General features: G+C 38.3%; 3 protein-coding genes across 19 annotated transcripts in view; 1 reads left to right on the top strand and 2 right to left on the bottom strand.

Moving 5' to 3' along the window:
* Window positions 1-30118: 30118 nt before the first annotated feature.
* Window positions 30119-30843, top strand: LOC149131876 (uncharacterized). Its single transcript, XM_089337806.1, is given in 2 exon segments — window positions 30119-30437; window positions 30440-30843. Coding segments are annotated over 2 exon segments (723 nt in total).
* A 207-nt stretch (window positions 30844-31050) lies between these two features.
* LOC106875422 (lysosomal Pro-X carboxypeptidase) lies at window positions 31051-53562 on the bottom strand. 2 transcript variants are annotated; one of them, XM_014923557.2, is made up of 9 exons: window positions 52883-53562; window positions 50552-50689; window positions 45754-45855; window positions 40576-40757; window positions 38185-38342; window positions 34439-34608; window positions 33584-33748; window positions 32738-32925; window positions 31051-31351 (listed from the first exon to the last, which is right to left on the bottom strand). In XM_014923557.2, exons 1-9 carry the CDS (start codon window positions 53072-53074, stop codon window positions 31159-31161), a joined length of 1488 nt encoding a protein of 495 aa, XP_014779043.1. In that variant the 5' UTR covers window positions 53075-53562; the 3' UTR covers window positions 31051-31158. The 2 variants fall into 2 exon arrangements, with proteins under 2 accessions (XP_014779043.1, XP_014779044.1); XM_014923558.3 differs by lacking the exon at window positions 50552-50689.
* An 11847-nt stretch (window positions 53563-65409) lies between these two features.
* Window positions 65410-72089, bottom strand: part of LOC106875408 (serine/threonine-protein kinase PAK 1) — a 190346-nt gene continuing 183666 nt past the window's right edge. For all 16 annotated transcript variants that reach the window (XM_014923521.3, XM_089337808.1, XM_014923522.3 and 13 more), the window contains 3 exons: window positions 72006-72089; window positions 71610-71730; window positions 65410-70682 (listed from right to left, as the gene is read on the bottom strand). The exon at window positions 72006-72089 is cut by the window's right edge and continues 54 nt beyond it. In XM_014923521.3, the coding sequence (XP_014779007.1) occupies window positions 71647-71730; window positions 72006-72089 (168 nt within the window). In that variant the 3' untranslated portion in view covers window positions 65410-70682; window positions 71610-71646. The remainder of the gene's footprint in view (window positions 70683-71609; window positions 71731-72005) is intronic.

A 72089-nucleotide genomic window follows, 5' to 3' on the forward strand; every position in this document is an offset into this window, starting at 1 on the left:
ATGTGGTGTTGATGATAATGTTGATTGTGAAGGTGATAATGGTGATGGTAGTGGTGGTGATGGGCATGGCAGTATGGTGGTGGTGGTGGTGGCGAGGATGATGATGATGATGATGATCATCATCACCACCCTCACACCACCACCAGCTCTACTACTACTACTACTCCTACTCCTACCACCACCACCACCACCACTACTACTACCACTACTACTACTACTACTCCTACCACCACCACCACCACCACCACCACCACCACCACCACTACTACTACTCTAATCACATTATTTTAAAAGAGTCTTCTGTATATGTGCTGCTGGAAAAAGAATTAAAGCCATTTAGGTAGAATTATTGGGTCAACAGAAACCAATGGGTTGATGATGGCACTAGAATGTGAAAGACACGGTTAAAATGGATTTCTAATATGATCCATGTGTAATTCCAATTTGATTTTGAAATTTCATTTTTGGCATTTGCTGTTTCAGTTCCCTAATCTTTTTAACTCGTTTCCCTTTCAGAATCTGCATTGAATAACTTTTATGTGTGTAACCCCATATCCTGGTTAGTCCTCTGGAAGGCTACTGAAAATATTTACTTGTTTTAAGAATTTATATTTAATAACTTTTGTGTGAGTAATCCTATATCTTAGCACTAAAGTAAAGGTCTTGAAAATATTTATTGGTTAAAACAATTTATAATTTAGAACTTGTGTATGTGTAACCCCAATATCTTAGGTAGCTCACTGTAAGAGTCTTGAAATGACACGGTTAAGATGGATGTCTAATAGGATCCATGTGTAATTTCAATTTGGTTTGGAAATTTCATTTTTGGTATTTGCTATTTTAGTTCCCTAATCATTTTAACTTGTTTCTTGTTCAAAATCTGTATTGAATAACTGCTTAGCCTTCTGGAAGAGAACTGGTTTTCAAAAAACGAAAAAAAAAAGGATCAAAGGTCCTTCCTGATCCCTAGGCTCATAAGACCAGATCCCCAGATTCCCAGATTGAAGGAGCATGGCCACACAGTTAGGGTATTTGGCTCATAAGCGTAAGGTCGTGAGTTCGATTCCTGGTGGTGCACTGTGTCCTTGAGCAAGACACTTTATTTAATGTTGTTCCAGTCCACACTGCTGACAAAATTGAATTGTATTTGTAATTAAAAATGACCAGCCTTATTACATTGTGCCATGTTGAATCTCCCCGAGAGCAACATTAAGGGTACGCATGTCTGTGGAGTGCTCAGCCACTTGCATGTTAATTCTTCAAGCAGGCTGTTTTATTGATCAGATCAAGTGGAACCCACATTGCCATAACCAACAGAGTGCGTGAAATGAAGTGTTATGCTCAAGAACAATGTATTTCCCAGTCCAAGAATGGAAACCACAATCTTATGATCATGAATGCAACACCTAACCATTACACCAAATACTTTCTCATTTCCTGGTTTTAAGAATTTATGTTTACTAATTTGTGTATGTGTAACCTCAATATTATAGCCAGCCTACTGTAAAAGTTTCACAAATATTTACAAGCTTTAAAGAAGTGATTGAAATTCTAAACTTCCTTCATTTCTTAGAACAATTTTAAGAAGAAAGATTTAGAACACTTGATATTTTTTCTTGCCAGAGGTGAAGGAAATTGACTGTGTGCCTTATCAATTTGATTGATGATTCAGGAAGTAAGATAATCTTCTACTTTAGGGGGCAAGGAGAAACTAAGTTGTTTTTTTCAGAGGCAAGATATGAAGGAAGTCTGGGATGGCTGTATGTATGCCAGAGATCTGCCATATGCTCACCAGCTGCTGTAGATATTTTGTTGGAGTTGATTTTGTTTAGCTCCAGATCAATCCTAATTGAACAAACCTATTACTAAAGTCATTCCAGTCATGACCATCCTGTCATTTTGTGCATCTAAGACTTAATTATTCAAAATATCCTTCATTTTCAAGACAGTAGGATGTAATTGAAGGGAAATTTGGCTGCTAATTCTTGCAGGTTAAGTTATTGCACTCTGTCACTTATGATAATGAGGATTCCAGTTGATCCGCTCAATGGAACAGCCTGCTCATGAAATTAACATGCAAGTGGCTGAGCATTCCATAGACATGCATACCCTTCATGTAATTCTCAGCGAGGTTCAACATGACACAGAATACAACAAGGCTGACCCTTTGAAATACAAGCACAACTCATTTTTACCAGCTGAGTGGACTGGGAGCAACATGAAATAACGTATTTGCTCAAGGATACAAAATGCACTGCCAGGAATTGAACTCATGATCTTTAGATCATGAGCCAAATATCCTAGCTACTAAACCATGTGCCTTCACTAAGTTCAGTAATCACACAAACATTCCCCTATTGATTTGTGGGTATTTTCTCAAATCTCTTGATGGATCACATAACTCTATCCATTAGTCAGTTTTGTTTATCTTGAACAGACACGAAAGACCAAGGAGACTTGTTGTTGCAGGGTAGTTGCACCAGTATAGGTTCAATGATGCTATTCGGGTGGCAACAACTCAGTCCCTTTCCTAGGGTTGTTTCATAAGTGCATTAAGATAGGTTCAATGATGCTATTCGGGTGGCAACAACTCAGTCCCTTTCCTAGGGTTGTTTCATAAGTGCATTAAGATTTCTTTTTGTATTTTACTTCTGTCCATCATTGGACTGGTGGTGGTCCTTGCACTAATTAACTAATTAACTCTCCCAAAAATTACTGACCTGACCTTGCACCAAAGTTTGAAACTATTATTATACACAAATATATTCAAAATCGTGTGGTCATCTTAGCTGTTATATTGTTATAGTTCCAACAATTCAACTGTTGTACCCTCCAGCCTTCTTCAGATCTCTGTCATATTCGGTAATGTTCTTGGAATTTTAAATCAAGCCCTTTATTAAATCCACAAGGTTAGATTGTCCTCGTTCTATTGTCCATACTAGGGATAAACTCCTATTAGTTATTCTTCTATTTGCAATATCCTCTGAACCAAAGCATATATTGTTTGATTCACCTGAGTACTGAACTCACGCTCACCAGCTAAACTTAACACGTGAAGGTTTTACAAGTTTACATCAGAGTGTCCCTCTCTTAGAAGGATGATGTGATAACAGCCAGGGTCCCTTACTCCCAGTAGTTTCACCGTGCATCCTGATACCAACAAACATACATGCATGCATGCATGCATACATACATACATACAAACATACAGAAATATTCAGTTTCATGAAAATGAGCAAAAGGAACTGACATGGCTTCTCCAAATCCAATCTATTTGTGGCACTGAAGATTTGTAAGACATTCCAAAAATTCTCCATCTGAAAGACTTACACTTGGGTGTATCCATTAACAGTTCAACCAACACACCAACTCAACCATGTATTTACAAATGCCAGGAATTCTCTTAACTCAAAAAGTTTTGTCTCTTTGTTAGCAGTCAGCTTGAACTCTCTCAAGAAAAACTTAAGTAAAGCTCAAAGAAAAATCATACATACATATACATAGATACACACATGCACATCACACATATACACACATGCATACATACATACGTACATACATACAGACAGACTGATAGACATGTGAGATTCTTATGTGAATAGATGCACACACTTGGGTGTATGCATCAGCAGTTCAACCAACACACCAATTCAACCACATATTTACAAACACCGGGGACTCTCTTAACTTGAAAAGTCTTGTCGCTTTGTTACACACACACACACACACACACACATGCACACACACATACATACACACATACATACATTATACATACATGCATATACAAGAGCAGGTATGGCTGTGTGGTTAGAAAGTTCAATATATATATATCTATATGTAGACTTATATAAATGTCATTGTTTCTAAAATGCCAAACCTCTATATCTTGGATTTTCTCTCTTCCACAAACTAGTCCAACCTTTTTTGCTTTCTCAAAAATCCTGTACTTGTATTTTCTAATCTGTCAAGATTTGGCCTCTTACACATAACTAGTTTATTATTTATCTAGAAGGTTATTACCATTATTAGATTCTACATCCTTTTCATAGGAACAGGCATAGGAACAATGCAGTAAAGAACTCCAATTTAAAACTATAAATAGTAAAAGAAGTATAGTAAACTGAAACAATGTAAGGAATTAATGGCACTCATTTTTATCAGTATTGCAAAGATGGGAATCAAAGATTACTTTGGTGAGATTTGAAACCAGAATGTAGAGGAAAGTGACTCAATCCTGCTGGACATTACATAGTTAGTTCATCATCTGTGCCAAAAATATTATATCAAATCAACAAGGGAGCCTCTACATGGTAACTCAACCTGCTAGAAACAGCAACCAAATTTCCCTGAATTCACACTCAACTGTTTTAGAAAAGGATACATTGGATAATGTAGTCCTTGGTTACCTGCATGTATAAAAAAACACTGGGTAGCTACAGATGGAATGCCTTGATCATATGCCAGCATTTAAACTGGCCATATCTGGCACAAATATTCTTCATGTTTTGTGTTCAAGCTGTCAAGATCTGGCCTCTTACACATACCCTATTTTGTCATTCTAAAAATATACAATCACATCATAGAAATCTAAAAGCTATGAAATAATGTATGATTAAGTTTGAAAAATGTGAATAAATATTAAATTTGACAGAGTAATCTGAATGCTAAATGGTTAAGACTGACAAGGGGCTAGACTACAGCCCCTATTCTAATAGTTTCAAAAAGAGATACAAGGTTTTAAATTTGGAAGCAGGTGGATATTACAGGTGAGTTATATCACCATTACTCACGGGTACTTGTAAAGTGGGACTTTATTTTATCATCACCACCCTGAAGAATAAATGGCAAAACTGATATTAGCAGGATTTGAACTCAGAACAGAAAGGATGCAATTGGATTTGTCAAGGCACTCCACCTTAATCTCTATCAATTCTAGGAATTCAGTTGCCTGTCCCTAATTATTGAATTAATAATTATTGAATTAATTCTGGCTGAACACAAGTTTGTAGGACAAGAGTGGTGAAGATGTGTCATTAACCACGTGTATTCATCTTACTGGTTTCAAATTTTGGCATGAGGCCAGCAATTTTAGAGGAGTGAATAAGTCAATTATATTGAACCCAGTGTTCAACTGGCACTTATTGACCCCGAAAGGATGAAAGGCAAAGTTGACCCTGGTGACATCTGAACTCAGAACATTATGTAAGAAAAAATGGCATTAAGCGTTTTGCCTGGTATGCTAACAGTTCTGTTAGTTTGCTGCTTTAAGCGTGTATTTATTATATCAGGACTATAAAGATAGATGGAAGATGAAAAAATCAACCCTAGTACTCTTTTGTTCTTTCATTCTTTTACTTGTTCCAGTTATTTGACTGCAGCCATGCTGGAGCACCGCCTTAGAGGGTTTTAGTCAAACAAATCAACCTCAGGACTTATTTTTTAAAGCCTAGTACTTATTCTATCAGTCTCTTTTGCCAAACCACTAAATTACAGCAACATAAACACACCAACACCAGTTGTCAAGCAGTGATGGGGGGCAAACACACACACACACACTCACACACATACAACAGGCTTCTTTCAGTTTCTTTCTACCAAATCCACTCACAAAGCTTTGATTAGCCCAAGGTGCCATGCAGTGGGATTGAACCCAGAACCATGTGGCTGGGAAGCAAGCTTCTTACCGCACAGCCACGAATTTAGGATAATGAAACTAAAAACAAAGTATTCATTTCTCCACACTATTATTTCTACCAACTCACCACACGTTACACCTCTCTCTTTTAACATTGGTTGCTTTGCGATGAGGCACTAAGTTCCTCTATCTCAGAAGAAAGAACCCTAACAGATCTTATCATTGTTCTTTCAGCATCCTATCAGTGTTGTATCAATGTAATTATCCATGTTCTACCATTGTCTAACCAACGTCCTATTAGAGTTTTATCAGTGTCCTCTTATGTCTTATCAATATCCTGTCAGAGTTCTAGCAGTGATCTGTCAGTAGAGAGTGTCTAATGTGTGGTGAGTTGGTAGAAATAAGTGCTGCATCAATATCTTATTAGTATCCCATTACTATTATCAGTATTCTGCCAGTGTTCTATCAGTGATCTCTTGGAACAATAACCTGTCAATATCATTGTCCTATCACTGTGTTATCAGTGTCCTATCTATGCTATTGGGTTTTCTATCAGTATTCTATTAGTATTTTCAGTATCCTGCCAATGTCCTGTTAGTGCCCTATCAATTTCTTATCAGTGTCCTACAGCTGTCCTATCTTTGTCCTATTTGTATGCTGTCAGTGTACTTTCAGTGTCCTGGCAATGTCCTCACGGTGTCTTAACTGTGTCCTATCTCACATCTGCTCTATACCATGGGAAAACTAAAACCTACAAACCAACAAATGATTACATTGTTACTCAACCTTCTGGAGATAACAGATAAATCTCCCTTTAATCACTAAAGAGTAAAGTGGACAAGTTGAGATCGTTGTACCTGGAATGCTTTTTGATCATATTTCTGCTATGTACACTTGATCAGTGCTGGCTTATTGCCTAAACAACAACAACAGCAACAGCAACAGCAACAACAACAACAACACTTCTGACAGGGGGCTAAACGACAGTTTTACCATTATAATAATTTCAAGCAGATACAATGCCTTGCTTATTTGATTATTGTCAGTTACTGACTTCACTTCATTTCACATTGCTCTGGGGTCATTTGGAAATCTGATGTGTGGCACATGGTGTACCTGTACAGGTAATGTCAATTTGATTGAAGGAGTGAGCAAATGAACAGCACAAGATCATTTATGCAGGTTGTCCAGCAAGATATTTTAAAACCCTCATCTATGATCTACGGCAGGAAAATCCACTACAGCATGGAAAGTAGAATGGTAAAGTAATGGCAATTTTTGCAGGATGGTTTGTAGTAAGAATGGAACATGTAGAGAGGAGCTCTGAGGCACACATGTTTTCTATTTCACATATGTATACACATGCTAACAGAAACACATGTACACGTAAGAACATTGATATGGAAAATACTGATAATGGCAGTGGTGTTGGTGTTGGTGACAGTGGTGGTAGTGGTAGCAGCGGCAGTGGTGATGGTCATGGGGATGATGGTGGTGACGATAATGACCATGATGATGATGATAACGATGACAACAACAATGATTATGGTGGTGATGATGAGGATGAGGATGTTGACAACTTATTATCTCAACATTTAGAGTTGTCATTTAAATGTATTATATTTAATCCATTACAATAACAAGGAAGAAGTATTCTGACACCGCAGAATCAAGTAAACATTTTCTAAAACACTGAACTTAGCAATTTGTTGGTGGTGGTGCGAGTGATAAACTAAGAGCGAACAAAGAATGGAAACTGTTAAATACACATGTGTGTATGTGTAAGTATATACATATGTGTATATAGATGTATATGTAACTTATATATATGCATGTACACATAGCTACACTGTGGGTATGTATGTACGTGTTGCAAATTAAATGTGTTTCACTGAGCTGTTGTCAGGAAACCCTGTCACCTATTAACTTTGGTAATTCCTCAGTTTTGTGTTTTGTGTCTCTGTCAATAACATTAAGGTGGTTGAATGGCTTTCTTTGCCTATGAGGGTGCAGAAGTTCCCAGAATATAGCATCTGATTAGTCCATTGCTTAGCATGATAGCAGGGGCTGGCAAAGCCTACCCTGCATTGAAAACAATTGCAAAAATGAGTGGAACATGTCTATAAATCTTCTCTTTGGTCCTGTGTTCACATCAAATGATGTTTTGATCCCCTATGAGATGCCTGGTATATGTACCATCAAGCTCCATTTTCATAATCCAAGTTTTGGTTCCTCTTACTATTTCTCTGTCGTTTGTTACTCTCTCTCTCTCTCTCTCTCTCTCTCTCTGTATATATATATATCTATATATATGAGAGGTAGGCCCAGGAAGACCTGGGCTGAGGTGGTGAGGCAAGACCTTCGTACATTGGGCCTCACCGAGGCGATGACTACTGACCGAGACCTTTGGAAATGTGCTGTGCGTGAGAAGACCCGGCAAGCCAAGTAAGATCGTTGCCAGTGCCCCTGGACTGGTTCTTGTGCGGGTGGCACATGAGATGCACCATTTTGAGCGTGGCCGTTGCCAGTACCGCCTGACTGGCTCCCGCAGGATTTTCGAGCGAGATCGTTGCCAGTGCCCCTGGACTGGCTTGTGCGGGTGGCACATAAAAGACACCATTTCGAGCGTGGCCGTTTTCGTGCGGGTGACACGTAAAATCACCCACTACACTCTCTGAGTGGTTGGCGTTAGGAAGGGCATCCAGCTGTAGAAACTCTGCTAAATTAGACTGGAGCCTGATGTTGCCATCCGGTTTCACCAGTCCTCAGTCAAATCGTCCAACCCATGCTAGCATGGAAAGCGGACATTAAACGATGATGATGATGATGATGTATGTATGTGTGTATATATATATATATATATATATATATATATATATATATATATATACACACACACACACACACACACACACACACACACACACACACACATATAAGTGTGTGTGTGTGTGCATGCACAACAACCCCAATTTCATAAACAGCTATATTATTAGACATCTTATCAAGTTCTAGATAACTGATGTATAGGGACTTAGAGATGAAGGGATAAACTTCAACAAATATCAAATTGGGTAAAATAGGAAATATTTTTATTATTAATATTATTAAACCAATTACTTACTGCATTACTGTAGTTCAATAGTTGGTGACTGATTGCCTTTCCAATGTAATTATTAACATTACTCAAGATTCTCTTGATGGTTCATTTGTTCTTAGATTTAGAAGGATTAATTAATCTTCATTTGCAATTGGAGTAAATACTCTCCTTCTGATACTTAAGTGTAACATACATCTCATGCTTTGCCAGACATTCTAATCTAATATCTAATTTTAGTTTAAGAGCTAGAAGTTGTTGCCCCACTATTACTGTTATTGTAGACATGTGCACCAGTTTTCATACATTTTGGACTATGTAATTATTTATCTGTTGATTATGGGTACATCTCCTATTTTCCAAATGTTTTTCTTTTTATCAGAGAATATCAGTGTTGTTTTTTTAGATTTCTTAATGCTTTAATATTAGATTTATGTTTATTTTGGAAGGCGTCAGTCTACCTACAGGAACTTCACGTTGAATATTGTGTGTGTGTGTGTGTGTGCATGTGTGTATGTATGTATGTATATATATATATATATATATATATATATATATATATATATATAGTGAGAATTTGCAAAAATACAAAAGACGAAGATGGGTGTGTAAACAACAAACAGATGTATTAGTTAAACGCTTGGGAAGTGAGAAAGTCTTTTATGTTTTGAGCCTATGCTCTTCGACAGAAAGGAACACAGATGTCGAATTTACCTTTCATCCTTTTGGGGTCGATAAATTAAGTACCAGTTACACACTGAGGTTGATGTAATCGACTTAATCCCTTTGTCTGTCCTTGTTTGTTCCCTCTATGTTTAGCCCCTTGTGGGCAATAAAGAAAGAAGAAAGGAACACAGAAATAAACAGGGAGAGAAAATAGAAAAAGGTTTAGTGGCTGGCGATCTATTATGGTGAATGTCAGACAGAGATGGGGGTGGGATGGGATGTATAGGGATGGTGGGGTTGGAATGTGTAGGGGTGGAGTAATGAGGGAGGGGGTGACGATGAAGGGAGAAGGTGGGTAGGAGTGAAGAGAGGAAGTAGGTGCCAGAGCAAGAGAGGAGAAGAGGTGGGTGGGAGGAAGAGGAGAGAGGAGGAGGGTCAGATGAAGAGGGGAGGAGAGTTGAGCCCGTGTGGTGCAAAGGAGCAAAGAGAGAAGATTAAAATTATATTACAATTAATAAGAGGAATGACCACTAAAGTGGATTCCTATATGCTAAAGATAGATGTCAAATCGTCTTACCACGAAGAGTGTGTTCTCAAGAAAAAAAAATCAGCAAACGCCAGGATGTAAAAAATCAGCAAGACAAATGAAAATATATAAAATAAAATAAAACGATTACCTCCGTAGCACTCACAAAATGGAATCGTGATACGGAGGTAATCATTCCTCTTATTAATTGTAATATATATATATGTATATATATGTATATATATGTCTACACACACACACACATCAGAGGCGATTCCAGATCGTCAGTGTTGCTTGGGCTCATCACAGATTTCGCATAAGACACATGCCTGCTCAAAGAATTTCATGTTTTTTCACTTTATTTCTCGTCCCAAATGGCTTATCCTTTATATCTAGCGCTATGTCTTTCTCCATTCCTAAGTTAAGGTGAAAATAAAGCAACCCTGCAAAACACAACTGACCTTTACACACAGATGCGCAGAATATCAGTGGAGTGCACAACAACTATCAGCGATCTGGCTGTTGCCTGCACTCTTGACAAGAGATGCCAGTTGGTCTTTTACACCTGCCAGGCTCATTCATATCAGCCCGAGTTGCTGGATAATTTTTCGTTCCTTTAAGAATATTGTAGGAGCCTGAGTTATTGGCTGCAATTACATACTTGATGTCAGTGTTGGCAGAAATTAAATCAGCGTGAAAATACATATTAACTTTACTAAATTTATACTCAGGCTAAGTCTGAACAGCTCGAATGCCGGAGTCGCCAGTGATACACACACACACACACACACACACACACACACATGTATATGTATACACATGCACGCACGTACGAGCGCGTGAGCTCACATACACACACACACACACACACAATATTCAACGTGAAGTTCCTGTAGGTAGACTGACGCCTTCCAAAATAAACATAAATCTAATATTAAAGCATTAAGAAATCTAAAAAAACAACACTGATATTCTCTGATAAAAAGAAAAACATTTGGAAAATAGGAGATGTACCCATAATCAACAGATAAATAATTACATAGTCCAAAATGTATGAAAACTGGTGCACATGTCTACAATAACAGTAATAGTGGGGCAACAACTTCTAGCTCTTAAACTAAAATTAGATATTAGATTAGAATGTCTGGCAAAGCATCATATATATATATATATATATATATATATATATATATATATATATATATATATGTATATATATATGTATATATATATGTATATATATATGTATATATATATGTATATATATATGTATATGTATATGTATATGTATATGTATATATGTGTATATATATATGTATATGTATATATGTGTATATGTATATATATATGTATATGTATATATGTGTATATATATATATATATGTGTATATATATATGTATATACATATACATATATATATATACATATATATATATATAATATACATATATATATGTATGTATGTATATGTGTATGTATGTATATAATTTTGTGTGTATATATATATATGTATATACATACACACACACACACACACACACATATATATATATATGTATATATATGATATACATATACATATACACACACACACACACACACATACACATACATGCACTCATACAAAGAGAAGAAGAGATTGCGGTTATGCATGCACACACAAATTCATGCACATGTATATATCCATACACACCTATATACACGCTCACACAGATATGCATTTACAGACCAGCTCACACACACATGTATATATATATATATATATATATATATATATATATATATATATATATATATATATATATATATATATATATATATATATCTGCACATGTACGTGTTTGCATGTGGTTGAGTAAGAGAAAATTAGGGAAGAGGCTGGCTGGATGAAATACTGCTTGATTTAATTTATTTTGCCTTTCTACATAATTGTTCAACTAAATTGTCAAATTGTTAACATTTAGTGGAAATTTACTGGCTGGTGGTGGTGGTCATTGCGTTGTGGTGGTTGTGGTTGTAATGGAGGTGATGATTTTGGTGGGTTCAGTAGAATTGGTGTTTGTTTTTGATGATGCTGGTTGTGTGGATTGTATTGGTGCTGGTGGTGCTGGTGGTTGTGGCTGAGGTGGAGGTAGTGGTGGTGGTTTTTGTTGTTGTAGTAGTAGTGGTAGTAGTAGTAGTAGTAGTAGTAGTAGTAGTAGTAGCAGCAGCAGTAGTAATAATAGTAGTAGTAATGATGGTGGTGGTGGTGATGGTGGTAGTGGCAAAGGTGGATAAATGTAGTTGCGGTTAATGTGGTTGGCAGTAGTTGTGAGGGGGATGTTGTATGGGTAGGTGATAGATGGTTGATAGTTGAAGTGTAAAGTGTTTAGTGCAGGTGGTGGTGGTGGTGGTGGTGGTGGCAGAAGTGGTTGTGGGGTTAGGGTCTGGGTGTGCAGCGGTGGTGGTATAGATGGTGATGATGGTAATGCTGGTGGTAGTAGTGGTGGTGGTGTTGGTCTGGTAGTGGTTGTAGTGGAGGTAGTAGTGTCGGCGATGGTGTTGGTGGTGGTTGTGGTGTTGGTGGTGGTGGCAGTGCTAGTTGTTGATGTTGGTGCTGGTGATGGTGATATTAGTTGTGCTGGTGGTGGTGGTGTTGGCATTAGTGACGTTGGTAATGTTGGTGGTAGCAGTAGTGGTGGTGGTGGTAGTGGCAATTGATGGTGGTATTGATTGTAAAAGTGGTAATAATGATGGTGCTGGTGGTGGTGGGGGGGAAACCACTGTGCTGAAAATATTTAGAGTAAATTCAGGGTTTATATTTTCATCATCATCATCATCATCATCATCATCAGCAGCAGCAGTAGTAGTAGTAGTAGTAGTTATTTACACAGGAAAAGAAATAATTTTTTGGCTGTTTCAGTTTTTTTTAATAGACCAAACTTAGTTTGTGACAAACAGGTCTCATTACAAAGGAATGTCTCTCATCACATAATGCACACACACACACATGACATGCACACATACACATGCATACACTCACACACACACATTCACATATATACATAGCATGCAAATGCTTACATACACACAATCTTAGATGTTCTCCATTTCACCCCCCCCTCTCTTCTGCCCGTCTCTCTCTTTCAGCCATCACTAACCCCTAAAGTGGTACAGATTTTTGGTTTTAATTTTTACTTCTGTAGTTTAAGGAGGACAGAATAGTACCAACAGACATTTTCAAAGGTTCTTCCCCCCCCCCATCTCACCCCAGTTTCTAGTGAATGAGAATTTGGGTGTGATTACAATGTGCATACACTTACACACAGACACATACATAGACATATACACACATATGTTTATATGTGAATGTGTATGTAGGTTGCATATATGTATATGTGTGCATATGTTTATAATTATATGTAGGTTTGTGCTACATTCATGAATATTTATGCATGCATATATGCATGTGTATGAGTACATACATACATATATATATGTCTGTATGTATATATGCATGTGTATTAGTACATACATACATACAAACATACATACATACATACATGGTGGTTGTCTACTCCTTATGCAGAGTTTGACCACCTCCTGCACCTACACCTTAGCCCTTTCATGGCATCTGATGTAGCTTTTTAAACCAGACAATGTTTTGAAAAGACACCCACATAGATAGCATATCCGATTTGACCACCAAGAGCTGCAAATAACTTCTGATCTTTATGGATCTTAAAATGTATATTGAGGCCTCCATTAGATTTTCAAACCTTCTGGCACACAATGCAGTCAAAGGAGTGCACAGGCATATAGGCGGAATAGTTGGTGAAGGTTCGTTTTCCATGTGTTCGCAGATGAGATTTGAGCCCAGCAAAAGAAAGGCACATAAGGCCTCCACACTCATTTTCCATTTATCCCACTGTTTTGCAAGTTTTCTTGCTGCATTCCATGATGACCATCCAGCCTGATTCCTTTCCTTTTCCATTTTCCTTCTCTACCAACTTTTCTCTTCGCCAAGTCAAGGCAATCCTGCAATGATGACTGGGCTCCTTTCACAATTACATGTCCAATCCAATTCCATCTTTTTCTTTTTACTTCTTGGCTTATCCTGGGGACTTGGGTTATTTTGTTGACTTCATCCATTGATACGATGTTTGGCCACCCTAATTGCATTATTTTCTTCAGGCCTTTGTACCGAAAAGAATCCATTTTTCTCTCACCACTATTGTTCATTTTCCAAGTTTCACAGCCATAAAGAAGTACAGGTCTTACCAGCATTTTGTAAAGTTTGATTTTTGTATCCCTTCCAAACTGTTTTGATTGCCATACTTTGTCCAATTTAATAAAAGCACAAATCATAAACAGTATCATTCAGTCTGCTATAATGAATCCATACACACATATAAAACAACCAAAGGTATACTTTTTTCCCTCTGAAGATATTATGCTCAGCTCATATGAATTGAATATTTAATTAATATTCACTGTGTACTATTAATTGTAACAGCTGTAAGGGATGATGATTAATTTGTTGCTAATAAGAAATAATTATTAACTTCCCAATCTCCATTTTCTTTTTCTTCTTTTATATGAATATAAACTATGCTTTTATATATATAACTATTATTTTAAGGAAATTAATCCCCCCAAAATACTAGGTATCGAACCAATATTTCCTGGGATCAAACCATCCCTTCATGAGGTTAACATAACCTCTAAGTGAAGCATATAAACAGGGGTTGGACAAAATAATGGAAACACCTTAAAATTTCAAACAAATGTATTTTAATGTGAGCAATGAAGAAAGTAACTATCATCGCAATAGTTATAGGGGCCTGGGAACATTAAGGACCAGGTTTAAGAAATTTGTTGGAGAAACTGGGATTGACATGAAGGCCATACATGCTCAGAAAACTACTTTATTAAGGACATCTAGGATTTGAAGACCGGTACTTGGATGTTAAGTATCATGAGAGAAGACCTTTGACAACAGGTTATCGTCCACTCTTTCAGCATTAGTTGAAATCCAAATTTCCACAAAGTTTATATTAACAACAACAATAATAATCTTTTCTACTACAGGCACAAAGGATGACATTTTGGAGGAGGATGCTGGTTGGTTTCATTGACTCTAGTAAATGACTGATACTTATTTTATTGATTCCCGCTAAAGATAAAAGACAAATTTGGCCTTGGTGGAATTTGAACTCAGAATGTAAAGCAAGAAGAAATGCCACTGAGAATTTTGTCCAGCATATTAATGATACTGTTAGCTTGCCACCTTAACAACAACAACAACAACAACAGCAGCAGCAGCAACAGCAACGACAACAAATATAAGGTTTTATTTGCCACACAAAATCCAGTAAAGTACTTAGCAATGATGACTGGTGTGTCCTCTAATTTCTTTGCTATGGGTTTGTGCAAAAATTTTCTTGTGTACAAAATACAAGCAACATCACCTAAATGCCTTATTGACCATCTAAGCAAATGCATGCCATTTTTAAAATGGGTATTATTTAAGATTTTATTATGAAATTACATAATTAAATTCTTCAGCACAAAAAAAAAACATAACAAAAAAACAATCAATTTCATCTTGAAAACCTTGTGTGTACACATTTTCCCCTTTATGCACCAGTTGTAAAATGCATATGCATGGACAAGCACACAACTTAAATGGAATGATGATAGTGACAGTGTTGATGGTGATGATGATAGTGAAGGGGAAAATATAATTTATTGATATCGTGATGCAAATCAGAGATATGGAAGGTAAGACGTGCTGAATTCCTTGATATCTCCCCACCACTACCTACCTACTTCTGACCTTCTTTACACCCCATCCTCACCCGCCAGGTTCATTCAGTTCAGCTTACTTAATGTTATTCAGTGCACTATTATTATATAATTAGTATGCCATGAACGGAAATCTTTCATTTGCTGTTGTTGTTATTACTGATATTCTTGATGTTATTACTGGCGTCGTATTCAGGTGGTGAGCAGGCAGAATCATGAGCACACTGGGGGGAATGCTTAGTGGCATTTCATCCAGCTTCGTGTTCTGAGTTCAAATTTTGCTGGGGTCAACTTTACCTTTCATCCTTTTGAGGTCGATAAAATAAGTATCAGTTGAACATTGGGACCAATATAATCAACTTACCCTCACCTCCGAAATTGCTGGCCTTGTGCCAAAACTTGGAAGCATTATCACTGGTGTTATTAAAGTGGTGAGCTGACAGAATCGTTATGTTCTGAGTTCAACTGCTGCCAAGGTCGATTTTGCCTTGCATCCTTTTGGGGTTGATAAAACAAGTACCAGTTGAACATTGGGATCAATGTAATTGACTTACCCACTTCCCAAACTTGCTGGCCTGGTGCCAAAATTTGAAACTGATATTGGTGTTATCAATATTGATGTTGTAGGGTTCATGTCTAATCCCAGGTCAACTCTGATTAAGCAAACCTATGATCAAAGGCATTCTAACGGTGTTGTGTAGTCTAGTGCAGTGCTCTGCAACCAGTATGCTGTGGCACACTGGTGTGCCACAACATGATGCTAGGTGTGCCATAGTCTAACCTGAATATAATATTTTTCCCTATACTTTTAGTTGTATTTTTAGTTCAGGTATGCTGTCTGATTCTGAAAAGAATATAAGTGTACCACAAGTGAGAAAAGATTGTGGCGCACTGGTCTGTAGTGAATTATATAGTGGATTGCAGTCCAATGTGCTGGTCTCTAATTGTGGAGGGAACCTGTGGCAGGGGTAGACCAAGGAAGATATGGGATGTGGTGGGCAATTATGATCTTCAGTTGTTGAGCCACACAGAGACAAGTGACTGAGACTGTTGTGCTTGAGAAGACAAGAGAAGTTAGGTGGAATCATGGTAATTGCCTGTACTGGTGACATGGAAAAGGCAACTGTGCCGATGACACATAAAAGACACCCATGCCGGTGACATGTAAAGCAGACCCAGTGCACTCTGTAAAGTGGTTGGCATTAGGAAAGGCATCCAGCCATAACAGATGACTAGAGCCTGGTGCAGCTCTCAGGTTTACCAGTTCCAGTCAAACTGTCTAACCCAAGGATCGGTGAACCAGGGTAAATTACCCCAAGTTGGGTAAAGATGAAATTCTTGGGGTAATTAGGACTCGTTAGACATCATCATCGTTTAACATCAACGTTCCATACTGGCATGGGTGGGATGGTTTGACAAGAGCCAGCCAGGCAGAAGCCTGCACCAGACTGTATATAAAAAACTTGTTCCTTATTATAACAGAAATTTTTCTTCTGGCAACACTGCATCTGTCCAATGTAATGGATGTGCTTAGGAGACTTCATGCCATTTTGAACTACAAACAATTTGGTTGCTAGGGCATTGTTAAGTGACTAAACAGATATTATTTGTCAGTTTATTACCTGCCTTAACCTTATTTTTAGACATACATGTTTTTGCTTTATTTAAGTAGATTTAAGTAAGTTATTCAATACAACCCTTTAACAAAATTGATTGGACCCCAAAGACTGTATCCAAATTGCTCTGACATCAAATTGTAACAAAAATGAAACCACATTTCTCCAAAACCTGAAGAGAAAAAGTTTCTAGAAAAATCCGTTTGTTTCATGATAAGAATTTTAATTTATTTTATCCTACTTGTTTTATATTTTTTATATTTATAATTGTATTCTCCATATTAATAGACTTAATAAACCTTTTGAATTCAAAGAATCAATGATTTTCTTCCTTTTGAATTAAGGGGGCAATGTTGGTGTAAATTAAAATATTTTGGGGTAATTGGATAAAAAGTTCCCCAACCCCTGGTTTAACTCATGCCAGCATGGAAAACAAAAATGTTAAATGATGATGATAATACATACATGCATACATACATGCACATACATGCATACATGCACACACACACACACACACACACACACACACACACACACACAGATGTACACGCACACATATAAGCATAGGTGTTGGCTGTGTGATACGAAGTTTACCTTACAAACACATGAGCAAGTGTCTTCTGCTATAGCCCTGTGTGGTCCAAAGCCTTATGAGTAGATTTGGTTGTTGAAAACTGCAAAAAGCCCGTCATACATACATACATGTATGTATTTATGTATGTATATATGTAGTCTGATCAATAAGTATCCGGACTGTTGCTATAGTAATGAAGCTAAAGCACGAAGAATAAAGCTGCTTGGCACAGATTGACCTTAAACTCTGCTGAGCACAAACACTAAGTTTTAACGTTCTAGCTCACTTCCGCTATTTACAGCAGTGCTTGGAAGGAAGGTGTGTAGCATGTGATCATGACATTAACCATGACAGAGGAAGTTGAGCAGAGAATCTGCAGCAAATTTTGCCAAAAGCTTGGTGATATCTACTCAGAGGTCTATGCAACGTTTTCAAAAAGTTTTTGTCATTCTTGACACAATCAACTGAAGCCCGACTGTCTTTTTGGTCAGCTGAAAGCAGTTTTGGCACAAACTTGACAAACACATGTCTCAAACCCAAATTTTCAGTGATAATTAACTGAACTGAACTTTAACTAATCTGCACATCCTCTCATAACTCATGAATGGTGATTTTCCCCTCACAGCTGCATGCACATCTGCGATGTTTCTCTCAGTTGTGCTGGTTGCGGGTCTCCCAGAATGTTCATCAATATCGACGTTTTTTTGGCCATCTTGGAAATGCCTGAACCACACATACACTTGTGTGTGGCTCATTCACCCCTCTCCATACATTTTCTGCAACTTTGCGTGGGCCTCTGAACAGGTATTGCCAAGACATACGCTACAGACCTTCCTTCCAAGCACTGCTGTAAACAGCGGAAGTGAGCTATAACATTCAAACTTAGTGCACACGCATAGTAGAGTTCTAAGTCAATCTGTGCCAAGTGGTTTCACACTGCATGCTTTAGCTTCGTTACTATGGCAACAGTCTGGATGCTTATCGATCAGAACTTGTATATATGCATATATATATATATATATATATATATATATATATATATAATGCATACACATATATATATATATGTGTATATATATATATCTGGAGCCTGGTGTTGCCATCCGGTTTCACCAGTCCTCAGTCAAATCGTCCAACCCATGCTAGCATGGAAAGCGGACGTTAAACGATGATGATGATGATGATGATATATAGATATATATGCATATATATATATATATATATGCATATATATATATATGCATATATATATATATATGCATATATATATATATATATGCATATATATATATATATATATGCATATATATATATATATATATATGCATATATATATATATATGCATATATATATATATATGCATATATATATATATATATATATATATATATATATATGCATATATATATATATATGCATATATATATATATATATGCATATATATATATATATGCATATACATATATATATATATATATATATATATATGCATATATATATATATGCATATATATATATATATATATATATATATATATATATATATATATATATATATATATATATATATATATATATATATATATATATATATATATATATATATATATATATATATATATATATATATATATATATATATATATATATATATATATATATATATATATATATATATATATATATATATATATATATATATATATATATATATATATATATATATATATATATATATATATATATATATATATATATATATATATATATATATATATATATATATATATATATATATAATATATATATATATATATATATATATATATATATATATATATATATATATATGCATATATATATATATATATATATGCATATATATATAAATATATATGCATATATATATGCATATATATATGTATATCTATATATATATATATGCATATATATATGCATATATATATATATATATATATATATATATATGCATATATATATATATATATATGCATATATATATATATATATATATATGCATATATATATATATATATATATGCATATATATATATATATATATATGCATATATATATATGCATATATATATATGCATATATATATATATATATATGCATATATATATATATATATATATATATATATATATATATATATATATATATATATATGCATATATATATATATATATATATATATATGCATATATATATATCTATATATATATATATGCATATATATATATCTATATATATATATATATGCATATATATATGCATATATATATATATATATGCATATATATATATATATATATATGCATATATATATATATGCATATATATATATATATATATATGCATATATATATATATATATATGCATATATATATATATATATATATATGCATATATATATATATGCATATATATATATATATATATATGCATATATATATATATATATGCATATATATATATATGCATATATATATATATATGCATATATATATATATATATGCATATATATATATATATATGCATATATATATATATATATGCATATATATATATATATATGCATATATATATATATATATGCATATATATATATATATGCATATATATATGCATATATATATATATATATATGCATATATATATATATATATATATGCATATATATATATATGCATATATATATATATATATGCATATATATATATATGCATATATATATATATATGCATATATATATATATATATATATATGCATATATATATATATATATATATATATGCATATATATATATATATCTATATATATATATATATATATATTTATATATATATATATATGTATATATATATATGCATATATATATATGAGATAGTGAGTTTGTTTCCTGGACTGGGCTGTGTGTTGTGCTCTTGAGCAAGATACTTTATTTCATGTTGCTTCTGTTCCCTCACCCATAGAAATGCGTTCTGATATCACTGGTGCCAAGATGTATCAGCGTTTGCCTTTCCTTTGGATAACATCAGTGGCAGAGGGAAGGCTGGTATGCATGGGTGACTGCTGGTCTTTCATAAACAACTTTGTAGAACATGTACTTTGGAGTGTAACTTTCTAGGTGCAATGCCATGGTCATTCATTTATCCTTTATATATATATATATATATATATATATGTATGTGTGTGTATATATATATATATATATATATATGTATGTGTGTGTATATATATATATATAAATATATATGTGTGTATATATATATATATACATATATAAATAAATAAATATATGCATATATACATACATATATGTACATACCTATATATATATGTGTACATACATGCATATATGGGTAGAGAACATCAAAAAAACGTGGACAAAATAAGAAACGAGAACATTAAAAACAAAACCATAGAAAACAAACTTTTTCTGAACAACGAAAAAAGCAAACTAACAGAGAAACGAGACATGCAGCATAAAGAACATGTCCTTCATCAGTTGTCACCTGTTTTATCTACTCCGCGTTTCGAAGGTAAGGGCAAGACGCGACTTCGTTAAAACAGTCCTTCCTGCAAAGCAAATTAAATAAAATTTGGTTATTTTTGTGGAGGGTGAAAAGTGGTGACAAAACCAGAACGGTGAGAACAAAGCAGTAAAGACAAATGGTGAGAGCTGTGGAGCCAAGACGAGGTGAAGTGGCAGACGCTGGAAAGAACGAGCTTTGAGAAGAGACAGGCAAAAGCATGTTAATTATGATCTGATACAACATATTCTCTTAGCGGTCCTTCAGTTTTTCTTAGCCCTGTAAAAGAACTTGGAAGGTTGAGCTTCCAGCCAGGCTTTTCGTGATACCCTTAAACCCAGGAATTTTTCAGCGCTCACTCATATGTAGTCACGAGCAGAGTTAAGACACAGGCACCCACTTGGCTGGCATCTATGCTTGACCTAGGAGCTGAAAGGCAGTGGGAGGTGGGGTGGAGCAAGCAGCCAGGTGATCCTCATTTACAGCTGAGTAGACTGGAGTAATGTGAAATGAAGTGCCTTACTCAAGGACACAATGCATTGCTCAGGCCAGCAACTGAACTCACAACCTTATGAATGTAATATCAACACTCTAACCATTTAATAATGCATCTTTACTCCAATAATCACACACATACACAACTGTTACTCATACAGCAACTCTCTAGATATGCACTCTCACTCATATATAACCCTTGCACACGCACACACACACATACATATACATATTCATTCACACATGCAAAATCCTCACACATGTATGCATACACATACATAGTACAACATATTTTAGTATAAAGCAATATTGTGTTGTATATGTAGTTTGTATGGAGAAATCGGTGATAAGAGGAAGTACAGATAAAACTGGAATAATCTTTGAGGAATCTTATACACGGAATAGGTGCATGTCTATACAAAGACACTCACTCACACACACACACACACACAGACATACATACACATACACAAACTTTTACTCATGCAGCACCTCTTCACACACACATATACACAGAAACTGTTGCCCAAACACCACCTCTCTCTCTTCATACACACATACAACCTTTTGTTCATAGAACACCTCTCCACACATACACTTACTTATACACAACCCTTATAAACACATACACACACACATTCATTCATATATAATCCCTACACATACATGAACACACATATCTGCTCACATACACACAATCCCTACTTATGCACACACACAAACATACGCACACAATCACATACAGAGCTATGTTGACCCAGTTCATAAACTGTAAACTCCCAGCAGTGTAACTGTAAATGTCATACTCTACTTCTATTACTGCTATTCCTCGGCCATAAATAAACTCTCTAGTTGACACTTTCACTTCCTTCCACACTTTCATGTTTATCATTTTGACAAAATAATGAATACACTGGCAACTATGCTGTTGTTGTTCTGTTGATTAAGTTGTTACACTACGAATTACACTATTAACTACACTGTCAACTAACTGTGTTTACACTGTCAATTATACAGTTGTTACACTGTCAATTATACAGTTGTTATTGTAAATTATACTGTTGCAACACTACCAACTCCTAAATTGTCAAACTGTCAACCACACAGTTGTTACACTGTCACCAGTATTATATTGTACAGTCGTTACAGTGTAATGCTGTTACACTGTCAAACTGCCAATGGTACAATTGCTACATTGTCAACACCAAAATTGTCAACCTATCAACTACACAGTTATTATACCGTCAATTCCATAAATGTCAAACTGTCAACTGCACAGTTATTTCACTGTCAATGCTCATATTGTCAGACTGTCAATGATACAAGTGTTACATTGTCAACTTCAAAATTGTCAAACTATCAACAATACAGTTATTACACTGTCAACTGCATTGTTACACTACCAACTGCACTGTTGTTACACTCTCATTTACAGTTATTACATTACCACTGCACCATTACTATACTACCAATTGCACAGTTATTTCTCTGTCAACTACACAGGTGTTACATTGTCAGCTACACTGGTTTTACACTACCAGCTACCCAATTGCTATACTGTCAACTACACCATTGTTACATTGTCAACTATAAAATTTTATACAAGCATACATTTTTAATTGAATTACTTAGGAATAAGTCTCGGAAATTTATGTAGTTATGAAGTTTAATTTGGCATCTTGTAAAGGCAAAAATAACATTCAGAATTATCATATATCATAAATTCTATGTAACAGTTGCAGAATTGCTTTTGTACAGAACTGTTAAGTCATGGTTTCTAAGAACAACAACCCGGCAACCTTAAAATAAACATAAAACAAAAGCATAAATATGCAGGAAGGGTCAAATGAATTTTTAAAACTGCATGTTGTAAATTGCAATTCATAACCGGTTTAATTCGCTTTAGTATTCAAAACATGTTTTAGTTGTACATGTTGATTGTAGTTGCTATTTTACCCTGCTGGTTTCTATTAAGAAAATGAAACTTAATGCAGTGTTATGGTTAACTTTATATACAAGCCGACATAGTTTTGTTTATCTAATTAATTACGTATGTGAAAAATGAAGGCCAAATGTTTATTTATAATTAAGCAAAAGTATATCTGTTCTTTTTGATATTTTTGCAGCATATTATATAATTATATAACCTTTTTTTTTTTTAATATCTTTTCTCAATTTCATATCTAATATATTATACTGGTCTTATTCAAAAGTGTTTGAAATTATAGTAATCTACAAATGAAACATTTCTGCTCATACTGAACCCTCTCAAGACAATTATAACAATACAGTCATGTATATAATTTCCAATAGTAACTATATACTCTGCAAGATATATAAATTCTTGCATCATACTTAAATTCACTAGTCAACTGATTGTTCAACTGAATATTCCTACCCATTCCAGCATGGAGAATGGCCGTTAAATGATGATAATGATGATGAATATTCAAATAACTTAAACCATGTTAGTTGTACATTGTAGCAACCCTATGATTAAGATAACATAAGACATTCTCAGTGTGATCATTGTTAGTCTTATATATCAACATTGTATAAGAAAAACAAACTGTACAAGACAAAGGGAGGGACTTATTCAAATATATTAACTAGTACTTTATTTTATCAGCTTTGAAAGGCTGAAAGGCAAAGTTGGCCAAGGCATTATTAGAAACTCAGTATATAAGGAGCCAGAATAAATACCACAAAACTTTTCGTCTGATGCTTTTATGATTCTGTCAACTCATTACCCCAATAAAAATAAAAGGGTAAAGATCCCTTTCGGTCATGAATGACCATGGGATTGCACCTAGAAAGCTCACCCCTGAGGCACAAGTCCAGGCAAGGTTGTTTATGGAAGACCAGCGGTCACTTGTGCATACCAGCTTCCCCTCTCCATGTCACCGATGTTATCCGAGGGAAAGGCAAAAGCTGATACAGCTTGGCACCAGTGACGTTGCGACTCATTTCTACAGCTGAGTGAACTGGAGCAACATGAAATAAAGTGTCTTACTCAAGAACACAACACAGAGCCCAGTTCAGGAATTGAACTCACTGCCTCATGATTGTGAGTCATGCGCCTTCACTTACATCAATAATTGTTTAAGCACCCACTACACTCTCTGAGTGGTTGGCGTTAGGAAGGGCATCCAGCTGTAGAAACTCTGCCAAATTAGATTGGAGCCTGGTGTTGCCATCCGGTTTCACCAGTCCTCAGTCAAATCATCCAACCCATGCTAGCATGGAAAGCGGACGTTAAACGATGATGATGATGATGATGATGATGATGGCCAGTAAATTTGAGAAGTGGGAAACAGTTGATTATACTGATCCCCAACACAAGACTAGTATTTTATGTTATCTTCTCCAGATGAATGAAAGAGAAGTTGACCTCGGCAAGATTTGAACTTAGTATTTAGAGAGCTGGAACAAATTCTCCAAGGCATTTTGCTTGAAGCTTTTTCTAATATAGGCACAAAGTCTGAAATTTTGGGTGAGGGGAAACAGTTGATTATATCAACCCCAGTACTTGACTGGTATTTTACTTTACTAATCTGGGAAAGATGAAAGGCAAAATTGACCTCAACAGGATTTGAACTCAGGATGTATAGCACCACCATAATAACTACTGTAAAGTATTTCATCTGATGCTCTGGTGATTCTTCCAATCCCCTGAATTAATAATAAGGTATAAGGTCAGCAATTTTGAGGGGAGGGGGAAAAGTTAGTCAATATCATCGACCCCAATACTTGACTGGTACTTCATTTCATCAACTCTAAAAGGATGGAGGGTAAAGTTAACCACAGAGAGGTTTGAACTCTGAATATAAAGAATTTGAACAAATATCACAAGACATTTTACTGAAGCTCTAATGCAATGTTTCCCAACCTATTTTATCCCCCAGTCCCCACTATAACTGTTCACAAAAATGTATGCCCCCACCAGAGGCTGGAAAAAAAAAACAAACAACTCTGCTTTTAATAATTTATCACAATTAAAGGCAGTGAGCTGGCAAATTTTTTTAGCATGTCAGGCAAAATGCTTAGCAGTATTTTGTCCATCTTTACATTCTGAGTTCAAACCTTGTCAAGGTCAACTTTACCTTTCATCTTTTTGGGGGTCGATAAAATAAGTACCAGTTATGCACTGAAGTCAATGTAATTGACTTGTCCCTCCCCCAAACTTTCTGGCCTTGTGCCAAAATTTGTAACCAATACTTTATTTCAATTATTTAATACAAAAGAATCTACCGGTAACTCTTTTATTAAGTACTCATCATCATCATCATCATCGTTTAACGTCCGCTTTCCATGCTGGCATGGGTTGGACGGTTTGACTGAAGACTGGCGAGCCAGGAGGCTGCACCAGGCTCCAATCTGATCTGGCAAGATTTCTACAGCTGGATGCCCTTCCCAATGCCAACCACTCTGAGAGTGTAATCAGTACTTTTTGCATGCCACTGGCACGGGGAGCCAGTCAGGGGCCACTGGCATTGAGGATAATGTACTGAGTACAAAAAGTACATTATTGACTAAGAATAAAAATGTGAATCACTTCAATGAGAACCTTGTGCCTGGTGACTACAGCACCCCACCCCACCCCACCATAATTTCCCCTGGCCCCGTCTTGCGAATCACTGCTCTAATGATTTTCCAATCTACTTCTCTCAATAACTGCTTCTAACATAGGCACCAAGTCACAAATTTTGAGTGAGTGGCTAGCTTATTAAAAACCATCCTAGTACATCACTAATACTTTATTGTATCCACCCTAGAATAATGAAAAGCAAGTTTCAGCTTTGTGGGAGTTGGATTCAGAAAGTAAAGAGCCAGAATAAATACAGCAAAGCATCCATTCAATGCTGAATGATAAGTTATGATGTCCCTGAAGTTTCCTTATAAAAAAAAAACACTTCTTAATTTCCTGAGGAAAACATTGAGTATATGAATGGGTTACAACAATAACATCACTATACTTCAACACTTGCTGTAATAATAATAATGGTTGTGGTAATAATAATGGTTGTGGTAGTGGGGAGAGAGTTCTGCAGTAGTGATGGTGGTGGTACTGGTGAATGTGATACGTTTTATGAATGTACTGGTGGAGGTAACAGAGTTAATAGTAGTGGTGGTGGTGGTGGTGGTGGTGGTGTATGTTGATACTAGACACAGATGTTGGGTGATGTATCACTGAAACATCAACAGAATCCTTACTTCAAATACAAGAAAAATATTTGTTCAGTTTTCTTCTCCAGAGGCGGCCATATTCTGTCAGTTTCTTTTCCATCTATCTGTATTCATATATATATATATATATTTATATATATATATATATATATATATATATTCATGTATATATATATATATATATTCATGTATATATATATATATATTCATGTATATATATATATATATATTCATGTATATATATATATATATATATTCATGTATATATATATATATATATATTCATGTATATATATATATATATTCATGTATATATATATATATATTCATGTATATATATATATATATATTCATGTATATATATATATATATATTCATGTATATATATATATATATTCATGTATATATATATATATATATTCATGTATATATATATATATATATTCATGTATATATATATTCATGTATATATATATATATTCATGTATATATATATTCATGTATATATATATATATATATATATATTCATGTATATATATATATATATTCATGTATATATATATATATATATATTCATGTATATATATATATATATATTCATGTATATATATCACACACACACACACATCATCTACACATTACATACATATATATATATATATACATATAGATAGATAGATATAGATACATATACATAAATGTGCTTATACATATTTATTCATATATGTGTATATATATATATATATGCAGATAGATAGATATACGTGTGTATATATATACATATACTCACACACACACACACACACATATAGATATATAGATACATATACATAGCCGCAAACACAGATCCTAACCAACCCTGGTGGCCACTTACAACATGACTCAACCTCATTAGACCTGATGATTGTGTGAAAAGATCTACAAGTCAGTTTTAACAGGGCATTCTCCCACAGTTCTTCTCAACATAGGGGTCTAATAGAGGAGAGAGAGAGAAATAGTTAGGAGTGGGAGATAGAGTCAATATTTATCTAGCTGATAGGAAAACATCTTCCGATATGAACCCTTAACCAAAAAGTCAACCTTAATTATGAAGAGAAGGAAGGGTTTAATATTGCAATGTTCACTCCTTATCCAAGAGGTATTATTGAAGATAGGATTGGACATAGACAAACGAAATGACCTACAGTGTTTGGTGACAATCCTTTACTTTCCAAGTACAAATCCCATTAAATTTGGCTTTCCTTTTTCGTCTATAAATTAGATCGTAGGGACAGGCACGGCTGTGTGGTTAAGACGTTTGCTTTCCAAACCACGTGATCTTGGGCTCAGTCTCACTACATGGCACCTTTGGCAAGTGTCTTCTACTATAGCCCTGGGCTGACCAATGCCTTGTGAGTGGATTTGGTAAATGGAAACTAGAAGAAGCTTGTTGTAGTTACATTGTGTGTGTGTGTGTGTATTTGCATCTGTCCCACAATTACTTGATAACCAGTATTGGTTTGTTTATATCCCCATAATTTAGCGATTCAGCAAAAGAGACTGATAGAAAAAGAACTGGGGTTGATTTGTTCAACTAAAACTCTTCAAGGCAGGACCCATACCATCACGGAAGTACGGGCCAACCTCCATACCCTCTGGAAGAAGATGAGCTGTGAACTTTATTCTCCTGTCTATATTCTTCTATCTATTATTTTATTACTTATAAACTGTGAATTTCCCTGTCTAGAACTTTCATACATACCTTTGTTTTTGATGATGGAATACCCAGGGTACAGACATGCTAGCCTATCACTTGGGACATTCCAGAAACAGCTGTAAGACTTCCAATTCACCTTATCGTAATTTATCTAGCGGATACTTGCATGAGCAAGTGCACTCACACCATGCAGCTTGCCCAAGGGTGTTTATATATCCATATCTATTAAGTTATTTTTAATACTTTTCTCACTGGATTGTATGTTCGTTTCTCTTTTTGCCAGCTGTAATTTATTTTTGATCTTCTATGTAAATGAAGATATTTCCTCCATCTGGCTGCTTTTCTTTCTACAAAACAGGAAGTTACATTGCGGAACAGTTATTTTAATGAGTTGTATTTATTCAACACTCGATGAGATACATCTGCACCACCAGATGCTCCTGAACCAGTTGTTGAGCATCCCAACCATGAGGAATCAATGCTAGATGTGTCGAAACAATTCATGCCAGATGTGTCAAAACAATAACTTGAATATAAATGAAAACAATCAAAATATTTAACTCAGTATATGAACAAGAAGTAAAACATATATATATATATATATAATGATGTCAAATTTTGGCACCATGCCAGCAATCTCAGGGGGAGCAGGTAAGACAGTTACATCGATCCCAGTGTTCAACAGTGACTTATTTTATTGACCCTGAAAAGATGAAAGTAAAGTTGACCCAGGAGAATTTGAACTCACAATGTAAAGATGGATGTAATGCAGAAATTCTGCCTGACGTGCTAGCGATTCTGCCGGCTTGCCACCTTCTACATACATACATACACACACACACATATATCTATATATATATATATATATATATATATATATATATATATATATATATATATATATATATATATATATATACGAGTTTGTTAAAGCTTTTAATTCTATGCCACACAAAAGACTTATGGCAAAACTCTCTGCAATGGGTGTGAAAGATGATCTTTTTAACTGGTTGGAGTCCTTCATTCTCAGTCAAAAAGAGGTAGTCACAGTTCTAGGACAGCATTCATCACCCTATGAAATGTCATCTGGTGTACTGCAGGGATCTGTTCTTGGTCCCCTTTTGTTTGTTGCATACATTGATGACATAGATGCCAACTTAAAGAATGTCACAGTGCTGAAATATGCAGATGACATCAAGCTGTACCTTGAAATGAAAAGGACAGATCCTGAACACTATAGATCTTTCCTGCAATCGGACATGGAGACAATGCAACAATGGATCACGGACTGGCAACTCAAGCTGGCTGTGGACAAGTGTACCACCATGCATTTTGGGAGGAAAAACCCAGCGTCCACACACTCTCTCCACAACACTAATATCAAGAAATATTCTTGTGAACTTGACCTGGGCATTGCTGTCAGCAGCGATTTGTACTGGACAAAGCACATCTCTAAAATTGTCAAGAAGGCTAAGGGTGTCTTGGCATCACTCAACAAGACCTTTGTCAAACACTCTCCAGCTATCTATCTGAGGCTGTATATGACTACGGTGTGGCCACACTTCGAATTTGATTCACCAGTCTGGAACCCTATCTTGCTTAGGACATTGACCTCCTGGAAACTGTTCAGAGACATGCAACCAAGCGAATACCCTCCATCAGGCATCTACCACACTCTGATCGCCTTGCAATCCTGGGCATAGATTCATTGAAGCTCCGACGTCTGGCAACTGACTTGGTAAACACCCACAACATTATTAACCATCATGCCAACAACCACCTTGAGCACCTTTTTGAGCTCCATGTGTCTAACACATGTGGGTATGCCTACAAAGTCAGAAAGCAGCACAGCTCCCATGGCTTTCAGAAACATTTCTTCACACTCAGAGTTGTTGAAGCATGGAACAAACTACCTGCATCAGTTGTTCGTTGCCAAGACATTGCATCCTTTAAAACCTCCATACTTCCTGAAATTCACCAACACTACACATGATAACCACCCCCTCCATACGCATGCACACATGTATATCATGACGCATACACTGTTCCCTTTCCTGACTTTTGTACATAATTCTATGTACTGTACATGCACTTCTGATGAGTTGCACTGCACCTGAGCACTATACGCAGTAATTTCAGTACTACAATTATTATTATTATTATTATTATTATTATTATTATTATTATTATTATGCGTGTGTGTGAAATGACTAGAAAAATACTAACTTTATTGGTAAAAATCTTACAATGAATTATTGAAATTCAAAACATTTATATTTCAAAACAAAATGTCCACATATTTTAAGATTTATTTTGATTTCAGCCATTTTCTTATATGCATCTGCTCGATATTCCTTGCCTCTGTTACAGATGGTGGGTCATCGATATTCTTGAATCTCAGATCCAAATGGTGTGCTCCTTCAGGAATGATGAGAGATATTAGGGTGTCAGAAATATTTTTAAGGACTCCAAAGGCTGACCAGGGATCAAGCAATCCATTGCTGGAATGAAATTGATAAAGAAGAAATATGTGAAAAAAATGGCAAACCAATAAATAAAGTTGAAGGAAGGAATTAAGGTTAGTTGGCACCACAGAAGATGGATACTTAGATTCTGTGGGGGGGATAAAGATGGTAGTAATGAAAACCAAGAAGGATTCCATGTGTCAACAATGGAACCACCACATAGTTGCTATATTGTGTGTGTGTGTGTATATATATATATATATATATATATATATATATATATACACACACACACACATATACATACATATACATACATACATACATACATACTTATATGTCTATAATAGATGCGTGGCATTCAATTAAATAATAATATAAATAATATATATATATATATATATATATATGTATATATTGCATATATATATATGTATATGAATATGTGGGTACAGGATGTCACAAACTGTAAGCAACATGAAATACAAAAACAAGAGAGTTAAATACACAAACAACAAGAGAAAAGAAATTGAAAACGGGACAAGTAACACAAAGAATGACCCTTCATCAGTTGTTGGCTGTCTATCTACACTTCGTTTCGAGCATTCAACGACAATATGAGACTTCGAAGACAGTTGCTCCAATAACTTTCAAAATAAATTTTGGATTTTATGGACAGTCAAAGTTGGGAACAAAAACAGGACAGTGTATTTAATTTAACACCACGCATCCATTTCCAAGTAATTCATCGTATTATCTTGCAGCTTAAAGATTTCCATGATGAGATGGAAATCCACTCAACACCACCTCTGGTTCTTATACAAGACCTCTCATTTCAAATTGCTCTATTTAAGCTAAGATCTTATCGTAATTTTATGCAAAATCTTTCTTTTTTTTTTAACTCTAAGCTTTGTTTCAAATAAGTTAATAATGCAAAAATTTGTTATCTATTTCTAATAAATCCCTTCAAATTCAGAGCTTATTTTTTTCAAAATTAATTGAAATGAAGGCAGTGCTATGGCCACAAAAGAGTTAGAGTAATTGTAGAATTCCTTTCTCATCAATATTTTAATTACAATCCTTGAGTTAAAGCTATTCAAGATACATCGAAGCTCCAACGTCTCGCACCTGACTTGGTAAAAACCCACAAAATTATTAATCATCGTGCCAACAACCACCTTGAACACCTTTTTGAGCTCCAGGTGTCTAACACACGTGGGCATGCCTACAAAGTCAGAGAACAGCACAGCTCCGATGACTTTCGGAAACATTTTTTCACACTCAGAGATAACATTGCTACATTTGGAATGTCTCTGAGCAAAAGCCTTCTGGATCAAGGTTAGCCTGGGGTTACATAACAACAAATAAGTATATAAGTAAATAAATAAATATTTAATAAAATATATAGAATCTATGATTTACCTGAAGACAATGTTAGATGCAGCTTGAATATTTTTACCACCATATTCTGTTACAATCCAGTTAGGTCTGGGTACAACTTTCCACTGAGCATAACAAGATTCAGAATACTGGGTGAAATTCCACTTGGTTGGGTAAAACATATCTGTGATGCCATCTGTGCAGCTTGGCATTACCATTTCTGTACAAGACTGACAATAAAACAAATAATCAAGAGTTTCTTATGTAAACACAAAGAACGATTTTTGAAAGGGACACAGTTAATCCTAGTCTATTTCTTATTTCTTTATTGCCCACAAGGGGGTTAAACATAGAGGAGACAAACAAGGACAGACAAAGGGATTAAGTCGATTACATCTACTCCAGTGCGTAATTGGTACTTAATTTATCGACCCCGAAAGGATGAAAGGCAAAGTCGACTTTGGCGGAATTTGAACTCAAAATGTAATGGCAAACGAAATACCGCTAAGCATTTCACCCGGAGTGCTAACATTTCTGCCAGCTCGCTGCCTCCTAGTCTATTTCTGGAGTTTTATTTACTGGCTCATCATTCCTTCCTGCATCCACCATCACTTAAGGAGAATCTGACCACCATTTTATGTCTTTTACTTGCTGAGTTTGAAGGAAGGGGCAGTGCCAATGAAGGTCCCCTGCAACCATTGAGCTTTGCAGGTCAACACCTGAAGGAAAGACATGAGCAGGACATAAATAAACCAACACAAGTTGCCAGGTGGTGGGGGGGAGACAAACACAAACACAAAGATGCACATACACCCACACATACCTGCACACAAACACAAAAATGCAAGCAGACATGCACACACATACGGATAAATTAGAGTTACTCACCTGATAGCTCCATCCTAAACTTCCCATGTCCGAACTAGATGTCTGGGTTAAATTGAAACATGGAGTATTACCTGTTGTGTTGTAATAGACTTGCAGAGATTTAGCCAGAGCAGAAATGAGGTGTTTACCATCAAGACTAGGATCATTCAATGGTGTACAGGTTTTCTGAGGAGTAAACATTGACAGGTTTCATTTATGAAAGAAAATATGAGAAGAGATTGGGGGCACAGAGAGAGAGAGTAGAGTGAGAGACAATGTGTTAAGTTACTAAGTTGTTGGATCATCACTGATGTCATCTTCATGAAAGAATTACAAAAATAATAAAACTGGAGTGAAATTTCTTCATTAACATCACCACTACTACCCACCATTCTGCATTTTCTCTAATCCGACAGGTTGATTTGAACACAGCACTGAGCTTATATAAAGCAAGTTAGTAATACACTGTTATTGGTTACACTGGTGAACTGTACCATTTCATGGTACCGATCTACAGACAGATAGTCTGAGTCAATAAGAGGAATTAAGTGTAAGGTCCATAGATAAAACATGAATTAGCAAGAAAGCCTCCTGTGGTATTTTGGCCCTGCTAGATATAGCAGTCAAATCTCCCTCAAAATCATACCCAACTGTCTTACAAATGTAGGAAATTTGAGATAATGTAGTCCTAGATACATGTAAAAATATTGGATATGTCATGGCTGGAATCACTTTGATCATAGATCTGGTCAGTAATGGTTGTCCTTAGGCTAAACAATGACAATAGTGATGTTACTGACACATTTCTATGTTACCACCTGTATGTTTGTTTGTTCATGAGACAGTCAAATTTGAACCCAGCATCTCTTCACTTACTTTCACTGGCCAGGCAGGTAGAGGTTCTAGAAAATTGGTTGAGTAAGGATAATCCATCATTGCTAAATCAAACCATGTGTCACTCAACCATTCCTTGAGGTCATCAACTGTAGAGTTTTCTAGGCTTGAACATAACTTTAATTCTTCAGAGAGAAACTTCAGACCTTCACCTGTAAAAATAATTATTGACTTTTAGTAAATATCTCATGATCTTATACTTCAGATGTGTCAATGACACAAGCTTACATCCCCAGACTTACAGGTGGATGTCATCAATAGCCAAGTCTATCCTGAAACCAATTGCCACCAGAGTTAATTTATGTCAATACATTTTTCATCTGTGCTCATGTTATCAACAGCCAAGTCTACCCTACAATCAATTATCACACTATATCCTTTTCTCAAGAAATCAATTGGCCCCTAATGCTGCCTGACTGGTCCTGTGCCGGTGGCATGTAAAAAGCACCATTCAAGCGTGGTCGTTGCCAGTGTTGCCTGACTGGCCCCGTGCCACCGGCATGTAAAAAGCACCATTCAAGCATGGTCGATGCCAGTACCGCCTGACTGGCCCTCATGCTGGTGGCACGTAAAAAGCACCCACTACACTCACAGAGTGGTTGGCGTTAAGAAGGGCATCCAGCTGTAGAAACTTTGCCAGATCAGATTGGATTCCTAGTGCAGCCTTCTGGCTTGCCAGCCCACACTCAAACCATCCAACCCATGTCAGCATGGAAAGTGGACGTTAAACGATGATGATGATGATGATGATGATATGTGATATGTCCCATTATGACAACATATTTCATCGTCTCTATGGGACTGGTCTGAACAGCATATCTTCCCTGACTGACAATACTGTGTCAGTCCACTATTTATTGGTAGTGGACCAGCCCACTTCTCACCTGGGGGTGTCCACCACAACACCTCTCCCCTTTGAGATTTTTTTTTTCAAAAATTACACAGCATTATTATATATATATTTTTCATTTCTATGATTTTTTCCTTCCATTACAATTTATTTGGCAGAAACTGGATTGGTTACCTGCAAACTTTCATTATCTCTCAAAGTGCCTGCACCAGAACAATTCCCCAATGAAGCCCTTTCCATAGAAGGGCCTTTTTCCTGTAACAGCTGGCTCAGATTCTCTACTTTCAGAATTTTCTACAACGTATTCTTCCCTAGTCACTTCCATTGACATTTCATCTGGAGTTCCCTCAAGGTGGACTTGTTTAGTATCCTCACTCATGAAATGGCTTGTGTTTTCTTTGTCCATTTTAACTTTCTTAGCAGCTAATTCGTTTTCAATTTCAACAGATGATATTTTCTTATGTTTGAAATCTTCTGGTGACTTGCTTTAAATGTATTGTTAATTCATTTTCATTTTTTTTTCTTCTCACCAGAATTATTTTTTGTTCTACACAGAATTTTTTCTTTTTCCAAAATGCCGCAGGTAGTACCTAAATCCTTCGAATGGACTTATTATTATTATTATCTTTTGTTCCACACAGAACCATAGTTTTTTTATTTTCAAAATACTGCAGGTAGTACCAAGTCTACACTATTACTGGTAGCGCTATTAACATAGAGTAACCTGACTTAAATCCTTCACACAGACTTATTATTTTTTCTTGCCAACCCAATATATGTGCGTGTGAAGGTGCATGGCTCAGTGGTTAGAGTGTCAGGCTCACAATTATGAGGTAGTGAGTTCGATTCCTGGACTGGGCTGTATGCTGTGTTCTTTCTCTTTGAACTTCTCTTTCAAATGAAGAACTATGCTCAAAATGTTAACAACTCTTTCCTTTCACTGAGCATCAAATTAATATATTTCTTGTGCACAACCTCATGTTCATTTTTTTCTTTCTCTGTTTTTTGTTTGTTCTTTAATTTGACTATATATATATATATATATATATATATATAGTTTCAGCTCAAAGCTGTGGCCATGCTGGGGCACCAATATTTTATATATATATTTTCCAGTCAGTTCTTGTTCACAGTTACTGCCCTCCAGGAAGAGTTGGGGGACAACATCTCACTCACATTTTCCATTTTAAGCATGGCTTCTATGTTCTATTACTCATGATATTCCAATTACCAACCAGTTTTCAAAGTATACTAGATATCTTTTATAGCACCAACAGAAGAAAGATTATCTTGTCCCAGAGAAGTCTCAAGAGTTCTCAACATCCTATATTTGTCTAGCTTATAAAAAAAAAGGGTTTCTAATTCCAAATAGTCTGGTGTTATGTGTAGTTCCAAGAATAAAACACTTGATGACAATCTGAGATGAAACAGACTGCAATATAGATGCCAATATTCCTTCAAATATTCATTACTAAGGGTGAGGTTAATTGTCTAAAAAATCATAATCTTATCAATTATGATCTATCATCATCATCATTTAACGTCCGTCGTCCATGCTGGTATGGGTTGGACAGTTTGACCAGGGCTGTCAAGCTGGAAGGCTGCAACTCCAGTCTGATTTGGCATGGTTTCTAAGGCTGGATGTCATTTTTAATGCCAACCACTCTGTGAGTGTAATGGGTGCTTTTTACATGCCACCAGCATGGGTGCCATTTGCATGCCACCAGTATCTGCCATGACTTTGATTTTACTTGGTTTGATGGGTCTTCTTCTCAAGCATGGCATAATGCCAAAGGTCTTAGTCATTCATTATTGCCTCCATGAGGCCCAACACTTAAAAGGTGCTTTTCACATGCCACCAGCACCAGCCACCTTGCTTCCGTGAGGCCCAATGCTTGAAAGGTGCTTTTTACGTGCCAGTTACGTGACATCAACATCGGCCATGACTATGATTTCACTTGGCTTGATGGGTCTTCTCAAGCACAGCATATCGCCAAAGGTCTCTGTGAGGCCCAAACTTCGAAGGGCATGCTTCACTTCATCCCATGTCTTCTTGTGTCTACCTCTACCACAGGTTCCTTCTACAATTAGAGATTAGCAATTCTTCACACAGCTGTCCCCATCCATATGCACCACATAACCATACCAATGCAGTTGTCTCTCTGACACACCACATCTGATGCTTCTTATGCCCAACTTTTCTCTAAGATGCTTACACTCTGTCGTACATGTACACTGATATTGCACATCCAGTGAAGCATACTAGCTTCATTTCTTTCAAGCCTATGCATGTCCTCAGCTGTCACCGCCAATGTTTCACTGCCTTGTAGCACAGCTGTTCACACACAGGCATCATACAATTTACCTTTCACTCTGAGGGAAAGGCCCTTTGTTGACAGCAGAGGTAGGAGCCCTCTGAACTTTGCCCAGCCTATTCTTATTCCCAGAGCATCCACTGCCACTACTAACCTGGTCACCTAGATAATGGAAGCTATCTACTACCTCTAGCTTACCCCACTGGCAGTTGATGAAGTCTATTTTCTGTACATTTTTGGTGTTTATTGTACCTGTGTGCCTTCCACACACAAAAACTATTTTTCTGTTAACCTTCTTCTGATATTGCTGTACTTCTTATGTATCCATAGCTTACACCGGGTATATCTTATGGAGTTTCTACCTATGCCTTTTCTGAAGTTGAGCAGGGCCATCTACCTGAAGGGATTTGTGATTTGTTTGCCTTCCTACTTACTAAGACTTTGATTTTTGCTAGGTTAACTCTAAAACCCTTCGATTCTAGACCTTGCTTCTATACCTGAAACTTCTTCTCAACATTTGAAAAAATATCATTTGAAAATAAAATATAAAAATCTTCACTTACTGTATTTTCCAAGATCATCAATTACTTTCCAACTTTTCCGGATGCTTCCTGGACAATGTTCACCACTATGTTTAAATGTGTTTGTTATGACAGTAAATAAACCATTGCATTTAGATATCCCAGGAAATCCCCAAATTGGAGCAGAAGCTGCAATTGACCTGTGGGTAAAGCCAACATAACAAAAACAACAGTAATGTAATGTAGTAATAGCTAAATTAGTGTTGACAGAGTTAATAATAAAGTACTAAATAGCTAATGAGAAATAATTATGTGGTGGCATAGATAGACAGATAAATTAATTAGTTTTAACATTTAGTACTTAAAATCCACAATAGGAAGAGAGAAAGGACAAGTTAGTGCTATGGCTGTGCGGTTACAAAGTTTGTATGTGATCCTCTGCATAGTATGCTGGACAAGTGTCTACTGCTCCATTGCTATGTGAGTAGAATTGGTAAGTGGAAACTGAGATGAAACCTATCATGTCTGCCTGCGTGCGTGCATAGATAGCATTGTCACCATTATCATCATTTCAGATCTGTTTTTTATGTTGCTATGGGTTTCATGGATTGTCAAGGCTGGGATCAGCATGTACTTGAGGGTACTGCTCATCTAGATGGGTCAAGGGGCCTTATTTCATTCACGTGTAATTTTTGGCTAGGTTTCAACAGCTGCATGTCCTTCCTAACACCAACCACTTTACAGAGTGTACTGGGTGCTGTTTTTTGTGGCCCAGCACTAGAAAGATGTCATGGCCTCAACAAGATTAACAGATCTTCACAACCTTGTACCTTACAATGTGTACTGGGTGCATTTTTCATGACATCAGCACTAGGGAAGTAGCCATGTACCCAGCATAACAAAAGGGACTTCACAACTCCACATCTCTGTTAATTCACCAGCTTCTTTACTCTTTATATCTTGAGAAGTATGAATGGTAGTAATGAGAGTGATGCATTGTAAGGTGTGGAGTGATAAAAATAATCAGTATTCTGAGATATGTATTTTCAAGGCAATGCAGTGCAAGCAGAGGACGACGGAGGTTTGCATGCTATATTGCATCATGAGAAAAGTCATTTCCATCAGGTAAATTAAAATTCAACATTGAAGTATCGGTTTTGTATCTGAGTTGCAAGATTCTTTATGTGAATTCATGTGTTGAAACAGATTTTGTTGTGTCTGGGGAGAGTCATACTGCCTTAATATTTAACACACTCACCAGTTCCATTTCTAGTCATTTATTATTTATATTTTCTCCTTTCCAAAATTTTCATTACTTTTGCAACCTTGTCAATGGATGTTGACTCTCTCTCTTAACATTTAAGATTTGACTCATAAAGAATGTATGTCGACTCCCTCATCCCAGTGACAATCTAAAGATCTTGATTGTTACTGGGATGAGGAAATGAATTCAATATGAGCCGAATCTTAAATGTTAAATTTCAGTTTTAAATCTTAATTCACTTGATGGAAATGACTTTTGTCATGACGTAATTGATTTGTTCATCAATAAAAAAACACCTCTGAAACAGATGTAGTGAATCTCAACCAATTTGTGTTCTTATATATATAAGCAAAACACTTCATTTCATGTTGCTCTACGATCATTTCATCATCTGACATGTGGCACATTGTACACCTGTACAGGTAATGTCAATTTGTTGGAGGGGGTGAGCTTATGTGAACCCAAACATTTGATCACTATAAACAAATCATCTGCGTGGTTGAATTCAGCAAGAAATTGCAGGGCCCTCGAACATTGTCTAATGATGGGAGAGTCCATGGTAAATATATGTACATAAATTCATATATATTTATACACACACACACATAAATGTATGCATGTATATGCGTGTAAATATGTATCTACTTTTGTCTCAACACCACATGGTGGTTATAAATGTACATCACCATCACACTTATGGTATTGTTGGTTTCCAGTGTTCTGTGGAAAACTGAAGACAATGATGTGTATAACATTTATAGTATATACACAAACATAGAACCTTGTAAAGTGTAATAGTTTGTCTCAGAGAAACTACTCTTCAAACACTTTGAAACACAGACCACGAAATTCAGAATGTTTGCCTCTTTTGACCTACAGCACTGCACACATTTTTTTTTGTCATTCAAGCAACCACCTCACATGAGGTAAATATAGTCCAAAGTACATTATTGCTAAAAACAGGACGATTTTGGTTTGAATGTCCCTGATAAAAAAACTACTTTCATTGGTATTGAACTTGGACTCAATAACAAAAACAATGGTGAAGACATCAATAATTATGATGAACAAAAAGGAGAAAATGAAGCAGAAGAACAACAACAACAACTACAACAACAAAGGGTCAAAATAAAGAGTGGCATTGAAATAAGTCAGTGTTTTCTTTTTACCCAACAATCACCCCAGCATATTTCATTCGAAACCAAGCAGACAACATCCCACCATAGGAACCACCAAATGCCACAACAGAACTGTTTTGGGCACCTTTTATGGTGGATTTCATGTGTTGAATCAATTTGGCATAGTCTTCAAGTGCTTGTTCTGATGTTAAGTATGACAGTTTTACAGGATTCTACAAAAAGAAAATAACAAATTATCATTACTATTGTTGTCGTCACCACCACCACCACCACCACCACCACCACCACCACCACCACCACCACCACCACCACCACCACCATCATCAAATGTGGACATGGCTGTAAAATTTGTTTCTCAGCTCTGTGGTTCCAGGTTTTATCCTACTATGAGACACTTAGGGCATATGTTTTCTACTTAAGCTTTCAGTTGGCAGACACTGTACAGAAGCTTGTAATATAAATATATATATATAGACTTCTTTCAGGTGCAGAAACCATACCTCAAATGACAGCCAACCCTCCAATGGATGTCCTCCTTGTTTATCACATAAAAACACTCAAAGATACCACAATCATTGTCGGAATAATGAATGTTAAGTCAAAAGAAATTGCAAGAGTAAGTTCAGGTGTGTGATATATATATATATATATATATATATGCATATATATATATATATATATGCAAGTGAGAATGAGTGCTCAACACTGCGTTGGTGGATAAATATTCTTTACTCATAGATTAACAAGGCAAACAATGGTTTCATACAAAAAAACTCCACAATTATTCAAGCAATCCACTAGGAAATGTTGGTACTTGTCTTCATTATGCATGGGAATACACAAAGTTACATGAAGTTATGCAGGATTTCAAAATAATATGCAGATCAAGGGAGGTAACTTATAGGAAATTCTTAATTATCATCTCCCTAGCATTGGCCCTGTCATTTTGCAAGCACTTACATTCAGCTTAGATTAATTAGTTCCTTAGATACCTTAGGCAAGAATGCTCATGCACACCCATATATATATATATATATATATATATATATATATAAATACATAAAGTTAGAAAAGGCCGGCTCATGGGATTACCCTGCGTTTCACGTGCATAAAGTGCTTAGCTTTATGGCATGTCATCAGATCCCAAAACTGTTGGCTTATGGTCTCTCTAGCAAGTGGCATCTTTAGAAAATGGCTGCTCGCTAGAGAGGCCATCAGCCAATAAGTTTGGGATCTGATGATACACTATAAAGCTGGGACATGAAACCCAGGGTAATCGCATAAACTGGCCTTATATCATCATTGTCGTTGTCATTTGACATCCGCTCTCCATGCTGGCAAGCCAGAAGGCTGCACCAGGCTTGAATCTGATCTGGCAAAGTTTCTACAGCTGGATAACCTTCCTAACTTTATTTACATAATATTCTGCTCTATAACTTAGAATGTGCTTCTTATTCAGATTTATGTTTTATTGACGAGATATATATGTATATTTGTATGAGTATATATCATCATCATCATCGTTTAACGTCCGCTTTCCATGCTAGCATGGGTTGGACGATTTGACTGAGGACTGGTGAAACCGGATGGCAACACCAGGCTCCAGTCTGATTTGGCAGAGTTTCTACAGCTGGATGCCCTTCCTAACGCCAACCACTCAGAGAGTGTAGTGGGTGCTTTTACGTGTCACCCGCACGAAAACGGCCACGCTCGAAATGGTGTCTTTTATGTGCCACCCGCACAAGCCAGTCCAGGGGCACTGGCAACGATCTCGCTCGAAAATCCTACAGGAGCCAGTCAGGCGGTACTGGCAACGGCCACGCTCAAAATGGTGCATCTCATGTGCCAACCGCACAAGAACCAGTCCAGGGGCACTGGCAACGATCTTACTTGGCTTGCCGGGTCTTCTCACGCACAGCCCATTTCCAAAGGTCTCGGTCCGTAGTCATCGCCTCGGTGAGGCCCAATGTACGAAGGTCTTGCCTCACCACCTCAGCCCAGGTCTTCCTGGGCCTACCTCTTCCACGGGTTCCCTCAACTGTTAGGGTGTGGCACTTTTTCACGCAGCTATCCTCCTCCATTCTCACCACATGTCCATACCAGCGCAATCGTCTCTCTTGCACGCCACAACTGATGCTTCTAATGTTCAGCTTTTCTCTCAAGATACTTACACTCTGACGGGTATTCACATTGACATTACACATCCAACGGAGCATACTGGCTTCATTCCTTGCGAGCTTACGTATGTCCTCAGCAGTTACAGCCCATGTTTCACTGCCATGTAGCATGGTTGTTCGTACGCATGCGTCATACAGTCTGCCTTTTACTCTGAGTGAGAGTCCCTTTGTCGCCAGCAGGGGTAAGAGCTCTCTAAACTTTGCCCAGGCTATTCTTATTCTAGCAGCTACACTTTCAGCGCACCCACCCCCACTACTAACTTGGTCGCCCAGATAGCGGAAGCTTTCGACTACCTCTAGTTTTTCACCCTGGAATATATATATATATATATATATATATATATATATATATATATATATATATATATATATATATTGTGTGTGTGTGTGTGTATATGAAGTAGTTGTATGCTGTCAACTTAATGTGGCAGTCCCCTGAAGGGAATAATACTGCTGTTGGTTAGACCTAGGAAGCTGCACCGCTTCCTGTCGGCCTTGACACATTTCCTGTGTCCTTATGTTTACAAGGGGGAGACAAGCACCTCCACTCAGCTAAGCCTGCATCCAGAGACATGTTTCTGAGTCTTTGCTCGTCATCAGTCTGGAGTAGCATGACTTGCTAGTCGAAGGACACAGGAAATGTGTCAAGGCCGACAGGAAGCGGTGCAGCTTCCTAGGTCTAACCAACAGTAGTATTATTCCCTTCAGGGGACTGTCACATTAAGTTGACAGCATACAACTACTTCATCGTATCACTACTGCATAAATCTCTCTGAGAGATTTAGAAATGTATTATTTGTATATATATATATATATATATATATATATATATATATATATTCTTTTACTTGTTTCAGTCATTTGTCTGCAGCCATGCTGGAGTACCACCTTTAGTTGAACAAATCGACCCCAGGACTTATTCTTTGCAAGCCTAGTACTTATTCTATCAGTCTGTTTTGCCAAACCGCTAAGTTACAAGGTTGTAAACACACCAACATCAGTTGTCAGACGGGGGGGGGGGGACAAACACAGACACACAAACATATATATATATATATATATATATATATATATATATATATATATACACACACAAGAGGCTTCTTTCAGTTTCCATCTACCAAATCCATTCACAAGGCTTTGGTTGGCCTGAGGCTATAGTAGACGACACTTGCCAAAGGTGCTACACAGTGGGCAATGAATCCAGGACCACATGGTTGGAAAGCAAACTTCTTCCCACACAGCCATGCCTGCATCTATAGATATATATTTCTACATCAAACATTTTGATTATGTTTGAGCATGTGCACATCATCATTTATGGGATTCCACAGGTTTTGGATGCCAAACTTGGTGCATGAAGTTGAAAATTCACATACATATATTTTTGTGAATCTTGATGTAATGAATATGTGTTACGCATATGTATTAACATAGTTAAGAAGTCCAGTATGAGTTCCCAGTGGTATATAGTCGTAATACCTTATGTGCATATAATCAATATTCAAAAATTTATCCAAAATATGTTTTTAGCCTTATCCATCTTTGTGCCTAAATAATTGTTTCTAGTAATATTCAAAGCTTGAAATTTGGAGGTGAGGCTTAACCTTAAGCAAGCTTAGGCGCATTATGTCACCTGTAGGATGTTTCTCCCCTTTGGCTGAAGGCACATTGTGTTGCATTGAAAGGAGAGAAAACTCATATAGCAACATGATGCTCCTCCACCGTGCTAAAGGTTAATTACTTAAATTGACCCCAGTACTTGACTAGTACTATATTTTAGCAACTCTTTGGACTAAAAAGCAAAGTTGATCTCAGAACATAAAGAATTAGATTGAATGTCTCTTACCATTTTGCTTGATTCCTAAATGATTCAGCCAAACTACAAATATTTTTTATTTAGAATTTTAATTACACAGTAATTCAGTATCCAAGCACCCACTTCAAATAATGAATCTTTCTATATTTTTTTATATATAAAGGGCAGAAAATATTTTTCCATTCCAAGACGAATAAGGTATCAAGTCAAACTTAAAATCTGAATGAAAATGAATTTTATAATAAATTTAACTCTACTTTTCACAGAATCTTACTTTCAGTAAATGTTTGCTTGTTATTTTTAATATAGCTTTAAAGTAATAAGCTTAAATAAATTGTAATATACTAAGGCATTGTGTTTACAGCTGAATGCATTTCCTAGCACTAAACTATATCTGTTTTTCAAGTTATTCTACACATCTTTGAAGGCATAACACCAGCGGACAATTTTTTGTTAAGGGAAATGACAATAACATCACCATATGGGACTTGTGTAAAAAAGCAACTGTAAACAAACACACAAACAGCCATGCATATGCATATACAAGATGGGCATCTTCCAATTTCCACTTATTAAAACCACTCACAAGGTTTTGGTGGTCAGCCAGAGGCTATAGTAGAAGACACTTGCACAGGTTATGTAATAGGCACACAAAGCAGTATTGTGAATTACTGAAGTGACTGTTGGTGTTTTATCTGCAGTAAAAATGGCTTTATATACATACATACATACAAATATCTATATATTTAGAAGGTTGTCTGTCATGGCTGGTCAGACAGTGACCATTGGTTTCACACCTATAAATCCTTTAGCTGTACAGGTGATTTGTCAGATTCAAATGGCTGGAGGCACATAACCTCTCTACAACTTGTGGAAGGAAAACATCATGGCCAGTTAGTTTTGTAAACAAAAAATATCTGGAATGAAACCCTCCAGGTAAGCTTTTTTATGCACACACATTAACACCACAACATGGCTCTTGATATGAAGATTTAGACCAGGTCTCTAGTTTAAGGGTAGATAACTTGATATTTTGAAGCACTGTTTCCTCCTGTAGTAAACTCGCCAGTCTTGGTTTCTTCCCCCCTTCCTTCTTCTTTGAGGGCCTACGAAAGGGCCACTGCCATCACTGTCCTTTTCTCTCTAACTAAACTTTGTTAACAACACAGAAAGAAATGTTGGAGTAATATCACAAAAAGTTCAGTGTCCCACCTTATAAGATTCTGTCCCATATGGTAATGATTTGCCATAGTAACGATGCTCAGCAAAGACCAGCATGGCACCAAATTTTCCAGCAATGTCCATCATGAAACCCTGCAGATAAAATGAAACATCTTAAAAAAATTTTCAAAGATCAAAGACAAGGAATATTTGCAGAATAGGTCAGGTTTCGTTAAGATAAATAACACCCACACAAACATGTGTATATGTGTACACGTGTCCGCATGCACACACACACACACACGTATATACATATACATACATACATATATATAAAATCAATTACCCAAAATCCCAAAAGAGTATTTTCTCCCTCGTGTTCTATCCCTGACCACCCTAACTCTGGCCCCCCTCTCTCTCTCTCTTTCGATTACCACTTGCTTCGCCAACAATTCCCCCTCCTCCACCACCCCACCCTATATAAACTAGCACATGCATTTGGATTCCCCTACTCCATTTTAATAACTTCCCCGAAAGAATACGAATCCAGAAGATTTTCACCCCCACCGCCTCTACCGGAAGTCCTCATCTTCTGTCACCCTTTGGTTGTCTCCCATGAACACTTCTAAAGGCTTCAGGCCATCCCCACCTCTACTTCGGGTTTATCTCCTCCTATGTAACGTAGTTATCATATAGCACATCAAAATGATGGAGTTGTGTATGCAGGTTGAAGGCTATTGTTTGTTTATGAATTCTGCCAAATGTGAGCTTTCTTTTCAGGTACATGACACTGCTGTCCCCCATCCCAGGGTCTCACGGGCCCACACCTCCCACACCTTCAGAGTTGGCATACTGAAAGGTAAGTCTGTTGAGATGCTTGAATGGAGACGTGTAGATTTGTGCTGCATCCAAGAAGTAAGGTGGAGAGCAGGTTCCGCTAGGTTCCTCACAGGCAAAGAACACAGGTACAAGATTTTCTGGGCAGGGAACACTGACAGGGTCGGGGGTGTGGGAATACTTCTTGCAGAGAAATGGGTTGATAAGGTAATCGAGGTAGTCAGAGTATGTGATAGAGTAATTAAGATTAGATTAGTGCTTCACCATAGGTTAGCTGCCATTATCTCGGCCTATGCCCCTCAACCGGAGCTACCAGATGCGCAGAAAGACCAATTTTATGACACCCTGTTGTAGACTACCTCATTGACGAATGACAGGGACCTTTTCTTTGTGGCTGGTGATTTCAATGGACATGTTGGACAACATGCAGAGGGCTTCCATGGCGTACATGGAGTCTATGGCTTTAGTTCCCACAATGAGGAGGGAACCAGACTGCTGGAGTTCTGTGATGCAAATGATCTTATGGTTTGCAATACCAACTTCAGGAAACCCGCCTGTCACCTAGTCGCCTACCATTCTGGCAGACACACTAGCCAAATTGACTACATCCTTGCCAGAAAAAGGGAAAGAGGGCTGCTTATAAATGCCAAAACCTTCCCAGGCGAAGAATGTACCCCTCAACATAGATTAGTAGTTAGCGACTTCTGAATCAGGGTTAAATGGATGCCCAGAAGTAGACCAGCTTCGAGGAGAAGAGTCTGGAAGCTTAAAGATCCTGCAAATGGACAGAGATTTAGAGACGTATTAATTGAAGCCTTTAACAAAATGGTGGGGGGTATAGCATCATATGTGCAGAGAACAGCTTCTGTCACATTCCAGGGAGAAAAACTACAAGTAGTTGATAGCTTCTATTACCTAGGGGACCAAGTCAGTAGTGGGGGTGGATGCTCTGAAAGTGTAGCAGCTAGAATAAGAATAGCCCAGGCAAAGTTCAGAGAGCTCCTACTTCTGCTGGTAACAAAGGGCCTCTCACTCAGAGTAAAAGGTAGACTGTATGACGCATGCATACAAACAGCCATGCTACATGGCAGTGAAACATGGGCCGTGACTACTGAGGACATGCGTAAGCTTGCAAGGAATGAAGCCAGCATGCTCTGCTGGATGTGTAATGTCAGTGTGCATACTCGACAGAGTGTAAGCACCCTGAGAGAAAAGTTGGAGTTAAGAAGCATCAGATGTGGTGTCCAAGAGAGACGATTGCACTGGTATGGTCATGTGGCGAGAATGGATGAGGACAGCTGTGTGAAGACGTGTCACAGCCTTAGCAGTTGAGGGAACCTGTGGAAAAGGTAGACCCAAGAAAACCTGGAATGAGGTGGTGAAGCACAACCTTCACACATTGGGCCTTACCGAGAAGACCCGACAAGCCAAGTGAGACCATAGCCCATGGCCTATGCCAGTGGGTGTAACTAGCCCATTTATGAATACTCCTCATTCATTGGACAATAAACCTTGCTTGTGAAGACCTATTGAGGCAAGTGAAATCAAAATCGTTGGCATGGCCGATGACAGTACCACCTGATTGGCACTTGTGCCAGTGGAATGTTAAAAGCACATCTGAGTGTGATCGTTGTGAGGGCCACAGATTGGCTCCCATGCCGGTGGCATGTGAGAAACAACATTCAAGCATGGTCATTGCCAGTACCACCAGACTGGCTGTGCAGGTAGCATGTAAAAAGCACCTTTTGAGAGTGGTTGTTGCCTGAACTGCCTGACTAGCCCTCGTGCTGGTGGCATGTAATAGCACCCACTATACTCTTGGAGTGGTTAGCGTTAGAAAGGGCATCCAGTTGTAGAAACTTTGCCAGATCAGATTGAGCCTGTGAACCTTCTTGCTCACCAGTCCTCAGTCAAACCATCCAACCCATGCCAGCATGGAAAGCAGATGTTAAACGATGATGATGATATATATATATATATATATATATATATAGATATAGATAGAGTGTCCATAAAGTCGTTCAACAATTTCAACAAGTCATTACGAGAAACTAAATTTTTGTTGTATATTAATTATGCTGTTGTTAAAAGTTTTTTTTAATGATAATAATACTTTTATTAATGTTATGATTTTACGTTTCAGACTGCAATTAATGTTGTTTTTCTGTTTCTGATAACAACTACTCCACATGAAAAATCTTGGTTTACCAAAACAAAGATATTCAAACACGAAGTAATCACACAGTTGAATATGGAAAACAAGCCCTGGCATGTCAGTCAATTGAAAACTGGTATCAGCAATTTACGGAAACAGGGACAATGCTACATAGACCAAGGACTGGAAGGTAAGGAACATCTGAAGAAGATACTGAGCATTTCTGTCAATCATTTCAACATTCCATCCATACTGCTTCCACTCGACTGCAACTACCGAGATCAACAATTTATAAGGTGCTCCATAAGAACCTGAGCCATTAAGCAACAATGGGTGGGGTGGGGGGTGAGCTTACCAGTGGAGGTTGGCAGGTGAGGTTTGCAGGTAAGGCTTTCAGTAGGGCCTATGGAACCCTGGACATTTCAGGAGCTTGCAGAAGAAGCAGAGTCATCAAGCGTAATGTAGAGGCTGCAGAGAAAACGTCTTGATGGCTCTGACCAAGAGGTGATTAGTGGGGTCAGAAGAATGCCACTTGGACACAGGCCTACTAAGTTTGAGCAGTTGTAGGTTGTAAGTTGTACGTTGGATCAGTTGGACAAGGATGTATGTTGTAAGATCTGAAACATGCAGAGAAACATCAGGACACAACATTGACAATGTGTCGTCGTCGTCGTTTAACGTCCGCTTTCCATGCTAGCATGGGTTGGACGATTTGACTGAGGGCTGGTGAAACCAGATGGCTACACCAGGCTCCAATCTGATTTGGCAGAGTTTCTACAGCTGGATGCCCTTCCTAACGCCAACCACTCAAAGAGTGTAGTGGGTGCTTTTACGTGTCACCCGCACGAAGGCCAGTCAGGCGGTACTGGCAACGGCCACGCTCATCTCGCTCGAGAAACCTCATGTGTCACCCGCACAAGAGCCAGTCCAGGGGCACCAGCAACGATCCTGCTCGAAAATCCCACAAGAGCCAGTTCAGGGGCACCGGCAACGATCTTGCTCGAAGAAATTTCATGTGTCACCAGCACAAGAGCCAGTCCAGGGGCACTGGCAACGATCTCGCTCGAAAAACCTCATGTGTCACCCGCACAAGAGCCAGCCCAGGGGCACCGGCAACGATCCCGCTCGGAAGATTTCATGTGTTGCCAGCACATGAGCCAGTCCAGGGGCACTGGCAACGATCCCGTCCCGCTCAAAACATTTCATGTGTCACCCACACAAGAGCCAGTCCAGGGGCACTGGCAACGATCTCGCTCGAAAGATTTCATGTGTCGCCCGCACATGAGCCAGTCCAGGGGCACTGGCAACGATCCCGCTCGAAAGATTTCATGTGTCACCCACACAAGAGCCAGTCCAGGGGCACTGGCAACGATCTCGCTCGAAAGATTTCATGTGTCGCCCGCACATGAGCCAGTCCAGGGGCACCAGCAACGATCTCGCTCGAAAAACCACATGTGTCACCCACACAAGAGCTGGCCCAGGGGCGTCGCCCGCACATGAGCCAGTCCAGGGGCACTGGCAACGATCCCGCTCGGTGCTTGTGTGTGTGTGTTTTGTCTTTGTGTGTGTGTGTGTGCGTGCAAGTGTGTTTTTGCATGTCTTCTCATTGACTCTACTTGGGCAACAATGAGGTGTGTTCATGTTTCACAGCTCAATAGGTTAACATATGCATCTCAATGGAAAAAAAAAAAGTATGTCAGTTCAAAACAAGTGTTGGTGCCATAAAGGGTACCCAGCAGTAGAATACTTCAAGACATCTTGTCCAACCCATACAAATATGGAAAAAGTGAACAGAAAAATGACAATGATGGTAATGATGATGATAAATGATATGTATAATTATACAGTTATACTGACTGTGTTTTTTAAAAACCAGACAATATCTCCTTCATTGCCAGTGTAAAAGAATATTGGGCCTCCATTTCCATCCCACCACTGAGTGGACACAAGATATCTTTGCTGGTAGGTGTCTGTGTTCCAGCCAAAGTGGTCAACCTAAGAAAGAGTAGATATAAAAACAATTACAGAGTTACACGTCACAAGAGTGTGGTGCACCGATGTTACAAGTATGTTGTGTTACATGCCACTGCTGTGTTATCAGGGTGAAAAACTAGAGGTAGTCGATAGCTTCCGCTATCTGGGCGACCAAGTTAGTAGTGGGGGTGGGTGCGCTGAAAGTGTAGCTGCTAGAATAAGAATAGCCTGGGCAAAGTTTAGAGAGCTCTTACCCCTGCTGGCGACAAAGGGACTCTCACTCAGAGTAAAAGGCAGACTGTATGACGCATGCGTACGAACAACCATGCTACATGGCAGTGAAACATGGGCTGTAACTGCTGAGGACATACGTAAGCTCGCAAGGAATGAAGCCAGTATGCTCCGTTGGATGTGTAATGTCAATGTGAATACCCGTCAGAGTGTAAGTATCTTGAGAGAAAAGCTGAACATTAGAAGCATCAGTTGTGGCGTGCAAGAGAGACGATTGCGCTGGTATGGACATGTGGTGAGAATGGAGGAGGATAGCTGCGTGAAAAAGTGCCACACCCTAACAGTTGAGGGAACCCGTGGAAGAGGTAGGCCCAGGAAGACCTGGGCTGAGGTGGTGAGGCAAGACCTTCGTACATTGGGCCTCACCGAGGCGATGACTACGGACCGAGACCTTTGGAAATGGGCTGTGCGTGAGAAGACCCGGCAAGCCAAGTAAGATCGTTGCCAGTGCCCCTGGACTGGTTCTTGTGCGGGTGGCACATGAGATGCACCATTTTGAGCGTGGCCGTTGCCAGTACCGCCTGACTGGCTCCTGTAGGATTTTCGAGCGAGATCGTTGCCAGTGCCCCTGGACTGGCTTGTGCGGGTGGCACATAAAAGACACCATTTCGAGCGTGGCCGTTTTCGTGCGGGTGACACGTAAAAGCACCCACTACACTCTCTGAGTGGTTGGCGTTAGGAAGGGCATCCAGCTGTAGAAACTCTGCCAAATCAGACTGGAGCCTGGTGTTGCCATCCGGTTTCACCAGTCCTCAGTCAAATCGTCCAACCCATGCTAGCATGGAAAGCGGACGTTAAACGATGATGATGATGATGATGTTACTGATGTCTTGTGTTACACATTATTGGTGAGTTGTATTACATGTTAATTTTCCCCATTAATCATGTTTAATCATGAGATTTTTTTTATAAAAAGACATTTGGTGATATGACAGTAATATACCATTTTTACTTCTGTAAACAAATGAATGTTAATAATAATAACAATGGTTTCAGATTTTGGCACAAGGCCAGCAATTTCTACTGCACAACTGGTACTTATTTTATTGACCCCCAAATGGAATGAAAAGCAAAGTCAATCTCAACAGAATTTGAACTCAGAACATAAAGATGGATGAAATGTTGCTAAACAGTTTTTAATTCTGCCTGTTCACCACCTAATAGTGATAAAGATAGTGCTCATCGGAACTGCCCATATCCTACGTAAAATACTGTCTATGTAATCTCAAATTTTAAAAGAAACACATAAATGAAAAGTGAAACTCAGAAGTGAAATGCGAATCTGAACTCGTGATTATTTGGCTGCTACTTCTAGCAAATTGAGCAACAGTCAGGGTTTCCTTTGTTTTATCTATCTATCTGGCGATCTCATATCAAATTTAGCCATCTATCTATCTATCTATCTATCTATCATTCTGTCTGTTTATTTATCTACCACTCAGACGATTTATCGTCTATTTATCTTCATCTCTTTATCTATTGTTGTCTATCAAGTTATGAAACCTACTTAGCTAATTAACATTTCTACTCGAGACAGGAATGGTATTGATAAAAAAAAAAAATGAAACCTCATTCGAAACTTCCCGGTAGATTTCTTGTATAATTATAATTTTATTATCATCATCATCATCATTATTATTATTATGGCAGCGAGCCGGGAGAATCGTTAGCGGTATTTCGTCTGCCGCTACATTCTGATTTCAAATTCCGCCGAGGTCGACTTTGCCTGTCATCCTGTCTGGGTCGATAAATTAATACCAGTCAAGTACTGAGGTCGATGTAATTGACTATCACCCTCCGCCAAATTTCAGGCCTATAGTAGAAAGGATGACTATTATTATTATTATTATTATTATTATTAGTAGTAGTAGTAGTAGTAGTAGTAGTAGTAGTAATCATGATGTAAACAAAATATGGACTTACAGCTTGAGTGAAGTACCGAGTTTCGAAATTGGTATGGAAGTATTCTGTAGAGACAACTGGTTCATAATAAGGTGTATACTTTGAAGATGCGGTCAACTGTCTTCTTAATGGTAGACCATGAAGGAATGCATGAGAGGACGGGATGAAAGCGTAAATGAGTATAGATAGAAGCAAAAAGTTGTTGCAATCCATTACAACGACCTGTAGTCGTGAGAACCAAAGATAACGTGCGGCAAGAGTGAAGGGAGAGATAATTTCTTCTAAGCGGTCAAATCACATGACAGCTTTTTTCGACAGTCAGCGAGCGATAAAAGATTCACACTTGACATTTATTGACGCTAAACCCTCTTCAAGACTATTCCAATGCAGTGTTTAACACTGAGAAGCAGCCTCTGCGTGGTCGGCTGATCTGCTGGAAGTGGCAGCTAAATATCCTGTTATTCAAACCCACTATCTTAGAAAACGAATACAGTCGTAGTGAGATCGTCGATGACCTATATTTCAAAAACCAAAAATGATTGGTGGATGCGATTGGTACATATTTTGGATCATGGGTCTGCTCGATGAGGACTGACTTGGGTTAAACAACAATTAGGTCAGGTTATCCAGGAACATATATCTACACCAAGAAGAGGACGATCCCAACGGCACCATCGCTACCAATCTTTGTCACCTCATTCAGTTTTTAATATCCTGGAGTTATCTTCCTTGCTTTTCTTGCTTAAACTTGATGTTTAACTCTTTCGTCTCTGTTTTATCCGGGGGCGCCGCTTTGAAAAGTGTAGTCAAACATCTCGATTGCCGTGCTTGTTTATTTTAAGCTTGGTGTTAGTACTTTTGCCAAACCGCCAACTTACGAAGTGGAAAATGGGAATGAAAGACTTCATTGGAGTTCTTTTAACTGACACATAACATCATAATATTTCTTACATAAGCACAAGGGGTCAGAAATATATATATATATATATATATATATATATATATATATATATATATATATATATATATATATATCATCATCATCATCATCATCATCATCATCATCATCATCATCATCATCATCATCATCATCATCATCATCATCATCATCATCATCATCATCATCGTTTAACGTCCGCTTTCCATGCTAGCATGGGTTGGACGATTTGACTGAGGACTGGTGAAACCGGATGGCAACACCAGGCTCCAGTCTAATTTGGCAGAGTTTCTACAGCTGGATGCCCTTCCTAACGCCAACCACTCAGAGAGTGTAGTGGGTGCTTTTACGTGTCACCCGCACGAAAACAGCCACGCTCAAAATGGTGTCTTTTATGTGCCACCCGCACAAGCCAGTCCAGGGGCACTGGCAACGATCTCGCTTGAAAATCCTACGGGAGCCAGTCAGGCGGTACTGGCAACGGCCACGCTCAAAATGGTGCATCTCATGTGCCACCCGCACAAGAACCAGTCCAGGGGCACTGGCAACGATCTTACTTGGCTTGCCGGGTCTTCTCACGCACAGCACATTTCCAAAGGTCTCGGTCAGTAGTCATCGCCTCGGTGAGGCCCAATGTACGAAGGTCTTGCCTCACCACCTCAGCCCAGGTCTTCCTGGGCCTACCTCTTCCACGGGTTCCCTCAACTGTTAGGGTGTGGCACTTTTTCAGGCAGCTATCCTCATCCATTCTCACCACATGTCCATACCAGCGCAATCGTCACTCTTGCACACCACAACTGATGCTTCTAATGTTCAGCTTTTCTCTCAAGATACTTACACTCTGACGGGTATTCACATTGACATTACACATCCAACGGAGCATACTGGCTTCATTCCTTGCGAGCTTACGTATGTCCTCAGCAGTTACAGCCCATGTTTCACTGCCATGTAGCATGGCTGTTCGTACTCATGCGTCATACAGTCTGCCTTTTACTCTGAGTGAGAGTCCCTTTGTCGCCAGCAGGGGTAAGAGCTCTCTAAACTTTGCCCAGGCTATTCTTATTCTAGCAGCTACACTTTCAGCGCACCCACCCCCACTACTAACTTGGTCGCCCAGATAGCGGAAGCTATCGACTACCTCTAGTTTGTCACCCTGGAATGAGATAGAAGTTGTTTCCTGTTTGTTTACAGTCTTTATTGCACCGGAACATCTGCCACAAACAAAAACTAACTTGCTAGTTAACCTGCCTTTGATGTTGCTGCACCTCTTATGTGTCCATAGCTTGCACCGGGTACATCTTATAGAGTTACTACCTACTCCTTTTCTACATACTGAGCAGGGCCATCTACCTGAAGGGGTTTGTGTTTTATCTACCTTCCTACTTATTAGGATTTTGGTTTTAGCTAGGTTGACTCTAAGGCCCTTCAATTCTAGACCTTGCTTCCACACCTGAAACTTTCTCCTCTAGTTCTGATAGTGACTCCGCAATTAGGGCAAGGTCATCAGCATAGAGGAGCTCCCAGGGGCAACCTGTCTTGAACTCCTCTGTGATTGCCTGGAGGACTATGATAAATAAGAGGGGGCTGAGGACGGAACCTTGGTGGACCCCTACCTCTACCCGGAATTCATTGCTGTACTCATTTCCAACCCTCACCTTACTGGCAGCATCTCTGTACATGGCTCGCACAGCTTTCACTAACCATTCTTCTATCCCAAGTTTCCTCATTGACCACCAGATAAGGGATCGGGGGACCCTGTCAAAGGCTTTCTCCATGTCAACGAAAGCCAGGTACAGAGGTTTATCCTTAGCTAGGTATTTCTCCTGCAACTGTCTCACTAGAAATAAGGCATCAGTAGTGCTTTTACCTGGCACGAACCCAAACTGCATCTCATCTAAATTGATTCGCTCCCTAATTAGTTGGGCTATGACCCTCTCTGTAACTTTCATAACCTGATCTAACAGCTTGATGCCTCTGTAATTATTTGTATCTAAAGCGTCACCTTTACCTTTGTAGCAGTTGACTATGATGCTGCTACACCAGTCATTGGGTATGACTCCTTCGTGTATCACCTGGTTCGTAATACGGGTGACTAGGCTATAGCCAACACTGCCAGATATTTTGAGCATCTCTGCAGTGATTCCTGATGGGCCGGGAGCTTTCCCGGTCTTCATACTCTTAATTGCTTTATCTACCCTGGTACTATCAACTCGGATAGCTGGTCCCTCTATTGGGTCGACATACAGCAGGCTCTCTTTCTCCCATTCATTCTCTTTATTAAGCAATCTATCGTAGTGGCATCTCCAGACCTCTTTCTTTGCATCCTCATTTAATGCAAGCGTACCATCATCCATGCGAATACATTTCTCTCCTACAACATCACTATTCTCTCTCCTACACTGTCTTGCAACACGAAATACCTCGAGTCTTTGGTCCTCACGGCGCAGAACATTGGCAAATCTTTCCTTATCTGCTTCCCCTCTGGCTAAATAAACCTGTCTCCTAGTCTCCCTTCTGGCACATTGGTACAATTCCCTGCTACCACCGTTCTTCCAGTCCTTCCAAGCCTGTTTCTTTTGTCTAATAGCCCTGTCTACCTCCTTGTTCCACCACCACGTTACTCTGGGTCGGGAGGGGACCTTACACCACCCACAAATCTGGTCGGTGGCTTTCAACAGGTTGTCCCGCAGAAATCTCCAATTGTCTTCCACGTTGTATGATGCTATATCCCCTTCTATTTCGTTAAATGCTTCAAGTAACTTGTCTCTAAGTCTCTGTCCGTTTGCAGGGTCTTTAAGCTTCCACACCCTTCTCCTCCAAGCCTGTCTAATTCTGGGCACCCATTTTGCCTTGATCCCAAAGTCGCTAACTACTAATCTATGTTGTGGGGTACATTCTTCGCCAGGGTAGGTTTTGGCATTTATAAGCTGCCCTCTTTCCCTATTTCTGGCGAGGATGTAGTCGATTTGGCTAGAGTGTCTGCCGGAGCGGTAGGTGACTAGGTGACTGGCAGGTTTCCTGAAGTTGGTATTGCAGACCATAAGATCGGTTGCATCACAGAACTCCAGCAGTCTGGTTCCCTCCTCGTTGCGGGAACCGAAGCCATAGCCTCCATGTATGCCATGGAAGCCTCCAGCACGACGTCCGACATGACCGTTGAAGTCTCCAGCCACAAAGAGAAGGTCCCTGTCACTCGTCGACGAGGTAGTTTGCAAGAGGGTGTCATAGAATTGGTCTTTCAGACCATCTGGTAGCCCCGGTTGAGGTGCATAGGCTGAGATGACAGTAGCTAATCTATGATGAAGCACTAGTCTGATCTTAAGTACTCTGTCACTTACTCTAACGACCTCGATTACCTTATCCACTTACTCTAACGACCTCATATATATATATATATATATATATATATATAATAGGATTTGGAAAAATAGTGATGATGCTTGAATGTTTACACTATACACTACATCGACTTGAGATGCCAGAAAATATGATAGATGTCATCTATCCTGTGTAGGATGGATAATACTGTAGAAGCCTCTTTCCAGTAATAGCCAGATTACTTGCCACCTTGAACAGCAACTATACAGTACCTGCAACACTGACGAACAACGGCCATAGTAACTGTACAGAGTCTGGCAGAAAACCCAGTAACATTTGGGTGTTTACTACCCTGAATGTCTCTGATCACCATTAGCCAGCTTTCTAAATGGTCAACATTCAACTCATTGTCCATCTCCCACCCTGCATTTTCACCTTGGATTTACATTGGAGATTCTTGTGAAGAAATCCATATAGACCTATGTAGCTAAGCTACACAAACAGATGTAGCACAACCATGCCAATACATTCAGCAAAACTTCAAAGGCACATGTAGCTAAACCAGACATGTATAACAAAACCTACATGAGAACTTAATCGACATGAGCACATGTAGCAAACCCACACAGAAAAAGCACACAGCTCAATTCTTGTAGCTGTAAATAGAATCTATGATGTTGTCTGACTCCCAGGTCACCTTCATAAGCAACATAAACAACATGGATATTGCTTGGTTACTTTTCAACCCTGAAATGAATTTGTTTTCAAGAATCTAAAGACGGCAGTTTGCTTTAAGAGGAAAGGAAAGAAAGACATTATATACATACATATCATATCATATATATATATATATATATATATATATATATGATATGTATGTATACATCTATCTATTTATCTATACATACATATTAATGTGTGTTTTTATCCTTTTAATGTGTCTTTATGAGCCTTAGGACTCATGATGGATCTACTGCATATGAAAACAATTTAAGTCAGGTGAAGTAACCTGGAAATTTGAAGTCCTTGTTGACTGTTTCCTCATAAAAGTTAATATTTATATATATGTATATGTATATGTGGTATGACGTCAGTGTCTGGGTGAGGCTGACCGGAAGGGCGAGTTGGCCGGAAGGGGAAAAAGGGAAGAGGGAGCCTCGATCGGGATTCGTGTCCTTTTCGAACGGGGTTGTGGTCAGGACAAGACGTGTTAAGCGACGGTCTAGGTTTGGGAGAAGCAGCTGCTATTCCTGGTGTACTTTAGGTCAGGGCAAACTTCAAGGATTGGATCCCGCAAGACAGACTCGCAGTCGAGGAAAGAAAAACCGAGGTAAGGCGATTACATCTACTCGTACGCACACACCACAAGCTATTTCGGCCCCACGTGCAGAAATTCGCCGCGATGGCAGCCACCAAGATTAGGATCGCCAGCGATGTGATCAGGCCTTTTAATGGCGAAGGAGATGTGATGGCTTGGATACGAAAAATTAGGCTCGTCGCCAAGCTGCAAGGAATAAGTGATGTGGCGAGTCTCATGGCTCTATACTTGGAAGGGAGCGTCCTGACCCTCTACCTAGAAATGGACGAGGAAGAAAGATTAAGTGCAGAGAACGTCGAACGGAGGTTGAGAGAAGCGTATACGGAGAGTGAGTACGCTGCCTTCGTAAAACTAGGAACGATTAGATGGGGGGGGGAGAACATTGGATGAGTACGCGGCCGAAGTGCGAAGACTGGCCATGCTGGCTGGTGTTTGTAAATGGATTCCCCGACGACGTAGGGATCCGATTGCAGCAGTTGCCTGGCGGGAGAAAGATGGCGCTCAGCGAGCTAGTAGCGCAAGCTCGCGTGTTGACACAGCACGTCGGATGGAAGCCGATAGCGATGGCGGCGACAGAGGCGCGTTCCGACAGACGACAGCCTGAGGAAGCCTACCGAGCAACGACAGCGGCCGTTCTCGGGCCGGTGTTTCAAATGTCAGGGGCTGCACATGGCGAGGAAATGCGCCGAATCGAGGCCCGTCTGCTATCGATGCAGGAAGACTGGGCACATCGCCCGTGATTGCGACCAGGGAAACGACCGTGGGGAAGTTGCTGCCTCTCAAACTTTCCCCGCAACCAAGTAGAGGCGCTGCCCGTGGTCGAAGTCGAGGTCGAGGGGAAGAAGTCCAAGGCCCTTGTGGACACGGGTTGCATGACTACCCTCGTGATGCCAAGGGTGGCGAAGAAATGGGATGGGACGAGTAGCGTCCGGGCGGTCGACGGTAGAGAGATCCGTTGCAGGGGCAGCTCCAGTCAGGAGATAGCGTTACTGAGCGCGGCGCTGAGGCTACGGGTGATCGTGATCGACTATGTGATAGACGGGGTTGATGTCGTGTTGGGGATGGACGCCATCAACCGTCTTGGTGGCGTTAGGATTGCAGGAGATGAGGTCACGTTCGGAAGCGTGGGGGCATCGTGCGCCGTGAGTCGGGACCGCCAGGGAGAGCAGAGCCCCGTCGAGGACAGCGCCGCTTACACCATCGAAGACAAAGATTTTCAGGCGGCGTTTGATGGTAGGAGGTAGACGATAGAGTGGCGATGGAAGGACGAGCCCCCACTACTAAAGAACAGGGTGAGCTGCTATCAGCATACGTTGAAAGGTCACGCCGGCGTCGAGTTCGACGAGGAGGTAGAGAGATGGATCAAGGAAGGAGTCCTTGTCCCGTGGAAAGAGGAGGTGGTGAGTGGAGTGCTGCCTCTGATGGCGGTGGTGCAGCCGACGAAAGGAAAAGTCAGACCGGTGCTGGACTTTAGGGAACTGAACGACCACATATCGTGCCACACGGGAGGCGAGGTGAGGCAACGGACGTTTGCGGTGAGACGTTACGTGTGTGGAGACAGTCGACCAAGGCAGCGACGATCGTCGACTTGAAGTCGGCATATTTGCAGCTCCGTGTGAGTGACAAGCTGTGGCAATACCAGCTGGTGCGGTACAAGGGCCGGACGTACTGTTTAACCAGGCTGGGTTTCGGGCTGAATTCCGCTCCGAAAGAGGATAAGGAAGGCCACCAGTTCCTACATCGACGACATTTTGGTTGACGAGACTGTAGTGCCAGCCACCGAGGTAGTGAGACACCTGGAGAGGTTTGGGCTGATTGTGAAGCCGCCTGAGTCGATGGTGGGGGGAGCTGCGCTGAGTTGGCCGGAAGGGAGAAAAGGGCAGAGGGAGCCTCGATCGGGATTCGTGCCCTTTTCGAACGGGGTTGTGGTCAGGACAAGACGTGTTAAGCGACGGTCTAGGTTTGGGAGAAGCAGCTGCTATTCCTGGTGTACTTTGGGTTGGGGCAAGCTTCAAGGATTGGATCCCGCAAGACAGACTCGCAGTCGAGGAAAGAAAAACCGAGGTAAGGCGATTACATCTACTCGTACGCACACACCACAGTATACATACACACAAAGTACCTGTCACTACTCTCAGTATATCAAACCACCATATGAGTGTGTGTGTGTGTGTATAAGTTAGGTTATATTCTGTTATGAACGTAGTAAAGTGCAGTATAAAACTCATCCACTTTCAGATTTCACCCAGTGCTATCCAGCGGTAGTATTATACCTACTGCCAGATATGTGTAGGGCAAGAAGGAGTACACTACAATTGTTTTCACACAATTTTGCAGGTTTGCAGGAACTTGGTTATGTAACCATTCCCTGCATTATGAGACCTTGTTGTGTTTCATTAGGTGATATATAAATATTGTTTCTGTGTTTCATAAACTCAAATTCTCAGCTTCAAGCACATCCTTTCTGTCTGTCGTGGCTTGTAAGATAGTAGCAACCACTCAGTGTATCAAACCACTTTATATATATATATATGAAGACTGAGACAGAACAGTGGAGAAGAAAGACTGGTTGTGTTGGCTACTCATTTCATAGAAAAATATTCCATGTAGAAAGAGAGCAAAACTTTAACACATTCATAGTCTTCACTGTGTGATAACCTCTATAAGGGGACATAATCAAAGCCATGTCGTTTAGAAGTGTGGTCTTTGTGTTACATCAAAGACCCTCAGTGCTGTTAGTCTCATATTTATAACCCCAGGTAAGTCCTGACCCATAAACCTATGATCACTGGTATTTCGTCCATGACCATCCTGTCTATTATTTCAGACACAGAGTACTGGAGGACTGCCTGCCCTTCTGGTGTATCCCTCTTATCTAAAATGATAGTATGTGTGTGTGTGGTGGGGTCTGATGGTAACTAGATTGTTATTTCCCAATTTTGGCATGCTTGCTGACACTTGTAAGCTTGTCTCATGAAGAGAGACACTGTAGATTCTCTAATATAGACACAATACCAGAATTTTAAGAAGACATAGTTGATTATAGTTAATCCTCCTATTTGATTGGTACTTATTTGATGTGATTTGAACTCAAGATTTAATCCTTTAGCATTTAAACTGGCCAAATCCAGCCAAAATATTCTGCTTCTTTTATGTTCAAACTGCCCAGATCCAACATCTCACACTTACCCTACAAATTCATTCTAAAAATAAATAACCACATCATCGAAATCTGAAAGCCACAAGATAAAGCATGATTAATTCAGAACAATGTGAATAAATAAGCTTTACATTTAACAATAACCTGCTAAAGGGTTAAAGTAACCTAATAGAATACCCCAAGCCATTTTGTTTGAGGCTCTTCCAATTTTACTAGTCCACTATTCTTGCTTAATAATCCTTTCTGCTATAGTCACAAGGCCTGAAATTTTGGAGGATGGGGTTAATTGATTACACTGACCCTGGTGCTCAACAGGTACTTATTTTGTCAACCTTGAAAGGATGAAAGGCAAATTTGAGCTTTGAATGTAAAGATGGACGAAATGTCACTGAGCATTTGGTCCAGTGTGTTAATGATTCTGCTAGCTCACTGCCTTCTCTTGCTTAATAATGATTTCTAATTTAAATACAAAGCTTTAAATTTTGGGGTGGAGGCATAGCAGATTTTATTAACCCCAGTATTTGACGGTTATTTGCCATGAAACCACCTCAATTCTGGGAAGAGGGTATTTTCAAGTTAAAGGAAAGATGGAGACGCATTGTGCAACAAAATGGTTCATATTTGGTTGATTAAAAATGTAATGGCAAGTATTTATTGACCATTTTCTTTCATTTAAAAATCGGCACAAACTTTCTGGACAACCCAATATATATGTAAATATATATATATATTATATCTATATATACATTTTAATTTAATTTAATGTCTTTCTGCAGCTGAGGATTGCTCTGCATTTAAATTGATGTAATGATTGCACTGTTCAATTAAATGGAGTTGCTTGAAACGATCGTACTGCATTACCTCCGGATATCATTGTTGCTTATTTTGATTATATATCATATTTATATACGAGACTCTTCGTGGGACACACAAAAACTGGTTCAGGAGTATCTGGTGGAGCAGATGTATCTCGTTCGGGTGGTGATAAATAAAAAATCTCGTTAAAATGTCTGTTCCATAATGCAACTTACCGTTTTGTAGAGAGAAAAACAGCCAGATGGAGGAAAATTCTTCATATATATATATATAGAAGATCCCAAAATAAGAGAAATGAACACTTAATCCACGAGAAAAGTATATATATATATATAATTAGAAATATAATATTTCTAAATCTCTCACAGAGATTTAAGCAGTAGTGGAGCGATAAAGTTGTAGTATATTGTCAACTTAATGTGACAATCCCAATAAGGGAACACACTACTGCCGTTTAGCCCTAGGAAGCTGGACCGCTTCCTGTCGGCCTTGACACAATTACTGTGTCCTTAAGTTTGCGAGGGGGAGACAAGCTCCTCCACCCAGCCTAGCCAGCATTCAGGGACATGTTTCTGAGTCTTTGCTCGGCCGACAGGAAGCGGTCCAGCTTCCTAGGGCTAAACGGCAGTAGTGTGTTCCTTATTGGGATTGTCACATTAAGTTGACAATATACTACAACTTCATCGCTCCACTACTGCTTAAATCTCTCTGAGAGATTTAGAAATATTATATTTCTAATTTTGCTGATCAGTGAACAAACTTCACTATGATTTACATAAGTTTGCGAAGGTGAAACAGGCTTCTCTATCCAGCTGGCAAGCTACTTCAGGCTGATGACGAGCAAAGACTCAGAAACATGTCCCTGAATGCTGGCTAGGCTGGGTGGAGGAGCTTGTCTCCCCCTCGAAAACTTAAGGACACAGTAATTGTGTCAAGGTCGACAGGAAGCGGTCCAGCTTCCTAGGGCTAAACAGCAGTAGTGTGTTCCCTTATTGGGATTGTCACATTAAGTTGACAATATACTACAACTTTATATATATATATTTGAAAAGATTTGTAAATGTACCACACGAGTAAGTAGATATTAAAGAGAAATAAAAAGGTCTCAGTCTTTCGTCATTGGCTCTGTGAGGCCCAACGTTCGAAGGTCATGCTTCATCACCTCATCCCATGTCATCCTGGATTCCTTCAACTGTTTGGGAGTGGCACTTCTTCATACAGCTCTCCTCATCCATCCGTAGTACACGACCATACCAGCGCAAACGTCTCTCTTGCACGCCACATCCGATGCTTCTTATGTCGAATGTTTCTCTCAGGGCGCTTACACTCTGTCGTGTGTGCACACTGACATTACACATTCAGTGGATGATGCTAGCTTCATTTCTTTTGAGCCTACACATGTCCTCCACAGTCACGGCCCATGTTTCACTGCCGTGAAGCATGGCAGTTCATATACATGCATCATACAATCTCTGAGTGAGAGGCCCTTTGTCACCAGTAGGGGTAGAGGCTTTCTAAACTTTGCCCAGGCTATTCTTATTCTAGTGGTAACACTCTCAGAGCATCCACCCCCATTATTAACTTGGTCACCTCAGTAGCGTGAGCTATCAACTACATCTAGTTTCTTCCCCTGGAGTGTGATGGTATCTGTTTTCTGAGCATCTGTGGTGTTTATTTCCCCTGTGCATCTGCTGCTCACAAAAGCTATCTTCCCGGTTAATCTTCCTTTGATGTTGCTGCACCTTTTATGTGTCCATAGCTTACACTGGGTACATCTTATGGAGTTTCTCCCTACACGTTTTCTACAGATCAAGCAGGGCCACTTACCTGAGGGTGTGTGTGATGAGTTTACCTTCCTACCTACTAGAACTTGGGTCTTTGCTACATTGACTTTAAGGCCTTTTGATTCTAAACCTGAAATTTCTTCTCTAGTTCACGTAGTGATTCTGCTAAGAGGGCCGGGTCATCAGCATAGAGGAGCTCCCAGGGGCAACCCATCTTGAATTCCTCTGTTATTGCCTGGAGGACTATGATGAATAAAAGGGCTGATTCTTTGTAGACCCCTACTTCTACCTAGAATTCTTCACTATACTCATTGCCAATCCTAACCTTACTAACGGCCTCCCTGTATAGGGCCTGTACAGCCCTTATTAACCATTCGTCAATCCCCAGTTTCTGCATCGCCCACCAGATGAGGGATTGGGGGACCCTGTCAAAGGCTTTCTCCTAGTCCATAAAAGCTAAGTATAGGGGTTTATCTTTAGCTGGGTATTTCTCCTGCAGTTGCCGTACCCAGAATATAGCATCAGTGGTGCTTCTACCTGGCACAAAACCGAACTACATCTCATCTAAGCAGATTCTTTCCTTAATGAGATGGGCTGTGACCCTCTCCGTGACCTTCACCAGTTTGATACCCCTGTAGTTATTTCTATCTAGAGCATCACCTTTACCCTTGTAGCAGTTGACTATGGTGCTGCTACATCAGTCATTGGGTATGACTCCATCATGTACTACCTGGTTTACAATGTGGGTGACTAGGCCATAGCCCACACCACTAGATATTTTAAGCATCTCAGTAGTGATTCCTGATGGGCCGGGGGCTTTTCCTAGTTTCATACCCTTAATTGCTTTATCCACCAGGGTGCTGTCTATTTGGATAGTTGGTCCCTCAACTGGGTCAAAATTTGGCAGGCTCTCCTCTTCCCATTCATTCTCCACATTCAGCAGTCTTTCATAATGGCTTCTCCAAGCCTCTTTCTTTTGAGAATATAGGGACTATATCAGAAGCCATTATAGTAGAATTAGAAAATAGCAGAGGGAAGAGATCGTGTAGTTGTGGGTCAGAAGCTGGAGTATGTCTGAGTGGTTCTTTCCTGGATGAATGTTAAAATTGTAATACATACATATGAAACACATGTGTTTTAATATGAAAATGCTTAATTTTTTATTTACCAGACTGGTTTAAAATATGGAAAAAAAGAAAATAAAAGAAAAGAAAATGATGGTGTTTATATTTTATTTAGATTTCAGTTTGTTTAAAGTCTTCATTTGTAATTTTTTTCCAATTTAAAAACATTTTTGAATATTATTTTTTTTTTATTCATTTTATATTTTTTTCTTTACATAGAATACAAAAAAAAAATTTTGCAAAATAAAAATAAAAAAAAAACGTTTTCTCCCCCCTCCCACTTAAGACAAAAAAAAAAAAGACCAGGCATACTGCATCACAACTTATAAACTGGAAGGTTAGGTTTCAATACTTGCCAAACAATGATCGGGGATTGGGAGGAGAAGAACAAGCTTAAATGATATATTTTTTTTGTATCGTTCACTTTTTCACCTAAAATAGGTTTGTTTCATATCTTTTTTTCGAGGGAATGATAAATGAGCAGGGAGGTGGGGGTTATTATAACTCCCACCACCCCTCCACACAAACTAGTAAAATAATAACAACTAGATTTGCACCGAGTGTAGTAAACATTTGTTTAAACAAACATGCCAACATTAGACCTCTCTCTCTCTCTCTCTCACAGACAGATTGACAAAACACACAGCCACATAACTAGAAAGAAGTGACCAATACTATACAGCAGATTCACACAACATAGATGGATTGGTGACGGAGGGGGGGGGTTAAGGGTGCATAGACAGCCCCCCCCCCCCCCCCCCCCCGCCACATCCTATGTTGCTTTTATGTACAAACCTCACACCGCAATCAATCAGTTTACTCTATTCCCTCCTTCCCTCTTGGGGTACTGACTCACATCTTCTTCAGACTAACCAATAAAGCATACCGCCCCCCCAAAAAAACCCAACCAACAACCTAGATGAAGGGATTAAAAAAAAGATGAAAACATCCTGCAACCATTTGCCCAACTGTTCTGTGAAAAAGCTGCAGAAGAAATAATGATGTTTTTTACATAGGCACAAAAATTAGGCGGAAGGGAGTTAGACAACACCATCAACCCTCGGACTTGAGTGGTACTTTATTTTATCAACCTTGGAAGGATGAAAGGCAAAGTTGACCTCGGGAGGATTTGAACTCAGAATGTAAAGAGCGAGAAGAAACACTGCAAGGCATTTTGTCTGATAAGGAGTAAAAGAAAAATCAGGTGATGGAGAAGGAATTTTAATATGTCTAAAACGTCTAAGTTTATAATTACACCAGAGGATGATATAACGAGTGACATTCAACTATTAAAGGAGTAGATTTAATCTTGTCCCAGAACACATGCTTATTCAATCTTCTTTGAATGAAGAAGTTATACAGAAATGAAGCTATCTTAACAACCTCTAATATTTCTAAAGATTTTATTTTCTCATCTTTTGACAATTATTTTCATAAGTTAGCATGGCTGGGATGGGCATTACTGACACCAAGTAGGTTTGTTCTGTTGCAGTTGAATGTTCCTATGACTGCCAACTTCCAAACATAAGAACACTGCAGATTAGTCAACTAGACACAGTTATGGAGTTTGCTCAGAATAACAATAAAATGACTGCAACTATAAGGTTTAAAGTCACGATACTCCAAGTAGTGGTGATAATAACAGAAGCAATTAAACTGAGCTTTAACCAACCACTCTCTAATTAATCTTTTAAATATATAATACCTAAACTGAGAAGTTGGCAAAAAAAAGTGTATTAAATTTAGTAGAATATATCCTTCAAAATGACATTTGCTAAAACCTAAGAAAATGTTGACCTCAATACATACACACACACACACGCATATATATATAAATATATATGTATGTATGTATGTATATATATATATATATATATATATATATATATATACACACACACACATACAGAGACACACATAAAATGACTGCTGCATACATGTGAAAAAGCTTAGAATAGTGCCACAGTGAATCAAAAGCTTCAAATGAATAAATAAACTGGATTAAATTAGTGGAGTACTTTTTCTCCCATTTATATAACAAAACACACACACACACACACACACACACATCATAATATAAAACAAACAACTTTTGAGGCAAGTATTATCAAGAATAAGTCCAACAATACGAACACAAAAACAATATATGAAGTGATATTAAAGCAAGCTAAAATATACCTTAACAGGATCATTAAGATGTGAACGTCGATGTATTTCTATTAAATAAAACACAGCTCAGGTGACTGATAAAGCCAGCATACTGGTAATGGCACAGCTGTGACAATAAATGGCAGAATGAAAGTAAGGAATTGTTGACAGAAGTTTGGGGAGTAGAGGAGAGAAAATTAAGCAACTTGTGCGAAGTAGTCCCAATAATTTTAAGGGACTAGCAGCATCTGATTCTTTTGAGAAATAATCAGTTTTAAATAATAATAGCTGATGTTACATTCTGGCTCCAGTGGTTTCAGGCATAAACAGTGGGAGCAAGGGAGAGAATGCTTTCTCATCTTAAAAAACAGAAGGAAGCCAACAAAAATCTAAGACCAGTTCATTGACAAAAGGAAAGCGAATCACAGTAAATGTTTAATAGAAAAAAATTCTTATAAAAAAAAAAAAAAGGCCATGATACAATTTCTGAAATGATTATTTAACAGGATGGTGAGTGTTAGGAAAAAAAACGAAGATGAAGTGACTGTGTTTGTGTGTGTGTGTGTGTGTGTAAAAACGTGTAAGCATTTTAAATCATGATCAAAGTTACAACTGCATACAATTCACACGTGGCTGTACACATACAATACTCACTCGCAATGTATTATACACACACAATATGTTTCTGAGCTACATGGAAGTGTAGAAACAAAGTAATAGTTGAATATAGACCAACACTGTTACCACTGCCATCTTAATTAAGCCAATACTCACACCTAAAGTGATTAATAACAAATGAACATGTTGGCAAATACTGTGAGAGAAACTGGTAGTGTTTGTGTTGGTAACATGTGACAGGCAAGCTGGAGCAATCGGTAGGTTTCTACAGCTAAGGTTTTTAGGGATGGGGTTGTTCATGACATCAAAGAGGAGGTAAAAAAAACAAGAGGTGCAAAGCATCTTTGTACAGGGCAGGTGGTTGCTATAGCAACATCAGCAAGTATAGACAGGTTATACAAGGTTGAACTAAAAGGTGCACTACTTAGGGTCAGGGATGGGGGGGGGGTAACCAAAGAAAACAAATTTAAATTAAAGTATCATTCAAAATAAGAGAAGATTCTTGCTTGTAATATTGTAATTTAGGTCAACCCTTCTACACAAAAAGGACTGTTTTATTGTGCTTTTGGGGTTGTTGTTTCTTTTTGGCTATAGCCCAAACATTTAAGGGCAGAGCAGAGCAACATATTACAGCGAGATATATTAGGGGTCAGAAAATTAGGTTAGGTGAAACTGGATTATGTCTGAGGTTTTGGTAATTGATTCAGTTTATAAGAGAGCAGAAAAAAATACCCCAATTATTTAAGAACTTAGTGGCGTTTCTGAACACTATTTAGAACGTTAATAGTTTTTATTGTCATCAGGTTAAAACCATGACCTCCCCATTTTTTTCTGTTTTCTTTTTATTGTTAAAATGTTTGAGATCTCAGATCACTGCACCAAGCTTCTACTTTTATTCTGAAAGCTTGATTCCAATAAACTGTTCAATTATCTTTTTGTTTCTTAATGGAGTCCATTGCACTGTACACAGAAAATAACAATTTTGGTAATTTTTCAATCATGGATAATTGAGCTATCTTTGGAGCTTATTTATATCATTTTTCAAGAGATTTATGGACAGTCTTGGTAATAATGCTTTGTTCCCTGCAAAACAAAGGAATATTACAAAATTTTGATTTACTTTCGTACAGAAACGCCCACCAAGTTCCCTACCAGAAAGTGAGATTGTATGACCCTCTCCCTCACCACCACTCAACTCTTACATTTCAGTTGATGGCGTTGATTGATGTATACTGAAATACAACAATTTCACTGTTTATGTGAATACGATTCCAAAGAAGGGAGGTGGTGGGGGACAGGAAAAACAGATTATACTTCATTGTCGTCGTCGTTATCATCATCATCATCATCATCAAGGTTATAAGTAGGACAATTTCACACAATATTTTGGCCAGACACAACCTACAAATTCAAAGCAGATTTAAAAAAAAACAAAAAAAAAACACAGTCTCTATCCACATTATCGTGTCGTTTGTATTTTAAATAAATTTTAGCATCACTAAATTGTTTTATTTTGAGACTGTTCGTTTCTTCGAGTGGAAATCACGAGAGGAATATTATAATTGTAATAGTGAAATTAAAAAAATAAAAAAATTACCCTGGCAGTGTAAATAAAAAGAAAACAAATAAAGAAAACTATCTTAGACCTGGTATCTAGTCAGTGAAGATGATTTCAAATTTCATGATCAGAAGAACATCTCTTTAAGATGACCAGCAGATGTGACTTTGTTATCTGCTAAAATTGATTTGAGTTTGTGACAAGAATAAAAAATGAACAACTAAATATAAAAATGACATAGAAATAAAACAGAGGAGTAAGATAGAAGAAAACTACTATACTAATGTATATATAATGTAAGTATGATAAATATGTAATGTGTGTATGTGTGTGAGTTCTGAAAACAAAAGTTTCATGTTCAAGTGAAATAAATTTGACTTGGTTTGGGTTAAACTAGAGTCTGCTTACCTTCAATCATCAGCTTATCTCAGTGCATACCACAAAATGGCTGGTGGTAATTTTAAGAAAAATCACAAAACTCAGTATCTGTGAGTAAGTGAAAATATTGTGACAGGGGCGATAACTCAGATTTTGAAGTAGGTGAGGAGGCTCTAGTGCAACCCAAACCAAATCAAATATCTTCCCTGGAGCATGAAACTGGAGTTGCTGTCACAATCATTCAGTTTACTGTATAGGAAAAATATTTTTAACTCCTCTCAAAAGTATGTATGTGAGTGTGTCTGTTATGAGGTGATGAAGAAGAGATAGAAATGTGAAGTAGCACTATATAATTATTGTTTATTGTATGTGTGTGTGTATGTAAATGCCATCTATGTAGGTGTTCAAAATGTGTGTGTATGTATTCTTCTTTCCACTGGAAGGGAACAAAAGCAAATACCAGCATATATGTTGTGGATGTGGCTAAGATGTTCCATTTGAAGGGAACACCTCTCCATACTTTGTGTTGCTGTATGTGTGATGTGTTAAGGAGGGGAGTAAAACAGTCCCGTGGAGTGGCCAGAACACAACAACCAAGCACACAGCAAAGGTACGCACTTTATCATACTATGTCTTCTGTTATATTTCCTTCACTGTCATGTCTGTCGAAAATGAGAGAGAGAAAGAAAAAGAAAAACTGATGAAATGGTATAAAACAAAAACATGTCAGTTTAGAATGTGTGTTGTGCTTGTATTGATATGTGCATGCATGTAATATATTTCCATATGTAACATCACTATCAAGGTATTGAAGCTTTTAGTGGAGTTCACTCAGTAGTAAACATCTGGACGAGAGCTTACATTTTCTCAAAACATCTCATGGTACAAGAGGAGATTTATGAACACATTACATTTCACTTGTCTCTGCTATTGCTATTTAATGCAAGGAACACTTTTCTGGTCATGCTGTCAGGTGGAACACCAAATCCCATTGGAGGTTATATTCTGGAGTCTTCTTTATCCTAATACAAGACGAAGACCAGTCAATAACAATGTGTTATTGGAAGGGACATACAAAATGAAATTGAGAACCTACTATAGATAATAGGGGATAGATTCCTGGTATGGTGTGATCAAATGCATCTCAATTGCAGCCAATTGAAATTAAAATGAAATTTTTCTTATAGATGGTCAGGTTGGACATCAACCACTTTGCTTTCAATAGTTTAGGAAGGACTAAAGAATTGTGTCTAATATAGCCCTGAGTCAACCAATGCCTTATGAATAAATTTGGTAGATGGAAACTGTGCGGAAGCCCAATGTTTATATGTGTGTATAAACACACACACACACACACATATGTATGTGTTGTTTTTGTATTTGTCTATCACAGCTTAACAACTGGCATTGATTTGTTTGTGTTCTTGTAACTTTAGCAGTTTGGCAAAGGAAGGCCAACAGAATAAGTACTACAAATTTAAAGTAAATACTGGGATTGATTTGGTCACTGAAACCTTTCAAGGTGGTGCCCCAGTATGGTCACGGTCAAAAGACTAAAACAAATAAAAGAATAAATAAAACTAACTTACCACTGGATTGTAATTCCATAATTTATAACAAGTTCTCTCAATGTGTTTTCTGTGCTTCTTTTGCAGCCAATATTAGTGGCACTAGACTAGCCAGTGGTTTGGCTAGACGGAGGAAAGAATGCTGCAACAGAATCAGAAAAGAATTGAGATATAAAAAGGAAAATACCAAAATATATTGAAAAACATGATAACAAATTTTTGCTGTTGTTGTTTTTAGTCACAGGCCTGTAAAACAATGAGGGCTGAGGACTGAGATATGTGGTGCAAGAAGACCTGGCCACCACAACAGAACTGAGATCCTAAAACCAAGGTGCCATGTAAACATACTGGCAGTGCTGATATAAAAGGTCAGGAGGGGGTGATGCGAGGGGAAATAATTAGATAAAGTGATGTTACCTTAAGTAATTCTGATGCTGATGCTCGTTTATCAACATCAACCTCCAAACATTTGTCCAAGAAATCCTGGAAGACCGGTGACAA

The sequence above is a fragment of the Octopus bimaculoides genome, chromosome 19, assembly GCF_046866305.1.
Source record: "Octopus bimaculoides isolate indiv1 chromosome 19, ASM4686630v1, whole genome shotgun sequence".
NCBI classification, from domain to species: domain Eukaryota; kingdom Metazoa; phylum Mollusca; class Cephalopoda; order Octopoda; family Octopodidae; genus Octopus; species Octopus bimaculoides.

What these genes read in the sequence shown, in the direction of transcription:
- LOC106875422 (XM_014923557.2), bottom strand. Translation starts at nt 53,074, where the DNA reads ATGGATTGCAACAACTTTTTGCTTCTATCTATACTCATTTACGCTTTC. An exon ending in TCTGGTTTTTAAAAAACACA is followed by an intron (nt 45,856 to 50,551) that starts GTCAGTATAACT and finishes TTTTATCTGCAG; the next exon opens with GGTTTCATGATGGACATTGC. An exon ending in GCATCTAACATTGTCTTCAG is followed by an intron (nt 31,352 to 32,737) that starts GTAAATCATAGA and finishes ATTTCATTCCAG; the next exon opens with CAATGGATTGCTTGATCCCT.